Genomic DNA, 72,089 nt, shown 5'->3' on the forward strand with positions numbered 1-72,089 from the left:
CATTCATGTATGATCTTATAAATAATACTTGCCACACAGTCTTACAACATACTGTCAGTTGCCTTCTCATTGCTACAGTACACGTCATAAAATTAATGGTAACCTTTATGTCCCAAGTGTCAACACTTCCTTGGGTAAATTCTCGATATCATATACAGGCTGCATCTATTGGAATACATTACCTAACAAATTAAAACAAAACCACTAGAAGTTCCTTCAGACACTCCCTTTCAAGTCTCCTCATACACGGTTAGTGTTTTACATGACGAAGAGTTATATTCAACTTTACAAATATGTATATCATAGATATATAAATATATATATTTCACTATACATTTTGTTTTTTTGTTTTTTTTTTGTTTTGTTTTTTTTTTTTTATTTTTATTTTACATATTTTCTACTTATTCGTAATGTATTTTTTGTAGTTGTTCTTATTTACATTAGTTAGTTACTTAGCATTTCAAGTCTACTTTTACACGATTGTTTTTGGGTTGTTTTTTTTTTTAAGTGATGAAGAGTTATATTCAACTTTACATATATGTATATCATATTTAAATATATATATTTTATATACGTTTTTTTTTTTTCTCTCTTATCGTTTTCTTTTTTACGCATTTCTACTTACTCGTAATGTATCTATTTAGTTATATATTTATTTATGTAGTTGTTCTTTTATTCACTTAGTTACTTTGTTACAATTAGGTTACTTTGCAATCCCACTACTTTCATGTACACTACCCTCGATATACTTCAGTTTTCTTTTTTCTTCTTCGTTTCCTTGCTTTAACATCAAATGGCTTTGGGAACGGACTAGACTAGCATTTGCTATTTTCCGTTTCCATTTACCCTTTATCACAGCACAACTCAGATGTACATTCATCATTGAATTGTAATATTATTATGATTAAGGGTAATAAAGATTATTATTATTATTATTATTATTATTATTATTATTATTATTATTATTAATAATAGTTTTGTAAATAGTACATGCAACATGGGTTTGAAAAACTCTGCTTGACCATCTGCTTCTCAGTCAGCCCTGTACCAGCAATGTATACAGTTCTGTATTGGGGAAATTCCAACATAGCTGGTACATGAATGTGTGCATAGCCACAAGGGCACTGTGTATTTATAATAAGACTAGTGCAGGGAGGTAAGTATCTATGTGTCCAGCGTGAAAAAAGGGCTGAAAACTTCAACAGGGCTGGTATGCGGATGCGCTCATCACTGTGCCACAGTGTTAAACATAGGCCCTGGTATAGGGAGGTGAAATGCTCTTCATGTACATGTATATAGTGCTAGGCACATTGCATGCGTACAGCACACATCCCCCATACTAGGGCTGTGTACAACTTATGGCTGCTACAGTTTTGTCAAGTACATAGCTGGTACAGGGATGTGCTCCACAAAGCTGTGCTAGGATGTTGGCACAGCCCTGTGCTAAGATGTGAAAGTTTCCCTGTGCACCTTCAGGGTGTGTGATAGATAGGTTCATACTCATATTTTACTTCCAACCCCCCCCCATATTAGCTTTTCCGCACAAAATGATCCTTGTACTACGACCTTTTAAGATGACGTATTCTCAGTGAGTAAGATATTCGCACAAAACGGGTGCACATGAATTATATGTTAACTTCAAGTTGGTAGATTATGGCTCAGTACTGTTATTCTTATCTCAATTAGCCACAGCTTGGGAGCTTTTTAGTCCCAATGGACACCGTCCGGGGGACTTATAGGTTTGGTCATATCCGTCCGTCCGTCCGTCCATCCGTCCGTCCTTTCATTCAAGCAGATATCTCAGACATGCCCTGGTCAATTTCTTTCAAACTTGCACAGGGATAGTACCCTACCCCATTCGGATGCTCGTCGATTTGTTTCACAATGCGATCAAATTTGGCCGTGTTAGAGGACTTTTTAGTTTTCACCTCCATAGACTCCCATGTATAAGGCAGTCCATAGACTCCCATGTATAAGACAGTCCATAGACTCCCATGTACAATGCAGCCCATAGACTCCCATGTATTAGGCCAAGTAAAATAAAAATTTATTTTTCTCATCGTATTCATATTGCAAAAAGGATGCAGTGACACAGTTTTTAGTCCCCACGATGAAGTCCAGGGGGCTTATAGATTGGGTCATGTCCGTCCGTGAGTCCATCCGTGAGTCCATCCGTTCACGCAGATATCTCAGATATTTTGACAAAATGTCACGTGACCTTGGTGACCTTTGACCTCAATATATATATTTGTCCATAACTCAGTAACCACAAGTGCTACACCCTTCATGTATGGTATGATGGGACACCTTATGACCCCACATATTGTACCTCATAAATTATGTGCATATCTAATTTTGAGCAAGCCACTAGAGCTAGAGGTCTGATTTTTGGTATATAGAGATAACTTAGCCATACAATTTTTTAAATAAAATGTCACGTAACTTTGGTTACCCTTGACCTCAAATATACATATGTGTCCATATCTCAGTAACCACAAATGGTACACCCTTCATATATGGAATGATAGGACACCGTATGACGCCACATAGTGTACTTCATTAATTATGTGCATATCTAATTTTGAGCAAGCCAATAGAGCTAGAGGTCCGATTTTTGGTATTAAGGGTTAACTTAGCAATTCAAATTTTTTGACAAAATGTCACGTGACCTTGGTGACCTTAGACCTCAAATATACATATTTGTCCATAACTCAGTAACCACAAGTTCTACACCCCTCATATATGGGTATGATGGGACACCTTATGACGCCACATATTGTACCTCATTAATTATGCACATATCTAACTTTGAGCAGTACAATAGAGCTAGAGGTCTGATTTTTGGTATATAGGGATAACTTAAGCAATACATTTAGTTTGACAAAATGTCAAGTGACATCAGTGACCTTTGACCTCAAATATACATATTTGTCCATAACTCAGTAACCACAAGTGGTGTACACCCTTCATGTTTGGTATGATGGAAGACCTAATGACGCCACATACTGTACCTCATAATTATGTGGATATTTAATTCTGAGCAAGCCAATAGAGCTTGATTTCTGATTTTTGGTACATAGGGATAACTATAGGATAGAAATTTTGTGACAAAATGTCATGTGACCTCGATGACCTCTTACCTAAAATATACGTTTACGTCAATAAATAAATAACCACAAGTGCTATGTCCTTTATTAGTCCCCATGGACACCGTCCGGGGGACTTAAAGGTTTGGTCATGTCCGTGCGTGCGTGCGTGGCGTGCGTGCGTGCGTCGTCCGTTCACGCAGATATCTCAGACATGCCCAGGTCAATTTCTTTCAAACTTTGCACAAGGGTAGTACCCTACCCCATACAGATGCACGTCGATTTGTTTCACAATGCGATCAAATTTGGCCGTGTTAGAGGACTTTTTAGTTTTCACCTCCATAGACTCCCATGTATAAGGCAGTCTCCATAGACTCCCATGTATATAGACAGTCCATAGACTCTCATGTATAAGGCAGTCCATAGACTCCCATGTATAAGGCCAAGAAAAATAAAATTTTAGTTTCTCATCGTATTCATATTGCAAAAAGGATGCAGTGACACAGTTTTTTGTCCCCACGGATAAAGTCCAGAGGGCTTATAGATTGGGTCATGTCCGTCCGTGAGACCATCCTTGAGTCCATCCATTAACGCAGATATCTCAGATATTTTGACAAAATGTCACATGACCTCTGTGACCTTTGACCTGAAATATACATATTTGTCCATAACTCAGTAACCACAAGTGCTACACCCTTCATTATGGTATGATGGGACAGCTTATGACACCATATATTGTACCTCAGTTATTATGCGCCTATCTAATTTTGAGCGAGCCAATAGAGCTAGAGGTCTGATTTTTGGTATGTAGGGATAACTTAGCAATACATTTTTTTGACAAAATGTCACGTGACCTTGGTGACCTTTCACCTCAAATATACATATTTGTCCATAACTCGGTAACCACAAGCGTACATCCTTCATATATGATATGATGGGAGACCTATGATGCTTCATACTCTACCTCATTAATTATGCATATATCTAATTCTCAGCAAGCCCATAGAGCTGGATGTCTGATTTTTGGTATTAAGTGATAACTATTGGATAGACATTTTTTTACCAAATGTCATGTGACCTCGATGACCTTTGACCTTCAATATACGTTTATTTCAATAAATACGTAACACAAGTGCTATGTCCTTTATATTTAGTACAGTGGGAGACCTTATGACAACACACGCTTTACCGCATGAATTATGCACACATCTAATTCTAGACAAGCGAATAGAGCTAGAGGTGTGATTTTGGCATATAGGGATTAATTAGCAGTACAATTGTTTTCAAAATGTCACGTGACCTTCTGACCTTCGACCTTGATTATACATATATATGCATAACTCAGTAACCACAAGTTCTATACCCTCCAATTTTGATAGGATATTAGACCTTAAGATGTCAAATCTTGTACCTCATTATTATGCGCATATGTATTTCTTGGCTGGCCAATACAGCTAGAGGTCTGATCTTTTTTCCCGATTTAGAACCATAACTTAGACATGCCTCATGTGTTTCAAATTGGGAACAATGACATAGACCTATGTGCCTATAGATCTCAACATATACACTCAAGTGATACTTCTTAAGGTGGCTGGAAAGGCTATTTTTTCACCAATTCTTTTCTCAGAGTTAATGTCAAGTTTCAAGTGTTGGAATCAAGATATTTAGTTCAAATTTTCAGGATAACTCCCATAGTTAATATTTTTTCCAAATTATATAAAAATTGTATATTTGCAGCCATGATTTTGAAATATGACACCAGTAAATATTAAATTTAATTTTTCATATTTTTTTACATATTTGAATTTAATAATAATTGGATCGTATTAATATTACCAAATTAGTTATAATATGTTGACACTATTTACTGTAAGATTTGTACGGCAGGATTTGTAAATAAAATTTGTTTTTATGATTTTACATGGGTTTATATATAAAAAATTATTAAAAATTCTTTCAAATTTCAAAATGTGATTTTTCAAAAGTACTTCAAATACAGGAAAGTTGTGCCGTACAAATCTTATCTGTAACCTTGCCAATAGGCTGTAAAAATTCCATGTCCATATCTCATTTCAAAGTTGGATTAAATTGGTATACAATTATGTAGGAAAACTGTTATTCTGTCAAAAATGTTGAAAGCAAGCCATAATTGTACCCCTCTTTTGAAGTCATAGAGCAGTGGTTTTTTGGTTAATCTCACTTTTGACACCTCTTTGACACTCAAAGAATCTAAACATGCATTTACAATAGCAGTCACTCACTCTGAATGCCAGCACCGCCTTGTAAAACTTTCCTGAAAAACAGCAAATAATGACTTTCCCTTTTCACACATTTTATAAAAGCTAGGGGACCTCTACCATAGTTAATACACTAAGGACTCCCCAACTTCTTCTTATTTAGTCAGTTTTTCAGAAGTTTTAACAGGCTATCACTCTGCAATGCCTTTGTGTCCAAATGCTAGTTTTTTTTATTCCACAGATAATGTTGACTACTTTTATATTTTAATAGTTTTGATGAAATTTATAACTGACGCTCTAGCCTTTCCAACCACCTTAATGACCATATTTCCCTGTCCCATCAAGACTAATACTCCTATTACAAGTGGGGACTATGTCATTGTCAATGACTTGTTTCCAGCAATTCTTGTCTGCACATTTCCCATTTAAGTCATTGAAGAATGGTGAAATCCCTAATGTTTAGCTTCTCAGGGCAGTCTATTCTACATGTACATCATTATCAGGGTGGGATGAGAATTCATTTGTCAGTTATAAAGATGATCATAACAAATATACAGGCTGTGTTTACAATCATAATACGTGGCATTTTAGTATGCTGTAGGAAGGTCAAAAAACTGTAATTGATAAACAGTATTGAAATACTGAAAAAGTAGCCAAAAATTACAGTTGATGGAGCCTAATTTTCTTATTTCAAATTTCATCGTATATGTCGGGTATGTCATTAATGATGACCGTTGCATAGCCAGAGTTAAAAATATTTTCTCAAAGTTCTTTCCAACTTCTTTGCAAGTTTCAAAAGAACTTTGCATTATGACTCTAATATATCTTGCCTTTGAATAAATTCATTTTGATATTTTGGAATTGAAATTCATCATTGTGACATTCAAACCATAGTTTTACTCATTATTGCCATTGCAGTGATGGAGCAAAGGCCTATGACTATGGCTTTTGAGAGCTATCTTTTTCATGCTAAGAAACTTTACTTTGGACAGTCATTTCAGGTTATTTGTGCACCGGGAAAGAATTAAGGCCTTATGACCGTCGCAAAAATACTCTTGCAAATCGACCAGCCGAGTTTCCATAATTTTATTTTTATTCTATCAGTTTGCCTTTTTGTAAACCATATTTTTCTCCAGTCGAACTAATGGAGCGAATACAGTATGGATATTTCCTTAACCCTTTGAGTGTTTCAATTTTTCCCACCAAAACTTTAGTGCAACATTTTAACTAATTTAAATGAATTTTTCTGTAATTTTTTCCATAATTGTGAACCAAATGGACATCTCATGTCATTGATTACAGTTTCTTATCAAAATTTTGGCAAAATTCTGAAAAAAATGACTGGGGTAAATTTTAAAAAGGCGGCAAAAATTGACCTTGGCACTCAAAGGGTTAATTTTGTTCCTGCAGTTAAATATATGTGAGCATGACAGTAATTTAGAATACCGAAAATGAACATTACAATTTACTTGTACAATTTCCCTAAATATACCAGTAGTTACGCCTTGCCTTCATTGTACAAGTAGCTGAATACTGAGTGTTTTACCAGCAGCTAATCTTGTACCTAAAATTTTTAATGTTTGCATCTTTTTATTCCAGGATGCTGGAAAACTGGCACAGATGCAAAGCTGCCCTGCTTAGGTGTGCTTTTAGGAAGTAGCAAGCAGTTTGTGTCGTTTCTTGAAGGTGTTATATTCTGCAGCATGGAAAGATACAATGTTGTGCTACGTCTGCTTAGTTATCTGGGGTTTCAAACTTTGATTACATCAGATGTGTGAAAGGAACATTTCAATTTGTAGAGACTTATAGCAATCAGCAAAGACTAAACTGGGATGCGAGGTAAATGGCCTGGTAATTATGAGTAGTCGTGTGCAGGGGTTTCCCAGTGAAACTGCTAGCAATTTGGCATCAGATGCAAGAGGTCAATGTTATACCATCAAATTATGTTATCAATGTGATTTTACAAGTAGCATTCAAAAGAATGTCAATTTTAGTGAGTATACCCTTGTAAATATAAGATTTGATTATGTTGCAACAATTACTGTTTCATTTCGTGTCAAATTGCAATAAATTGTGGTCTGAGATTAATTGTAATACTTTGTTTGTTGTTTTTTCATGTAGTCTGCAGGATTTCTAACTACTACAGCTGTTGTCTGTGTTTCAGATGTGGTACAATCCTACTTAGTGTGGCTTCATCACATAGAGGACCCAATAGGCTATTCCATTTGATGATATCCTACCCTGTATCTGCAAAATTTGATGAAATCCAATTTGAATTCGAAGGATGGTCAGAAATAATTATTCACCCCCATCCCCCCAATATGATTCATATTGAACTGGTTTGTGAGGAAGCCATACAATAGCCCTGGAGTGGCATGCCTGTAAGCTAGCTTATAATGGCTTGTTGTAAACCAGAGGAATTCTCAAAGTGGCTTGCCTGTAAACCAGAATTAGTCAAAAAATTGGTTTGTCGGTAAGCCACATTGCACTAATATTGGCTCATCTTCAAACCAGATGGAACCAGAATTGGCTTACTGTTGAGCCAGAGAAGTGTGATATAGGTTTGTAAATAAGCCACTGTTCAGCATTCTCTGGTAAATCAGCAAGCCACAGTATCTTAAACATGGCTTGCTAGCAAGCCTAGTTCATACTGTAGTGGATTGCCTGTAAACCATTGTTCAGTACAGACTGGCTTGCTGGCAAGCTGAAGTGATCTAGGCTTGGCGTGAATATATGCCACATCAAAAACAAAACTGGCATGCACAGAAACCAGACTTGGCATGCCATAAAGCCAAAAATAAGCCAAAATTCACAACTCGAAACAATCCGTTTACTGACAAACAAGCCGGTTTATTTTTGGCTTGAATTTAGCTGGCCGGCAAACCAGAAAAATTTGCAGTGTATGATCAGTGTCAGAGCACTATAGATGCACCGGTCTCGTCTCCCATGTCTTCCCACACAAAATAACTACAATGATCCGCTAATTCGCCATAGCGTAGCAATAACAACGTTAGACCCGTTGTCTGAAGTAGCCTGCATTTCCTTTATTAGCCTTGATGATGTAGGGACAGGTTTGTCATTACTGCTGTCATTGTCTTGAATGAACCAGATTAAGTCTCAGCAAACACAATAAAACCAGTTCAGTCGATTTAAGGGGGTAAACAAATATTTTGTAGATGAGTCATAGTTTCGATACTTGCCAACTTTTGTAAATGTAATGTGACACACCTTATTCGCCGATCCCGTATGCAGAATACAAACCAGTGTTAGCCTAGTTTGAGTAGTCTATCTATTGCCATGTAGGACGTCTAAACGGGTTTAAAATTCAGTTCTTCATTTTTCCTAACCAGCATCAGGGCCTTTTTTCTTATTTTATTCGAGGCATTTGACTGACATACTTGACACTTGTTGTTTGGTTACTGTGTAATGAATCCTGTCGATGATTTCATGGTTTCGATACGTGCTATGCTCAATTCTATACAGAATAAACATCCGAGGAGGCTTTGGGAACACAAATTAATTTTTCGGAGAAGACAGAATGTGCGTGCTTCAAGCATCTTCATCTTTTTTTAACGGAGTAGACTTACGAAACAAGCTTTAAGTCTGCAGTTTCCTTATAAGGGATATATAACTCGATTGACTTGACCAAAGTTGACGAAACTTGCTATATATATTGAAGATACAATGATAAAATATTATTGAAAGTCATTAAACATTTTATTTTAGCCAATTTCTTATTTGCATACTCTAATGAACTTTCCTTATTAGGGATGTATATCTTGATTGACTTGACCAGAGTTGACGAAACTTGCTATATGTAATGAAGATACTATGATACAACATTATTGAAAGTCATTAAACATTTTATTTTAGCCAATTTCTTATTTGCATATATATTGAGATTTACTTGATCAAAGTTGGCAAAACATACTATGTACATTAATGATACCAGGTTAAAGTAATTAATGTCGCTAATTTATGATTTGCATATCTAATGGGCTCTTACACTTTGGCATACAAAGATTGAACGACTTTACCAAAGGCAATTACACTTGCTATATAGAGTGGTGATACTATGACAGCAGTCAAAGAAATTTAGTATTTTAATTTCAGCTAGTTACATATTTGTCTACTTAATGACCTTAAGAAATAATCTGTGATAAATATTGTTCATTATTATACATCTACCATCGAGAACAATAGAATTTAGCGTGCGCTAAAAACGCCGTACCGGAACTCGCGCCCGTTCCGTACGGCATGGTTTCAAGGCGCCCCATTCCCTGCGGCTGTATCTGCGCGTTCACTTGAGATTGGTTTCAAGGGACCCCTTGGACGAGTGCCAGAACAAGTCTCGCGCGCCGTCTGTACGTACGTATGTGTGTAGTGCACACACTCAAAACTTGCAGAAGCGCGTCCGAGGTAGCGTTCCACACTGGCGCGATAAAATCGGAAGCATTGCACGAAAACGGTCACTACTCCGACATTTTGATGCCCCGATCAGAATGTGAGATGTATAATAATAAGGTTATTACGAAAATACCGCAAAGGATGCACTCGGACATCGGCGCAGCGTATCGCCCTCCGCTTTGCGTCGGGCGATACGCTGCGCAAATGTCCTCGTGCATCCTTTGCAGTATTTTCGTAATAACCTCATATGATGTTCATCATAACGCTTTCAGTGAAGTTGCAAACATACAATAAAACACGTTAGCATTTTCAGTTCATGATGGTACCTGGTTACAGATAGGGCTGCTTTAACTTTGGTGTAGATAGTGACAACTTTTCTGGTTTGAGTAAACGAACATCTGATAAAGTGCTTGACAACTTGTGTGTTTGTGTTTTGGTGCTTTTATGTAAGTTATTTGTTCTTGTTTTATTGTGTTGTTTTTTCATTTTATCTGTTGGTGTAAATTTTCTCTTAATTGTTGTGGTTTTTGATTTGTACATCTTGCATGACAGGAGATATTGGAAGAACAGTGTTGGACACTGAAATATCGGCCTGTATATGAATGACAAATAATAAAAAAATAAATAAATAAATAAACAACGAAGTGTGCATGGTATTTTCATAACAGTGCCAAACAGAGTAGTCACATTAAGCTATCTGAATTTTACTACTTGTCAGTTTGTCTTGACAAAATTGTGAATTATCTTTTTATGAAAATTTTAATGAAGAGGTCTATTTACACAACGATAAATAAGGTTAATTCAATGTTTGAGTGCAGCATTTATTTAAAGAAACTGATAACCATCATTTATGCTTTAGATTAAGATATTAAGAAGACTTGGAAACACGATTCAGGTTAACTTGAAGATATGGCGAAGAAAATTAATACGCTGTCATCCGTAAGTCGTTTCCATGTGGTCCAAGATCTATATAAAATATTTTGTCTTTTTTAATTTCTCACAAAAGCATAGCACATTCCTTTTTTCGTCTTTTCATTAAAAAATACTTGGAAAATATGAAAAACGGGTCAATCTTTCATAATCCTACTGCATGAATAAAGACATGCGGTTATGCATCCCTCACTCTTTGTAAGTTTACTACACAGAAATGCTCGCTGATGATTATTTGTCCATCTAGATCACTATTTGTCAATCAAGTAATAGAAAGGTTCAAGCTGTTGTCTAAACATTTATCTCGTTCAAAATTGAGAATCAAACTCGTGATCACCTTGAAATTATTTGTCGTAAAGACACACTGAATCCATTGACTTTGAAGATTTAAATGACCGCTATTACTCTGCATACTCTCCCTGAGAATATTAAAAAGTGTGAACATTTTATTTACATAAGGAACTTCAAAATAAGTAGAACAGAAAAAGTATTGTAATTATTGTCCAAATATATGTATCTTGCCTGGTGTTCAGACGCATTGTTCCTAAATTGTCATCGGGACATTAGTTTTGACACTAACAAAAGTCATCACATGACTGACATAAGAAAACATCACGTCAGTTTAATTTTTGAAGTGTGATCTCCAAAATCGCTTATTAGAGTAGCCAACATTTGGACTACTCTCATGATTCTTAATATTATTGAAACATTCGGCGTTTGTCAGTATTTTATTTTTGTATCAAAATATGAAGAATTTTAAAGTCCTAGAGGAATTTCATAGTCATTTCAAAGAAAGTGTTTATAAAAAAAAAGAAAAAAGAAAATGCAAGATGTATAGTTAACTTGCTCACAGTTTCTCATACAAAGTTATGTTTGAAAACCAATTTCGTATCAATAAAATAGAAGGTAGAGTTAGGTTTGATGGGTCATGTTTACAAAAGTCTTTTGCTCCAGTTGTTATGGATTCACTTTTAGCCTCTGGAGTAAATTAAGTTTTCGACTTCATCAATACGTAAATTTAAAACGAAATAGCCAACACAAGGCAGTCACTTTGGCTTTGAAATATTGGTAAACTTGATTATTTGTTTCGAAAAGTAAAACCTTGTACAGTGACCTCTGATATTTATTGTTGTTTGTGGAATGTTTTTAAATTTTTCTTCCAAGTGATTGAAAAACTACCAAGATCAGGGTCGCACCATGACAAAACATGTTAATGCTCATCAAATCGGTTTTTTAATTCTTAGAGCGTTCAGTGATAACAAAATATGGATTAATTTGGTTAAAAGTTTGTGACTAAAACTAATTAAACTCCACAATGGTGTATTACTATTATCCGGTTACTTTATGATGTAACGTTTGTCAAGAGGTATCGCCTTGTGAACACTCATAAGGATTCCCATATACATTATTAGAAAGTATTAATAAACATTAATTTGCACATTATTGGCGTCCCCTAGACTGTAGTACCTATCTAAGCTCAGGAGTCACGATGTAAGGTTTTGTGAACAAGAAACAAATAACGTAGAAGTTCAAAATGGCCACCATCTGCGTTTTAAATTTATTGAGAAAATTCTGCTTTTCGATTTTGTTTTCAAAATGTGAAACAACGAAGTTGAAGGAATTTCTTACTCGAGGAGCTTAAAATGAGCCTCCGAAAGTCATTGATGAGAAGAGAACTGACTAACACTTTTATAGTCAAAATATCTGTCCCCGAGGAGCATTCTATATCAAAGCACTGGCCCCCAATGACTCAGAACATTAAGACCACTCCTCAAGCCAATCATTTATCACCATAATACATCGCATAGTTAATACAAACATGTAAGAAATAACCAGTGATCAAACATATAAGCACCATGCACAAAAAGAAGAAGAAATGAAGAGTCAAACAGACAACAAAAAGTAGCAAAAACAAAGAAAGCAAACAAACTGACAAAGAGGCAGATTGGCTGACTGCAAAATTATGCGAAAATATGTATAGAAGTTAAGACTATATCAATGATAATTGCCCTTTTACTTACTCTTCCTTTCCGCCAAGTCTCAAGACTAGAGAGAGAAGGATCACTCTGTTGTGCAGTTATGACATACGTTAATGGGAGACGGCAATGCTGTTTGAGACGTTGTTTTGAAATACAGCAAAGCTTATCAAAAGTAGCTGTGAAGGTTGATAAACTATTTTCCATGTCACCATGAAATACGTAATTTGCTGCATTGTCGGTAATTAAGTCAGCACATGTATGGTTTTGTTGTTCGATTATACAACTAGGGCTTCTTTACAGTGAATTTCAAAATAGTGTTGCCAAGGCCCGAGTACTCACCTGCAGTCAGGTCTCCTGCGATATAGCTGCTTTCTTTCAGGACAGGCAAGTCTTCTGGCAGGACAGATAAAGTCTTCTTTGACACAAGGAGCTCCGTTGAGTACGTTTTGCAGGTACGGGTAAAGGATACGCTCTGCTATTCTGGAGGGGTGTCCACATCACCCAGCACTCTCGCAGGGCTTGTAGAGGGCGCAAATTTATTTACACTACACTCTCCTCGTCTTCTGAAATAGGCGAGCGGCAGACCCACCTATTTTTCACACTTAATGTACCCACCTTACATACGGTCACATAGTACATCATTCAAAGCTTATTATCTCTACTTCAAGAATATTGACGATGTGGAGCTGCCAAGTAGGGCCATACCCCCTAATTTGCATAATTTACACGGGTAACTAATTTGTATAAATGCGATATAAAATTAGAAAATTCATTGTATTGTTAACTATTCTAAACATACTTTTAAACTACCGAGTGATATATAAAATGAAATGTATTTGCATGTAGAATACAACAGGACATCGAAAGAGATATTAAAATTGATTTCACTTAAATCTGTTCATATTTATATTGAAAAACAATATTTTCCCCTTTCGAATAACAATATTTACATCATACGTGACTTGGAAGCTTTTATCTCTACTTCAAGAAAATGGACAAAGTTGAGCTGTCAAGGACGGTTATAGCCCCTGATTTGCATAATTTACAAGGGTGAGCAATTTACATAAATGCGATATAAATTAGAAATTTATTTTTGACTACGATAAACATAATTTTAAACTATCGAGTGATATGACAATGAAAGGTGTTTGCATGTAGAATACGACATAGATATCGAAAGAGATATTTAGATTGATTTCACTGAAATATTTTCATATTTATGGGACAAATATTCTTTCCCTTTTGAATATCAATATTTTAAAATTTTAACACACAAAGCCACATCATACGTCATTTGAAAGCTTATTATCTCTACTTTCAGAAAATTGACAATGCAGAGCTTTCAAGTACGGACATAACCCCAATTTGCATATTAACACAGGTATGCAATTTACATAAATGTGATATAAAATTAGAAATTTATAAACTATTCTTAAGATGGGGCACCGGGCACCGGTATCTCTGCCTCAGTGATATTAGCATAAAATTTGCATAATCACGTTTGCAACGGGAACTAAAATATCATGTCATTTGCGAGAAAGGCGTTCTAAGAACAGGTGCATGCCCGGCGCGCACCACTGTAAACATTCCAAACGGGACCGCAAACGCGTACGATGACAACTTTGTTTTCATGCTCTCCTTCGCATTAGAAGTTCCGTTTGCTTGCTTGCTCGGCTCTGTTTGATTTATACAATTCTTATTCAATTTCATTTTCTTCTGTCAGGATTTTGATCGTCCATATTTCGAGCCAATTACCAAAGATTGGCCGTTATAGATCATGTTTTGATCCATCGTCTTTTCGAGTGGTGCCGACATCGTGGCATGTATTGTTTGTACTTTGTGGAAGTCTATGCCGTACAGGTTAGCGATAAATGCTTGGATCCAGAGTCGACTAGAGAGTTAGAAAGAGTGATGGCGGTATAGATTTTCCTCGAAACTTGACTTTAAACAGAAGGCTTATTTTTGAGTACTCCTCTATCCTGGCCGTACGTCGGCGGTGGAGAGCAGGATACGCAATAGCTGTGGGTCCATAGCTGTGGTGTTTTCAGACGGGATTCCTGCCTTTTACGGGCTGGTTTTGACTTTTATGATTTTAACCCCACCACAAACCAGCCCGTAAAAGGCAGGAATCCCGTCTGAAAACACCACAGCTATCGGACCCACAGCTAGATACGCAATTACTTACGATATACAACAAACTGTACAGTCATCCTCTTCATCGAAGCCTCCCCGTTGCTATGCCACGGGACTTTAGTGAACATTTTATGGCATGCCCCTTTGTGGTACTTACATTGGTTCACAGCGAAGATGACGGCCCCAGCTTTGCGATCATCTGGATCATAACTGTGCCATTGCACTTGGTTGTGTACGTTGAGAGGACCGTCCACCGAGTGTCGACTGTGGTTTCGTGATTATACCATGGTATTTTTTCTTTTTTTGCCACAAACTATGTAAAATGTATTTTGATGTTTCATTTACGAAAATTTGAGATGAACATGGAGTCAATTTACCTACCAAATTTCCCTCATCACCGCGGCTTGACACATTTTGACTAGTATTTCCCAACTTTGGCGGTAGCCCTGCGTACAGGTCTGTGTGTTCCCGGCGTTATACGGCCTGTGGTGGAGGCCGTATAACGCCGGGAACACAGAGACCTCGACCTGTACGCAGGCAGTAGCATTTGTTTCAGCTCCCCTGATCATGGTCACATACCAGGGCACCTAAAAATAAACTGATCTTTTGCAACATATAGACACTGTAGCAGCTTTGTGACAGGGGTGAGTTTCTCTTCGAAACCAGAAAACAACAACTATGCAGCACATTATCTACATGCTGGCATAGAGGAATTGTTTGAATATCTCTCTCTCTCTCTCTCTCTCTCTCTCTCTCTCTCTCTCTCTCTCTCTCTCTCTCTCTCTCTCTCTCTCTCTCTCTCTCTCTCTCTCTCAAACTTACATGTTTTGATCCAGAGGTCAATTTTCAGATTCATTTCAAACTTTATAAGATGTAGCCATTCAAAGTTACTTTCACATTCAATTTTTTTTCTTTCCTTCTATTTTATTTTTTTTTGAATCCTGAAATTCAGTCTATACTTATGAACGAGCCAACTATCTTAGTAAAACATAGTAAAGGTTAAATATGTTCTTCGTTATTTCTTCTGTGATAGTATTTACTAATGTCTGTGCTACTCACCTAGTCTTATCATTCGTGTTTTGTGGCATAACTATCTACAAAACCTTTCATTCTGTAGAATTCTATCTTCAGAAAAACAGTGGCATGTTTCAGAATGGAGATTAACAAAACTCACTTCCACAAACTACTTCAGGTTGTATAGAACTGAGAAAAGTGAATATTTTGAATCGAGAATGCTTTATTCACATCATAATACTAGCAGACTTCAAACAATTTTACCTGTGTGTAGTGTAGTAGCAATGAGTTAAATCCACATTGAGTAAGCTTATAGCAACAAAAGGCTCTGTCACAAATATATATATTACTCTTTTGTAAATGATACCTTACTTGTTTATTCACATGCCTCTCATACATTCAGATAGTGTGTTCTTTTGTAATTACAAAATAAAACAAAATTATAATTTCAAACATAGACCCTAGGGTCTATGTTTCAAAGCATCAACATAAATATCTTATGGGGTATTTGGTAGGCTATCCGGTTTCAACAAGATCTGAAGCTCCCTGATACGGCAGATAATTTGATACTCCTGTAGATTTCAGGGCTAACTCCACTATGCATCATATATCTGCAAAATAATGACAGATATTCTTGATTTTGTTGATCAGAAAATGAGGACAACATCCACATCCTTTGTCCATGCTTCCGTATTTTACTGACCCCTTACAGTTTTATAGTAAAATATGCTATCCTTGTCTGAACAACTTCAAATACAAATTTATGTACATCTCTCTCTATGAGTAGTAATTCACATAATTATATACTTCATAATCCATTGTAGTATTAGTGTTTGTGAAATAGTAATTTTAGGTCAGATAACTCAGAATATCTAGACCTGAATTTTAAAATTTTGTCTTTTTGTGGTTGATTCAATTTAAAGTGGGAACTTTAGGATCTAGAACATGTTGAATACAATCAAATCATTATATCATATTATAATAAGCTTAGAGCATAACAGAAGAAAAGCCAGCAATCATTTGTATAGTGTAGAAAATAAATTTCATGTTTATAGCAAGAAATATAAAATGTGTGCAACTTACTGGTATCATTTTCTTCTGCAGCTGTGATGAAATGATCTTGATCATCAGAAATAATTAAGCCAGCTGCATCTGAAATTTGTAAAAAACGAGAATATTATTGAATATGACATGGAAAACACATTATCAATTACCATACAAGTAATATTTTGATATAAAAAGTCTAAAAAAGAAATTGATTCCTTCTGCACAATTTTATCTGCATAGGAAATGTAATTGCAAATAAGGACAATGGTGCACCAAAACTTTGAGACTCTCATTTTTATTTCCATATCAACATGTGTGTAGTAGTGCAAATTAAAATCTAAACTGAGGTTGATTCAAATGTTTTACTTTACAATTCGATATCGAAAAGTACATATATTCTGTCAGATTTGGTTATATACGGCAATTTATCCCCGCTTACGACCAAGACATCCTCATAGCAATGCTCATCAGCATAACGTGTCACAGCCATGGCACATCAGCCATCCCCAGGTGATTCGGATTATCATCAGATATTGAGTCTGATCACCGAGTTGACCTCAACGCGGCAACGGAGTTATACAGCGCTGTATCATACTACACATCAGCTGCAGCACACAAGTTAGCCCTGCGTACCGTGCCCCACCGCCCCGTGTAACGCCCGGAAACACACGCACGGTACGCAGGCTACACACAAGTAAAGTCAAGAAAATAGAGGGGGAAGACTGGCTATGGTAGACTGGCGGCACCAAGTCGCTCGGCTTGTCTCCCCATTACCGTTACTGTCCGGCCAAGGTGCTTTCACTCCACGATCTAAGCACCAGCCTTGCACATAGCCTTTCAGTCTGCTGAGGTTCATTCCGAATTTATTCTGTTTTGATATTTATATGCCCACAGACTTGGAGCAATTCTATGTCTATGGTAAAATGAAGTAAAACCACTGGACAACTTCGGATGTGAAATTCGTACGTGTTCCGGACTTCTAGTAGGCACATCGAAAACACTCATTTATTAATTTAAAGGGATGAAGTCGGCCATTTTTCATGAATCTTGTTTGATACAAGATACTACTTATATTGTTCGACATGTTGAAAGATACTGAATGAATGGGTGACCATGCATATATTTGACCTCGGTTTTATACACGATCAATGAAACGATCGCCATAGTTGTATGTATCGTGTCTAAAACCGGGGTCAAATATACGCATGGTCACCAATTTATTCAATATCTGTCAACATGTCAAATAATAGGCCTAAGTAGTATCTTGTATCAAAAAAAATTACGTAAAATGGCCGACTTTGTCCCCGTAAAGTAGCAACATCATCAAACTTTCCTTACCTTTACAAGTGAAACTGAATAATGTCGCTCAATATTTGACTTGTAGTCAATGTCAGCGTGTCCAACGTCGCCCGGCTTCGAGTACTTCTATCAAGATGGCGCCGTCCGTATGTTCGGCATGACCTTCTGCGATTCCACGACGTCCATCGCGCTCAGTAACCAAGGAAACTCTACCGAACGCCAGAAATTTGGTGATTTCGTTCACCGACATTAGGTGGTCGACAGTAAAATCCCTAAGGCTTTTCTCATAGCCAACGAATGTTACTGCATTTTACAAGCAGTAAAGACGGTCAATGTATCTACATGTTGACGGATAAACAAGAAAAATATAGGTCCCAAAACACTCAAAATCAGTGATTTTTGCAGGGGTGTAGTGCCCCCAGTGAAAAACAAACATCAAATCATTCCAGTCGAAAAAGGAATGCGTCAAGCCCTAGCCGGGTTCACTAAATAACACCCTGGGCAAGTATTTTGGTTCAAATGTAACGATTTAAAAAGCCTTAGGGTTTTGAACTTTCGGCTACCTAATTTGCATATCGGTGTCGTCACCGGGCGCGCGCTGATAGCGCGACTTGTTTTTGACGTCTCTCCGCATTTCGGAAATGTGTGCCGAGCGTTTTCCTCAAAAGTCAAGGGAAAGATCGAAAACACACCCATAGCAAGCACACAAAAAGATACCGGTGCCCCATCTTAACATACTTTAAACTATCGAGTGATATATCAAATGAGAGGTATTTGCATGTAGAATACAAAATAGATACCCAAAGAGATATTACGATTTTATTGAAACGTCCTCATATTATTTCGAAAAATAAATTTCCCCCTTTTGAATAACAATATGTTAATAATTTTAACACATTCAGCCACATAATACAGCCACATCATATGTCATTTGAAAGCGTATTACCTCATTCCAGCTTTTGGCCATACAAATTTTGACGTTGGCACTATCCGGTTCAGGCCCTGAGAACCGGATAGTGCCCACGTCTATGAATATTCAGCGTGAACGAGGGCGATAAAACTACAAAGAACGCTTCGGATAAGGCTGGCAGGAACGCAAACAAATTATCTCAACTTTATCCCTAATTCTACACTTGGCTCTTCTGAGTATTTCTCTGCAGTCCCACCTGGTCAGTCCACAACGACTGGATTTTCGGTATTTGAGAACGGCGACACCAAAAGATGTATCCATTGTCCATTGATGTGTCCATTGTCTATTAAAAGTCACCAATTTTGGTCGAAAATGAAAAGAAATGCGTTGCGACACACGATAATTTCGAGTATTTTAAGTCCCACAGTCCCTCAAACCACGGCCATACATGAACGCGCTCGCTTATGTCCGTACGCTCCGAGTGCTACGCTTGCGATCGTGTCGATCGGTACGACGGTATGACATGTATCAATGGTCCAGTTCAAGTGACTTGAATGACCACAAAACTGATGTTTTCTCCGTTGTTATGGACAAGGGTCCGGCATTCACAGGTGCAGAACATTTCGGTTAATGGGACATAACAATAAAACAAAAACTGACCAACTTCGCCTGTTTGTAAGCGCTGAGCGTTCCCGGGGACAAGGATTCGCTCAGCCCGTACCCGGGCCCGTACCTTGATCCCAACTTTGTACTTAGCCGGCGGTTAACTGTTTTTATCTTCTATCTAATGTAAGCCTAGTATATCCATGTGAGATATATATGTGGCCCAATTTTTATATACTGTAGTCTAATTTTGATATGCTTACTTATTTGACTTTATTAAATCACAGACAGACAGAAAAAATGCTCACATACCGGCTAGCCCGTGTACGCCAGGAGTACACGGAGGCTGTACGCAACTTACGGTTAACATTGCCGGCAAACTTCAAGAATCATGTTTCAATTTTTTCCATTCTCCTCCATTAAACCCGAGCGAGGCATTTTTACTGACAGTATTACACTATTACAAACCAGTCTTGTTACGAGGGACTGTGTATACACTAAAGTTTTTGATTTCATAAACCAGAATTCAGACCTCTCCGTTCAAGTGACGAAGTTTCTCATAAACCCAATCAACAAGACTCAAATTATGATGATCATTCTTTCTCATATATCGCCGTAGCAGCAGCCATAGCTAGCTCTCATACGTTGCGACGGATTGTTTTTTCCGTTGTGCGACTCGGAGTTTCCCGTTGCAATCCATATTCGTCCGGGAAAACGAGAGCTAGAACTGCACATCCCGCTGCTTCCTTATGGAATAGACTTTCTTGTCACATTCAGCATCACAGACCTGCTTGTTTGAGAAAGCATAGTCATGCGACACTGTGTAAAGCGCCAGTGAAAATTTTCTTTATTATGCTTTGTCAAGAAAACTTAGGTGATTGTGTTCAGCTGACGTCTGAAGTTGTACTGAAAATAGCGTTTAGGACCCGATAAACAAAACGTTACACTTGGTGGGGGTGTTCGTGATAAGTGGAACGGCGTTTCTGTCCTATCACTGGCCATGCTTGGTTTAGGCGTCAAATTTAAAATTCATTGTTATCAGTGTACATATTGACACACACACCCACTAACTCATTAGGCTGGCAAAAGCTCTTGCAGAAATTTGTATGGCAAAAAGCTGTCATGCTCTGCTTCACGAAAATTGACGATATGCAGCTACCAAATATTATTATTTAATCTTATTTCTTATTCTTATTATTATTTTGCATAATGCACACGGGTACCTTATTTGCGTGAATCCGATATGAAAATTTAAAAATCCATTGTTAAGCACATTTCACTTGCTTTTATAATCGAGTGATATATCAAATGAAAGGCATTTGCATGTAGAATAGAACAATGAACTGCTAACATGTATCTAAAATATTCTTCTTGAATATTTTCATTTAAATCGCGAATATCTTGACTGATTTTTTAATATTCAAAAAACTGTATAGTAAGTGCTAATAATGCCAAAATTATGGAGAATGAATATCTGAACTTTGATTGCAATTTATTTTTGTTTGTTGAGGATACACATACTGGAACCTTCTCCTGTTTAATTCCCATATAGCTTAACACAAGAACATGTTAAACACGATTGTGACTAATTTGGGATGATTGATTCTTCATATTTTTCAAATTTCTCAAACGTGCTTGGTGCCCTACAGCTGAGTGTTGCAATATTACAAATTACTCATAAAAGCAAGTAAAAAGAAAAGCAGATGAGCTTATGTTTACAGATTAAACCAACATTACTTTATCATCCAATCCCAATTAGGTGCAATAGTGTTATAAATAGCTGTGTGTTGAATAGCCCTTCTGCATTATTTATGTCATTTTAGTTTGAATTTCAAAAATTAGAAATCTCGTTTTGATGGGTAGTCACTTGTTACAACATCTGTGTTACATCGATCGTTTCAGTTCGGTTATGTCGGACATATAGGCGGAAGGTACTATAGTTCATTTTATCGTATTTAGGTATGTAATAAAGAAAAAGCAACTCAACACATCGTTCATATCTTCGTTGTTTGCGTTTTGTGTATGATATTGTGTACATTGTCAGTGTATATTATGTTTGGCTGTTTTATATAAAGTGTTGATTAGCCATGGCGAGTATTCCAGTTAACAGTAAATACTAACACCACTTTCAAGTTGGTACCTCATGCCAAAATGCACAAAATGCCGCCCACCAGGAAATAAGTTAGTAGGACGCCCAATTATAAGTGGCTGCTGCAGTCCAACCTTTCACACATTATAATTCATTGACTATTTTCTCAAACCAATCGTGAAGAAATAACCAACATACATCAAAGATACAACAGACTTTAAAAGGAAATTGAGCCAATAAATGTTCCGGCCAATGCAACATTGGTAACACCAGACATTGTGTCAATGTACACTAATACATCGTACAATGAAGCAATTGAATCAGTCGACAGTAGTTAGGGATACAGTATAGAACACTTGAGTAAGTTAGGGGGTCTTTTTTTACTTTATTTCACATGCTAGGGGGCCTCATTAACTAGCCTCTCCCATTGGTTCATTTGAATGCCGCAAGGGATATTGGGATAGCAATGTGCTTTCCTGATTGGTCAGTTGCTTAATATATGCAAAAATGAGGGTATATAAGTTCTGAGAGGGCCATCTAAGGGCCAGTCTTGCTCTAGAAGTCCCACCCTCAACAACAACAACAACTCAACTCTTCATAACCATGGCAACTCCAATGCTGTCACCAAGACTACTGGAAGAGGGATGGCGCAAGTGTTATTCAGTGAAGGCAGAACTGCCATACTACTTCAACGTTAAGACTAACACCAGTGTCTGGACAATGCCCACCGTCTCTGACCAAGATGAGAGGTTTGCTGATGTTCCAGGAAGGAAGAGCCCTGACTTGCCAGAGCCTTCTCAGGAAGTGCCCCTGCCTCATAAGACTTTGTCCAGTCAGCCATCAGCAGCTGCTTTGGTCCCTTCACCTTCCAAGCCTGGCACCACCAGTCAAGCAGGTGATAGACAGTTCAGATTTCTTCTGCGTGACACAGATACGTCAGCTCGGATTGTGAGTGTGCAGATGTTCAAGGGAAAGTGTACGTGGGGATACGTGAATTCTTCAAGAAACCTGACACTGGAGAACTGATACCGACAAAGAAGGGCATCAATTTGAATTTGGATCAGTGGAGTCGATTGAAAAGTATTGTGCAGAGTATCGATGAGGCTGCCAAGACACTGACGTGCAATTGACCTGTATTTCATCCCTTTTCAGAGCCTTCCTTCAGCGATATGCCAAATGACTTGGACAGGAAAGTAGCAAGAAGAGTGGCAAAATATGTCTACGCCAAGTTTATCCTGGACCAAGTCAATGCTATCATCAACGAAAACTGTGAGGGGTGCCGAGAAGACTACCCATCTCAGAGGGACCATGAGTGCCTGTACTATGGCGATACCCCCGCAGGTCAACGAGAAGTCATCAGCAAATACTTTACAGATGCTGCCAAACGAATCAACATGCTGGCTGTGCAGAAATCTATTCTTGCCATGGCTGAACTGTGTTACATCACCCTGGATCATAATGTTCCCCTTGGATTACTTGATCTTGATGACCTCCTGGAGTTGTTGTACTACCGCTGGAGTGAAGACCCTGAAAGATGTTTTGAAGCTCTATCGGACAGTCTGTCTATGTATGGAATGGTCTTGTGCAACAACATGATCACTGCAGTTTGTTCCACAGTTAGTTCTGCAAGCAGTTAATCATTTCAATTTCCTTTAATTTATAAATGTTTTTTTTTCTTCGGACATTACAAGTTTGCCAAGGACACTGAAAAACACTTGCAATAAAACAAGGTGTTGTGTTTCATGTTTTTTGCCTTGTTAAATTTTTAACTTTGAGAAAATAAAATTTACTGTTATTGTTTAAAATGAAAATCAATATCTTGTCCGTCTATACTCTTTGTGAGCTAGCGAAGTATGATTGTTTTATGAACGAGTATGATTGATTGCCCTCCCCTCCCTTCCCCCTCCCCCCTTTATACCCATCATCCTTGAGAGAGAGAGAAAAAAAAAACACAGACACACATGCTTTGTATTTTCAGTTGAACAAAATTGAAAATTTATTGAACACCAAAAGGAAAGTCAACACAAGAACTAGTAACAATGTAATGAATATGACTTGTAAGTCAAACGAGTCTGTAAAAACTTAACATCATAAATGTCAAAATTAACACCGGTCAATTTTTCAATGAAATCATTCACGAGAAAGTCATTAAAAGTCAAGTCCTCGGTAAACTGCTTCACAATGTTCGACATGGACCATCCCCGGCAACGATGTAGCAGATAGTAAAGGACGTATTGTCCACACACTGAAGAAAGGGGTCCCTGGAGCCTTTGTCTGTTATAGATCCAGTCGAGAGAGTTCCTGTTCAGGAATGCCTTGAAAGGTGTCCTGTTGGGTGGACGTCCGTACGAATCGAAATATTCACCACAGTTGCTATCGGCAAAGTAGAAAGCCACCCAGTGTTTCCCTGGTTGGGTACTTGGGTCCACATTGGCCACAAAGGCAGCAGGATAGGACTTTAGTCTGGTCTTAGGCAATCAGTCTGATGGTTCCACCCCGCCAAAAGATGATGCAGTGTATCGATCTGTACTCAAGATCTCTTTCAACTTTAACGTGTCCATCTTTCACTGCAGTCGAGGAATCAACTTCAGTAATCAAAGAGGATGTTGCGGTCTCTGTCGATTTCAATGATGTTATCCAGTTCGCCATACACGAGTAAATTCACAGTATTTGGCAGGGCTTGTCTGAACTGCAGTTCGATGCCCAGGTTGCCTTCTTTGACCAGGTTCAAATGTCCTCCGTCGGCAGACAAGTCTGGTGTGAGATCAAATGCAAACAGTGTGTATCCATTGTCGTATTCATAGCGATTGATGTTGATTCCTTCATCCCTGCCTATTTTATTAGTCCCAGTGAACAGGGAATAGTAGGCCATGATGAATGATTGACCACCTGCTTTGGTGAAGTCCATTTCAGTTTTAGGGGTTTGCTCGGAACTTGCTTTCCACTGACATTAAGGACCAGCGACGTCATGTCGTAATGTTTGAAGTTGAAAGGATTTTTCTTGTATGAACCGTTGAAGGCATCGTTGTCCACCAGACCCAAGACCACACGTTTAGGTAGCTGTCCCAGAAAGATGTGGTCTTTGTTGAAGGACATGGTGCCTCCAGGAATAGACAGAACCTTCATCACACAACAATGTATGGGATACTTGGACGGTCCCTGCTTTAAAGCTTCTGCATGCCCCAGCTGTACCGATGGACTGAGTTTTATTTTCCTGATCAGTAGTGTGGCTTCCGTGACTACAGCTTTGAACCTGGATTTTCTGCAGAGCTCACAAGGGAGAAGGCATTTTTGCTTCTATTGAGTTTGAGACGTAATTAGACACCATTCATCAGATACTTGGGCTGAAAGAAGAGATCCGAATGGATGGGTCCTACCATATCGACAACTTGACTGCCCGACGTGAAGGCATATCGGTTTTTCAGTCCCTTGTTCACTTCTCCACCTTTTTTAGTGGGTCCACTTCATCCATTTTCAAGTGATAGTCCTTGAAGAAGAGGGCTGAACCGATATGGGTGTCTTTGGCCTCCTTACCATAATTCAACAAGGTCTCCAACAAGGCTCGGTAGGGGTACGTAGAGGAAGGGTTGGATATCATTTTGCCATTGAGGTGTACATCCACCTGGCTGAACAGTGAATGGAGCCACAAGTTGACGGGACCCACTGCTGCATCTGCACCGAGGTTAGTACCATCAACTTTTGTAATCTTGGCCTTGATCAGAAGGAGTGTCGAGGACAGATCGATGTAGTCTTCCCCTGAACCCGAAATCACAAATTCGATGGGTCCCGATTCCACAATGTGGATCAGGGGATGCACTTCTTCCCATTGTCCCTCTTCCACACTGGTCTGCGTTGGAGGAACTGTGAACAAGTCAAGTTCACTCTTGGTGCACTCGCAGGAGCGTTCGTGAAGAAATGCCATGTTAGTCAAAAATGTCAGGAGATCTTCTCTTTTGCTTAGCTTTGGAGGAAATGACTCTTCGTTTCGGAGTTTTACGTTTTATACTACCGCCGCCTTGGGGAACTGAGTATCTGGAACCCCTGCCTGCCATCAACTGTTTCCCGGCTTCCACCAACCGTCGTTTTGCCGAGTGCTTGATGTTACGTCCACTGAGTGCATCCCCTGCAATGTTGAGTCCCATTTTCAACATCTGTCTCCCTAGGACTTTAGCACCTTGTTTGAGCAATGGTGTTGCTGCACGGAAGAGGCCTCCAAAATACCACCCAAGCCATATCCTCTCTGCACGGCTACCCCCTGGAACGATGCTCCATTTCCCACCTGATCCAAATAAAACTTCTTGTATGTGGCCGGGTTGCTTTCATAGATTTTACGTCTATACGGCATGGTTCAGGCTACAATAGTGTAGGGAGTCGTTTTCTGAAGGCTAGTGTCACGATCACTTTCCCACCTTGAAATGGCACTTTCTGACCCGTGTCGTCTCTTATGTAGACTTCTACTGTATCAAATTCGCGGTTTCTCAGGGAAGAAAGTATGGCGTGTGCAAGGTGCGGTTGATCATCTGTCCATGGATCCCTTCCACATTTTCTATTCTTAACAGGGGTGCAAAGGTATCTCCCACCAACTGGTCGTCCACTAGGTCGCAATACACATACAGAGAAGAGAGATTTCGAACACTGAACATGAAAGGTGCATCGTTCTTCTGCCTCAAGATAGTACTGGGGTAAAATTCCATGAGTTCAGCCAGACCTGGGAGAAAGTAGAGGCTGGTACCCTCACTCAGCAGTTACTTTTCTGATACTGGGTCAAAAGTCAACTGGATGTTGTCGGGTAAACCTTGCTCTCTCAGAGTGGTCAGTATAATTCCAAAATCATCGTAGTAACCTGCAGGTATTTTGACAAGTGTTTTTCTATGGTCTTGAATTTCGTACGCCAGCACGTTTCTGCCCTCGACCACATTGTACCAAGAGAAAGGGTAGTGTATGTCCATCAAGGCCACTTCCCAGTTGCCCCGCAGAGAAATGTGTTTGGTAATTTCACAGTGTAGCCTGTCACTGCATTGTCTGGGAAAACATCCATGGATGCATTGCTCGGTAGTGTCATGAAAAACGGATGTTCAGCCATGATGAAAGTGGAGGGTCAGACTGTGACTCTCCGAACAGAGTCATCCCTCTTATAGTTTTGCCAGATCCCTGACCCAACTATTGAATTTGGATGGCCAACCATACCACTTGACCAGATATTCAGTCTTGCCCTTTCTCTTTCTTGTTTTGAGTATTTTTTCCACTCTGAAGACGTCGTCCTCTTTCTTGACGACTTTTTGTAGTTCTTGTTCATAGAAAGTACCTTCTAATTCCTCCTCATCAAAATCTTTCAGCATGTAAAGAGGTGGTCGACTTGAGATCCTTTTTCGACACAGTGAAGATTTCTTCTGTCCAATTTGGCAGATAACCTTTCTTGAACATACATTTAGTTTTGCTGATTCTCACTTGTTCTCCACACTGAATTTGAATTTCACCGTCTTCTGTTCATAGTCACTGTACAGATTATCCCACACCTCTTTCATTGGTCTTGTTGACAGACGCCGGTTTTTCTTGATGCTGCGATGCCAAGTGTTGTTGTAAGATTGCATTAGCTGTGGAAGCACCGATAGGTAGCTTAGGGTGTTGTTTCTGGTAAAGTACTTCCACATTTTAGTTTTCAGCGTACGATTGAAATGTTAAACCACAGAAGCTTTCATTTCGTTTCCAGTGGTGAAAAATTGAATGTCTTCACTCTTCAGAAATTTCTGAAATAGGTGGTTCACGAATTCTTTGCCTTGATCCGTTTGTAGTTTTTCTGGTTTTCGTCCAGTCTTCAAAATCTGTTCAAACGCTGCCACCAAAGTGGCTCCTCGTTTGTCTTTCAAGGGAATGGCCCAGGCATACTTGGATAAAATATCAATGCAGGTGAGGATGTATCGGAACCCTGAATTGTATTTTGCTAGTGAACTGACATCCGCAAGATCGGCTTGCAACTGTTGATCCATTCCACCAACAATTACTCTAGCCCTTGGAAACTTCCACCTCACTGGTTTGTGTAATGTGTAAGTGTCCTGATGTTGCATCCATTCTCTCACTTTCTGACGGGTGGTCTTTATTCCCTTCTCTTTTGTAGCACGGTAAACAGCATCGATTCCTCAAAAACTTGTGGAATGACTTGGATCATAATACACCTGGCTTAGGTGCTGATCCAAGTCCGTCAATTTGGTCACAGGTTTCATGTTTGATGACGATGGATCCAGAACAGCAAGCACAGAGGCACCTCACCCGTTTGAGGACATCGCCAAGGGATAGAGAAGGTGGACAACACTCCATGACAGAGGTCTCCTTTGGAATGACTATCATCAAATTGTCGAGTGATGTTTTAAAAGTTGAGCCAATTCCCTGTCATGGATGGTCGATGTCGCGGTCTTGCAGCGGTTGAAGTGACAGGACGTATCTCCCTCCTTATCTTTTTCTTTTTGGCGGATGATTGTCCAGCAAATACTCCATGATCACCTTCTTCATCATCATCACCTCTTGGCTGAAACAATCCTTTTGATTTTCGCTGAGACTGAATCCAGTTCCATCTTTCCTTGTTGCCTATCAGATCTTGTGGTACATTCATGTCAGGCAGCACTTGGGCAAATTGTTCCCACCCTCTAGGAGTGAAAGTTTTCCTCCGACGTAAGGTGTCGTTGATGAGGTCTACCATATGAGTTCCAGGTAAGGGATTGCCATCGTACGTTAATTCCCCTTTCTCATTCCAATCCACGGAGTCATGCTGTTTCACTTTCTGAAGGAGCAAGTGTGCTTTTCGTCGGAGGGATTTTGGCACACTTTCCATCACATCCTGCTCCACACTACCTAAGGGCTTTGGTTTATCTATGCCTTCCTCTTCCGTGCCCTTAGCTAAAGGAGACCCAGAAGAAGACACAGCGGTAGTGGTACCCGTTGAAGTTTCAGAGGGGAGGATACTGATTTGAACAGGTTCCTTCTTTTTATCAATGTAAGCCCTGTACTGCTGAAGAGTCTGTGGTACAGTTTTGCCTTTTCATCATCGGTGATGTCTGTTCTTTCCAAGATTTGTTGCATCTCCCTATCCAGAGAGGACAGCATCTTTGTCACAGGGTTTGTTGTTTGATTCTGCTGTAGTTGTATGGTATCTAGTAATTCCTGTGGCACAAGTGCCATCTTCTTGGCATGTTCCATGGGCATGATGACAATTCACTTAAAGAGGAGACTTCCCAACACAGACAGCACAGGCCCTAGGACGGCTGAGAGAAATCCACCCTTTTGCACAAGTATCTTCTTCTTCTTTGATGTTGAAACCTTTTTATTTGACAGTGTGCGAAGATGATGTTTGTATTTGCTCAATTTCTTCTTTTGAGCAGATGACAGTGGAACACTTCCCCGAAGAATGTTCAGACAACATTCACAGAGGCAATGAATTAAATCGTTACTGGCTCCCTCGATGATCCCCCTCTGTTGCTTTGGATTGCCCTTGGCTAACACAGAGAGAAAATGAGCATGTTTTCTCATTCGCTGAGACATGATGAAATGATGGCATTTCATCTCATCATGTCTATTTTATGTTTTCCTGACGTAAACAAAGGCAGTCTCTCCTGGAAAGATGTTCGTGTGCAGACGAAGGACTTCTGGTGTGTTGGGTTTCAGGTCAATGAGGAGATAGCCATAGGGTTCACGGGAGGCATCGGTAAAAGCTTCTTGGATGAAACGGGTGTGTCCTGGGTACATCTGTTTGGCTAAGTGAGTGATTTGTGATCAATCTCTTGGATTTTTAAACAAGACCAGATAATGTGAATTCAGACTCATGGTTCGAGTCTCTCTGCCTTGATGAAACATATTTTGTAAGATGAGTATGACAGAGAGATTACGATAATGAGAACCTTTGGTGAACAGATTGGTAATTCTCTTGTCATTTGCAGTTTCTGACACCGGATCATCAATGATCAATAAGTTGGATTGGTGAGGGAAAAACATACTGTCCAACTCTTCAGGAATGCCTTCAACAAAATGACTACTAGGGATAAGGGCAGCCAGATCCGTATAGGCAGGTTGATATTCTCCATAGCACCAGACAATACGCTCAGGAGATGGAAAAATCATAGTTTCCCGTTCCTTCAGCAGTCGTTTGACGAATTCGGTTTTGCCTGACTGTGTGGGTCCACATATGAGAGCAGTGAATGGATGTTGTAGTCTTGCATCCATGATTGACTTGATTGATGTTGTTCAGACAGTAGACGAACGATTCGTATCAACTGGCACATCAATTGATGAGTGTCAGATTGTCTGGCCAGTTTCAAAAATCTCTGTCTTTCAACTTTGTCTTCAATATTATGCACTTGTGTGAGATGATTTGCCAGTCTTACGAGATGTTTTGCATGACAACCAGGGTAAGGACAGTTCTTTGCATTTCGTTCGTGGCATGGTATACCAAGTTGACCAACTTGATCTTCACCGTGAGGGACTTTTTTGGTTGATTTCCTTTCAGTCAATCTCTCCACTCAGATCAATGTTTTCAGAACATGAGACTGGCTCCTTTTAAAAAATTTATCATAGATGATGTATGGCAGCACACACAAATACAGGAAGAACATAGGATTGGAGAAATCTCGATTATTGATGATCAGCTTCAAGAGTGTTTGCAGAATGAGACCCATCACGTCAAATGAGCCTTACTCTAAAATGGTACGAGCTTATACTAGAAAGGATGTTCTCATTTCTTGACAGAGGGAGGGCAAAATAAGGCCCGAGGGGCTGAGGGGCCTTCAAAGGGTCAAGAGGGGTGGAGGGAGTCCATAAACAGGGAAAGTGTGATCTCATTCATCGACAAAGACCGATCTTCCTCGGTGGCCCTCGGGGCAGTGGGGCCCACTTTTTGGCCTTCGGGGCAAGGGGACACACACACACACACACACACACACACACACAAACAAACATACTTCCTCACTCAACAAATGTTTACACATAAACACTCACAAATAAATTCAAACCAGCCTCTGAATCATTTAAAATAAACTAAATTGATGTCAGTTTATTACTTTACAAAAATATTAATCAGGAACTTTTGTTTGGTTCACATATAAAAGTTTTTAAAGATGAAAGTTGAGATCTACAGATTATTTGAACTCTCTCTCAAAAAAACCCAAAACAAATCAAACTGTTGATCTGTCATGTTCAATTCCAAAGTCAATATCTAAAGTTTCATGGAGTAAAATGTACATTCTTATCTCTTTCATTTGCAAAATTTCATTTCAAAATTTCATTTCTAAAAAATTCAAACACATACATTTCAAGACTTTAAAAATGAATGAAATTTACAACTCTAATAAACAGAATGATCAGATTTCTTTTTTTCTTTAAATTGCCAAAACTACCTGTATACAAGATCGCAAGTTTGACGTTTTTTGGTGTTTTTTTGTGAATAGGATTTATACAATAGATTCATTGATTGCTGAAACACGCGAGAATTGTGAAAACAGCTTCACTAAAATTCTTTACATTATCCTCCTAAAACAACTTGAAATGCAATACTAAAATACAACAAGTTCATGCCTAAGTATAAACATTTACAATTCTTAAATTTTCTTTAAATGAGATCTTTAAAACCTCTTGAATTGCAAAATACAATACCTTTTTCTGACAAAGCATTCAAAACTATTTTGATAACACAATGTTGTGAAATACTAGAAAACATTTGCCAAATGTTTAGTGACATACATTAATTGATATTTCTTGGGGGGAGGGGTTCAAATTCAATGTACAGTCTAATAACCGTAGGGAAGAGTTTTGTAATTTTCAATCAGAGCTCTTTTATCATAAACTAGGGCATACTTTTTACTTTTGCTTTTGGATACTACATTACATCCAACACGTCGGATTTTGACGGGGTCATTCACGGTGATGGTTGATGTTGGACAGGTGGTGACAAGACGAGTGATGGCATCAAAGTTGACGTCTAAGCTGTTGCGGTAATTTAAGGTGATTCCCCTGACTTTACACAGAGTGGTGTTACCTTTCCTGTCGGGCTGTGCTAGACAGAAGGCGTAGTTTTTAGCTCCCCCTGACACGAACTTGGTGATGAAATTGCTGGGAGGATCCAGTTCGTTGGTGAGATCACCCAAGTAATCACCAAGAGGTGGTTCGTACTGGTCTGGTTTGCTGACAAAGATGACTGAATCAGTGTCGAAGTACAAGACCCGTTCACCAATGGCCTCAAGGAGATCCAACAACTTCAGACGAGCATAGGCAGTGGTAAATGCAGCAATGACAACATTGGTGTTGACAGCCCCCTCGACAAATTCTTTCCGAAGTGTATGTTGAACAGCAACCATGTCGTCATTGACGAAAGACAAGTTGTTGACAATGTGTTGTTCACTTGTAAGCAGGCGGAAGAGTTCTGCAGGTTCTTTGATGTACTGCAGCTGTGGAAAGTTGTTGCGTTGTGCAAACTTGCCCCACATAGAATTCAGCATTAGTTTTGCCAATGCTCGTTGGCCTGGATTTCGGTGAATCTTCGTCTTGTCAAGAAGGATTCCCTCTCTGTCACAGTACTCACGGGTGTACCGATCTTGGTCATCTTCTGTCTGACACCATGAAGGCCTACCACTATTCTCTTGTTTCAACTTTAAGAAAGTGTTGATGTAATCGGTAAAGAGCCCACCTGTGTGCGATTCTCTGTTGTACACTTCTCTTTCTCTGTAGTGCCATACCTCAAAGACTTTGACGATCTTGTACCCCTTCTCGACAGCTTTGGCTAATTCAGGTGTTGTCCAAGTTCCCACGAAGGACCGTTCTTCGTCATTATGCTCACATGGTGACTGTTGTTTGGTGTCTGCACAACTTCTGCAAAGGGGAAACATCAACTTCTTTTCCACTCGGAGGGGGAGAATAGGAAAGTAGAGTTTTCGAGGAGGCAGAACTCGACATTTCGCCAGACCAAAGTATAAGTGAACAGGGAGTACAATGTTCTTGGTGCGTACTACTGGATGTTTGATAGGGTACTTACAGTACTTGTTGACGTAGGGGTAGAGGCTTGTGAAATCCACGTAGTGAATTTCTTCATCATCAACACATTCGTGGTATAGTGTAGTGGCATTGGTTCTGCCGCCAAAGAATGCATCTCGTGGATGAAGGGGCTCCTGTAGGTCAAGTGACTTGACGAATTCTTGCAGTTCTTGGTTTTCATGAATTTCTTTCTTGAAGTCACACTCCACTTTTCGATCACTCTAAAGCCATGGCAAGGTAGAAATCGCATCTTATCTTGGGTACTTTGGTAAAGGTCTGCCATTGTCTTCTCTACTTTAGTGTTGACAATGTCATGGTCTTCATAGCATCGAGGACAGCCATGGTAGTAGCAACCGTGCATCTCATATACTGTGTTGTTTTCTTCATCATAACCATCTACCCAATAGTGGTCAATTTTCTTCTCACCTCCATTGTGGACGTGTTGGATGTTGACATCATTCTTGAATGTAATCCATTCTAACCACTGCAATGCAATGACAGATTGATTTCTTCGTTGGATGTAACCATGGTCTGGGATGACCCCGATGGTATCATTCTGAGAAATTCTTGCGTAAAACGACATTGCAGGCTGATGCGATGGTCACACAATCTCTGAACGGATCTACACCATTCTGTTGTTTGAACATGTCTTGAAATTTCAAACAACTTCTCCTCAGAATGTCTACATCACTTCTGCAGTAGTCTTCAAGCTCTTGTCTCAGGTTGAAAGGGCGGTTTTTCAATCTTTCGTCTTCGTACCACTTTAGGAATTTCTCTCTCGCATGCTGTTTCATGCCATCGGAACCATAGTATCTGGAATCTGGGAGAGGACCGACGTAATCTTGATTCTCTGCTGTATTGAAGAAATGGGGGAAGTAGCCTTTGTGCAGTTCATTCAGCTCAAACATGTCGGGAAGTTGAGCCAAAGCCACAGGTAGGAAATTATAAGAGTCAATGAACTTGATGTTTAAGCCGGGGATGAAGATGCGCATGATTTTGGTTCCATTGAGAAGGACTTCAGGTTGAACGTTGTTTTCATGGCAGTATTGCAGTATGAATTGTCCGTCATAACCTTGCAGATTGTGTGCGATGAAAGTACTGGCGGCGTTTTCTTCTGTGAGTGCCCAATCGCAAAACTCTTGCTTGGTGTTAGGGCCATAGAACACCTGCTCTGAACATGACTCGGACTGGACAATGCACAAGTTGGGTACATGGACGCCCCCATCTTGGGTACATTCAAAGTCAAAGAAATAGTACTTCATCTCTTCTTCACTGTCCTCTTCGTCTCCTTCTTCAGCTTCAAAGTCGAATAAGTCAACATCATTGTCATGAATACTATCTCTGGTGGACTTCTTCTTTCTTTTCACGTGGATGGGCTGGATGTAGCATAAATGATCACTGTCTTGGTACCGTTTACATACTCTGCAGTACTTTTCACCACAATTGTGGTCATTATCTTTCTTTCTCTTTTCCCAATGGATGGTTACACCACACAACTTGCAGCGACGAATGACTTGACATGTTGCATATTGAGCAAGGGGACCAGTTGTTTTATGGTTGTTGAAGCATTGTTGACCTCGAAAGTAGCGATGACAATCTTTGCAGTAGACCTGATTATCTGTTGCTGGACATACAGATGGAACACAGCAACACTTGCAGAAAACTTCACAGATGTGATCATGCTTTCTTTGGTACCCTTTGTGACAATGGTGACAGTAATAGCTTCTCTGTAGAAATGCGGGCATCGACGTGATCACATCATAATGGTTGTTATGAAGATAAAGGTAAATATTGTGTTGAGAAGTGTCCCTTCCCTGATAAGCTAGTGAACCTGACGGCTCGTCTGAAATAACATGGATTCGATACGATGGAAGGACAGCTTGTAATTTGTCAAGTTCTTCATGTCCACATGGCCCTGGTGAAATACCTGCTTTGGCCATGAGTTCGGATGCATGTCTTTTCTGCTCTTGTCGTCCCTGTCGCACATAGTCCCATCCTGGATCACTGTCACGGTTGATGTGGGCTGTTGCTGTCACTATTGCTCGTGCACAGCATAATTCATCGGTGTTAGTGATGCGAATGATACTTTTCATCAGTCGGAGGCGACGGGCTATGTTGACGGGTCTCCATCCCCACTTCTTTCCCGTCCCAACAGGCATGTGCACATGAATGAAGTTGATGTAAACATTCTCATCTAGGGTGAATTCTTCATAGGACTGCAGTACACGTTCAATTTCGCCCAACACTCTGTCCACAGTCAGTTCTTGAACAGGGGAAAAAGGTAACCAGATTTGATAGGGAAGGGACGGACTTTCAAGTGTAATGCGTACTCTGTCCCTGGAGAGATGCCATGGGTGAGTCGGCTAATAATACTCTCAAACACATCTTGTAGTACTACCATTACTTGCACGAACCACGCACCGGCTGGATATCATTGAATTGTATCTCGTAGTCATGAGCTGTAGCATTGAATTTCTTCACTTGTCGTTCATGGACACGTACAATGCTGTAATATTTTGCGCCGCTGTCTTCATCTGATGGTGAATCTTCTGACGGCAGGTCATCCGTTGACCCCGCCAATCTGACATGTTGGATGTGATGAGGGGCAAGAACTTTGTGTGGAAGGCGGATGATTATTTGAGAGGAGGGCCTGCCATTTAGTATTAAATTCTTGGGTATTCATGGGGACAGAAGAATTGGATGAAGCTGAGTATCTTGAATATTTGAGGGGAATGAGGAATGTAGGAGTGTAGGAGGTCTTTTAATTTTACATTCAAATCCTGTGTGGCAATATTATCTCCGTTTTCTGTGAATTGGCTATGATCACTATTACAACTATAAATATCTTCGCTTTGAGAACTAGAGCTATCACTATAATGACTATCAGTACTATCACTATCATGGCAACTATGACTATCACTGCTATGAGAGTTATAACTACTGCTGCTATTACAACTACTACTACTACTACCAGTTAATGTTGATGTTGACCCCACAGTACCGTTTTCTTCACTCATGTTGGTTTCTTCTTCCCAAGGCAAATCCCACGCTGTCTTCACCATAACAAGATTTTTCCTCAGCCTGATGTATTGCTTCTTTGGCTTAGCTGTTGTTTGTCTATAAAATAAAAATAAAACAAAATAAGAAAAATAATAATTTACAGAAATGGTGCACCATGAATGAAAACTTTTTTTAAACATCACTGTATTGTTCACAACATACAGGACATACATTAGTCAAGAAATACAGTTTACTCTTTTTCTATCACTTGAAATGAGCAAGTAGAAAATTATAACTTACCGCAATTGATATAGATTGGCCACTTTATTTTCATCATCATCATCATCATCATCATCATCATCATCATCATCATCATCATCATCATCAACAACAACACATACAGAGTCATTGAGGTCCTAAAGGGGGGATAAAGGTAATTACAATCAGTACAATATGAATGAGTCAAATAAAAATTAAAAATTAAAAATAAATTTAAAAAAAAATTTTGTATACTGCGACCACTCTTATGAAAATAGAGACACTCACACAAAATACTGATAAAGAATAAATAGAACAAAGAATATTGTGTTTACTCTGACTGAACACCGATTTATCTTAAATATCAGCAGGTCACCACATAATAGATAGACATACATTCAACAGTTTAGTACTTCAGTGTACATACGGTATCTATCTCTAGCTCTATACAGGCAAGACTCCTGTTAATGTTCTGTGCATTGTTATATGCAAAGATTCAGGGGGGAATAACTGTGTTAATCTCACACCACCAGAGGGAGAATACAAAATTACAAATTTCTACATTGTTTAAAGAAATAATTGTTTTATATTTATATTGGAAATCACAGACAGCTTGGAGGGCGAGGGGTAACATCAAACATGCCTGAGAACATTTCATAACTGAGCGATGTTATGTCTTCAATTGATATGTCGACAAACACTTGATCTAGGTCATGCTGCACTACTCATCGTGTCCATGAACGTACGCACACTGAACAAACGTTAATCAGAAATTGGAAACAATTTTATCACCTGTCGACAGCATTTTGAGCATAACGATGTCACTTCGACACATCGCGAGATCGGGCAACCCTGCCTGACAAACACATGCACAAAATCAACCACAACACACAAGGGAATACGTCAGTTGATAAATAAACACACACTCACAGTATTTTCATAGTGTTGGTCTGCAGCGCTAGTGGCGTCGGTGGCGGCAAACACAGTATCCAACTGGGAATCTGTCAGCGACAGGTCATCCCAATCGGCGTCCATGGTTAGATTCTGTACAAATAAAATTAAATTAAAAATACATAAGACAGACGTTCCTCGAAAGAAAGGAGTTTACGTCAATTTTATCACATGCACGCAGCATTATGAGATCAAACACTTGATCTAGGTCACACTGCACAACTCACTGTGTCCATGAACGTACACTCACTGAACAAACGTTAATCAGAAATTCGTAGCAATTTTATCACCTGCAGACAGCATAGTGAGCATAACGATGTCACTTCGACACATCGGGCAACCCTGCCTGACAAAGACATGCACAAAATCAACCACAACACACAAGGGAATACGTCAGTAGATAAATAAACACACACTCACATTATTTTCATCAGGTTGGTCTGCAGTGCTAGCGGCGGCGGCGGCGGCAAACAAGGTATCCAACTGGGAATCTGTCAGCGACAGGTCATCTCACTCGGCGTCCATGGTCAGATTCTGTGAAAATAAAATTGAATAAAAAACAGACATAAGACAGACATTCCTCGAAAGAAGGGAGTTTACGTCTATTTTATCACATGCAGGCAGCATTATGAGCATAAAACAATGTCACTTCAATGCATCAGACAATCCCCCGCGCGACACACACACACACGTACCCCAAAAAAACCCACAAAAATCAACACACAGAAATCATCTACAAGCTAATATACTACAGGGCACCTGTCACTCCTTGTGTTCGCTGTCTGTGCTGGAAAACGTAATGATTAATACTGCGAGGAAGCGACCAGCAAATTAATATGTACACGAAGCACGTCTTTTCGATGAACATTTTGACTTCTAATGAAGCTAAGCTAACAAAGACACAAGCTACTATTCACCTTAAAAAGGGGTGGGGTTAACCTCCGTGTTAAAGGTCTTGAGTGCACCCAGAGTTCATAATTTGACCTCTATTTATAAACTTTGGGCGGATCATGTCCATATGTTTGGCAAGATTAAACCCTAACGGAAACACTCATTGTCAAAGTCAACCCTAAAAGGAAACACTCTTTGATACAAAGTATCTAGATTTTGGAACTCTGCCAGTGAACGATAAAATCTGTCAAATCTGGCCGCGCGCGCATGGGACTAAAGGCTAAGGCAATGACGTAATGTTGTAAACCTCACGCATGCTCAGACTGATCTACCGTCACACTCGTAATAAATCGATAATACTTACAGCATGTACAGTGTTGGTATGCCCGGGCAAATTACGCGGCAGCCAACTGAGAATTTGTCAGATTATCCAATGCGTCATCCATTGTTATCGTGGTCGCCACTGCTGCACTGAAACCATCTGACTTCAGACAGACACTCGATGCACAACGCACTTGAACACAGCCGAATGCCACGGCCCTGAAGATACTCCATGTTTATATGTAGTATAAAATGAGACCCCCTAGCATGTGAAATAAAGTACGTCTCCTAGGTGATGGAAAAAAGACCCCCTAACTTACTCAAGTGTTCTATACTGTATCCCTAACTACTGTCGACAGAGCATTAAATCGGGAAAGCCCATCAAATGATCATATAATCAAACAACCAACAACAAAATACATAGTAGCTATGCTGAAAATAATCTTGAAAAACAACACGTTTCAATTCAACAATGAATTTTACCGTCAGATATTTGGATGCAGTATAGGATGTCCAGCTTCACTAGAAATTACCGACATTACATTTCATGAGACAAAATATGGATAATTCAGCAACACACAAAACAAATACGCTCTGACTGAGATTCAGAGACGGTGTATGATTTTCATTAGAACTCAACACGAGCTTACTAAATTTATATAAAAGTAAAATGAAAAATGCATCCTACTCAGAAATTTTCGAAAGCTCTCCTCAAGAAATCATATCTTTAGACCCCATTATCTATGAAGGTCATCGATGCAACAAATTAACATTCTCGACTTCAGAACACACACACACACACACACACACACACACACACACACACAAAACCAACAAGATACATATCAGTTCAATGGACAAAGTCGGCCATTTTTCATGAATTTTCTTTGATACAAGATACTACTTATATTGTTTGACATGTTGAAAGATAATGAATGAATGGGTGACCATGCAAATATTCGACCCGGTTTTACCCGATACATGAAACCATCGCGAAAATGAAATAATGGTCATAACCATTAATTAATTTCCGCGATGGTTTCATTTAATTTGTCTAAACCGGGGTCCGTTAGGGTTAGTTCTGCATATTCTATGCACTTTTCCACATCGTAATGCTTGTAGTTGCATTGATACTGCTGTTAATGTTTTGAATACGGTTATTCAAAGGGGCAAATAATTTTTTTTAATAAAAAGATGAAAATTTCTCATTAAATCGCATTTTTATACGCTCTGACTGAGATTCAGAGACGGTGTATGATTTTCATTAGAACTCAACACGAGCTTACTAACTTTATATAAAAGTAAAATGAAAATGCATCCTACTCAGAAATTTTCGAAAGCTCTCCTCAAGAAATCATATCTTTAGACCCCATTATCTATGAAGGTCATCGATGCAACAAATTAACATTCTCGACTTCAGAACACACACACACACACACACAACACACACACAAACCAACAGATACATATCAGTTCAATGGACAAAGTCGGCCATTTTTCATGAATTTCTTTGATACAAGATACTACTTATATTGTTTGACATGTTGAAAGATAATGAATGAATGGGTGACCATGCAAATATTCGACCCCGGTTTTACCCGATACATGAAACCATCGCGAAAATGAAATAATGGTCATAACCATTAATTAATTTCCGCGATGGTTTCATTTAATTTGTCTAAACCGGGGTCCGTTAGGGTTAGTTCTGCATATTCTATGCACTTTTCCACATCGTAATGCTTGTAGTTGCATTGATACTGCTGTTAATGTTTTGAATACGGTTATTCAAAGGGGTAAATAATTTTTTTAATAAAAAGATGAAAATTTCTCATTAAAATCGCATTTTATATTTTTTGGATATCGGTTTCGTGTTTTATATGTAAATACCTTTCATTTGATATATCACTTGATAGTTTAAAAGTGTGTTTAGAATAGTTAATGAATTTTCCAATTATATCGCCTTTGTGCAAATTGCTTACCGGTGTTAATTATGCGGATTTATGGGTATGGCCTGACAGCTCAACATTGTCAATTTACTTGAGGTAGAGATAATAAGCTTTCAAATAACGTATGATTTCAGTCACTTTTGCTTCAATTTCTATCATTTTTTTATCAAAAATCTATAGAGTTACTTCTGTTCCTCGCTCCGCTTCATTCTTAGGCTCTCTTCTTTACACTCCCTTAGTTTTAATGATTTCCTGGTCCAAAATAGAATTTCCTGATCATAAAACTTATCCATTTTGAAGAATATTACATGACTCAGGCTGTTTTCATGCGCCCCCCCCCCACAAAATTCATGCAAAATTATGCGACGTGATTTTAATTTTCATCGACCATTTCAAATAGAATATCAATTTTTGGGCCTAACTCAAGCTTTTAAAACAGTATGCACGCCGTAATTATAAGTAACCCAACGGCATCTCGAGATACAGAGGCTACGTTGTTTTGTTTGACGTTCAGCTGAAAGTGTCATTCACATTGTAGCAGGCATAATGTATAAAAAGGGAACATCAACAGTTTTTGCCACTTTCCATAATGAATTCACCGTGCGACTCACTTTGCGAAGCTCTCTGCCAAGAATCTGGCCGGTGGCTACTTGCCCGCAAATTAATCACCGATGACGTGAACACCAATGTTCATTTCGAAGGTTGGTTATCGAAGCACAATGACTAGGTTCCCTAACCTTGTACGCAAGATATAAACAAGAGCCTTACATCGCATCGCAAATAAACTGTATCTAACGAGAGTTGTACCTTTTCCAAAGTTTAAGCATATATATATATATATATATATATATATATATATATATATATATATATATATATATATATATATATATATATATATATATATATATATATATATATATATATATATATATATATATATTCTAGCAAATTTGAGTGATTTCTTGACCTAAGAAATAAACCTCTTGAACGAGACTGTACTTTAAAAGTCAAGGGGCATGTGTACCAACAGTAGCCAGACCAATCATGACACACCTGATTACAGTGAATTGCTTTGAAGCATTGGCATTAGACGAACTAGACACATTGTCTGAATCGCGGTGTTGCCAACACCGTCAGGTGCAATTATCAGCTGAACGGTAATTCCAGTCGACCACAGAGAAATCGATTCTGCCAAAGTTGTAACATTGTCTTGCAGCAGGTCAGAACATCCCCACCTGAAAGCAAGTGACATGACTTGGATAGTGCTTGGACATATGTGGTGGTGTTGTTTAGACTACGTCTGACCTCCTGCTAGACAATGTTTCAACTTTTGCAGAGTTGATTTTTTAATGATTGACTCATGTTACCGCTTAGCTATTAATTGCACCCGACATTGTGGCAACACCTCAATTTAGACAGTATGTCTAGTTCGTCTGATGCCAATGCTTCAAAGCAATTCACTGTAATACGGCTAGTTTTCAATCGGGTTCGAACCCACAACATATGGCAACAGTCGCCTAGCGGAGAGGCCACATAGAGAACCTCTCGGTTAAATCTCTACTCCAATAAAGAGTGGTTCAATAACCGGCTAAGTTGTTACATTTTTCTGACTGAGACCGCTCCACACGTTGTAGAGTTCGTGAAGCACTCACGCACGCATGCTCACTATCACACATCGCACATACAAACTTTATCGAAGCGAAGCAAGGAATACATCGCTTTAACTGGGCGAACGATAAACTCGGGGACAATTCTGCCCAGCAGCAGAGCTATCAACCTAGGGTAGAAAATACAGCTACTTTTTAATCGGGTTCGAACCAACAACATACGGCATCAGTCGCCTAGCGGAGAGGCCACAGAGAGAACCGCTCGGCTAAATCTCCATTCCCAAAAAAGAGTGGTTCAATAGCCGGCTAAGTTGTTACATTTTTCTGACTGACTGTAAGTGCACCCTTGTTGTTATTGTAAAGCTACTCTGGCGCTTACCACTCTACCTGTGCAAGTTTGTAAGCACGCTTGTTTATTTACAAAACTACACGGTGTTTATTGGATGGCAAACATTGTCTACACTTCTGTAATGTCATTGTAATGAGCGTCTAGCAACAGAGCTCGTGCTAAGGGTTTTCCCATGTTTATATAAAATTCAATGTTTTTTTTCAAATATTCCCTAGTTCCGTCTTCGGATATGCTCTTAAAGATACAAACAGTCACTGTCAACATTGACGAGTAGACAATAAAAAGGAAACAAAGGAAAATATATGAACCTTGCATGAAACGCTCTCGGAATTATTCAGATTAATGATGCCCACACCTGTAATCCTTTGGTGTTCACTTAACCATTGCACTAGACGCTGTCGGTTTATGACATGACCGATCCTAACGCTTTATGTTAACATGAAAATAAACACACTAATACTGATATGACTAAAATTCAGCTCACACGCTGCTTTGATCTTGGAGAGTAACGATTGTGAACATTATTCATTACTAATTATAGATTTAAATCGTAAAAATCTATATGGCCACCATACAATGTGACTGATCCAAATATGCTGTCCACATCTGTATATCTACAAATCAGTGATTGCATGAGTAAAATTCCAATTCAAATGGTGAATTAGTTTTGGAGGAGAAGTATTTTGAACATTATTCATTGGTTATCACCCGTTTTTATAAAAAAGACAATACTGCCGCTAAACCAGGACCGATTCTATTACCTTTCACAAGGTTGAAAGTACTAACACCAACGATGACATCAGTAAAACTTTTGTTAAAACGGTTCATTTGTTTTTCAACATAAGTACTCTTAACATTATTCTATGGTTATCATAGTTTTTTCACAAAAAAATATAAAGATCACACCACGCCATTGATTTATATGCCTTTCGAAAACTTGATAGTATTCACCCTGATGATTCCATGATTGAAATTTCATTTCAAAAAGGGTGTGTTGGTTCTGATGTTTAAAGATTTATAATGATTTAATAAAAGTTTACAAAAAATCCAATATGGTGGCCGAACCGCGCGATCGATCTAAATACCTTTCATAAACTTAATAGCATTCACACTAGTGATGACTTGAGTACATTTTCATTTCAAATGGTCTTTCGGTATCGAGTTTAAGATTTTGATAGATTAAATCTCCTTTTATGCAAAATCCAATATGGTGGCCGAGTTTAACATTCCACTTTTCCCCACACAGAAACTGAACAGGTTGGGCTGGTCAGACATCTTTAAATCCTATTGTTCTCAATGTTTATCTCGTCAATATATCTATAGCACGCTTTTATCACCTTTTACCATACTCTTAAACCTAATTGGTCAAGATCGGCTGTTCTGGCCATCTTGATCGCCCCTTTAAAATGGTTTGGCTGGGACGTGGAAAGCAACATTTTGATTAGAAGTTTCATTAGAAGGTGAGCGCAAAACACTAGAAAACATGAAACATTACAAGTAAAATCAGGGATCGCAGCTGCACACATCGGGTACTCAATTATGTTGGAAGTCGTATGGTCTGATTGCGTATTGTTCAGTTGACTATTTGAGTGCTGTATATACATGTTGTGTTCTGTATTTTGTGTCGGCTTTATGATGTTAGAAACTAGCCATGTTGAAACGAAGCCAGATAGGTTATGCATGAGACACAGTAATCTTTTGATGCTTCGTTTTGGAACCCTGAGTAGTTCCTTTATCATTTGCTTGAATTTATATCTTTGTTTGGTTCTTGTTTGTTTGCTTTGATCAACTAACAATGATGTCAGAATATATATATATATATAATATATATATATATATATATAATATATTGATTTGTTAAAGCTTTGTGAAGACGCTGCGCCGTTGCTGTTCGTTTTGTATGTTTAGTTTTGCCTTCACTAATGTGTCTTTTTTGTTCTTGTTTCGTTGGTATGGGATTATTTCGGGAAGATTTGTTTCAGTACTTCATTGGATATCTTGGGCAGGATATCTTGGTATGATCTCCTCACCCACGTAGTTTTATGAGTGAGTGAAAAGAGAATGTATAAATTCTCGCTCAAGGCTGTAACGCTGTGGTGTACTTCAAAAACAGAAAAAACTTTACGTAAGAATATACGGTGGTTCCAATCGGTTCGACATCACAACGTACGGTACCCTTTCACTCAGTGGAGAGGCCACATACAAAACCACTCTGCCAAATTCCCAATGTCAAAAGGAGTAGTTCAATAACCGAGCTAAGTTGATACAATTTTTCTGACTGCGACCCCACCACACACTGTAGAGTTCGTGAAGCACTCAGGCTCGTACACTCACTATCATATATCGTACACAAACATTATCGAAGCGAAGCAGTGGATATCGCTTAAACTGGGCGAAAAACAGCCTCGGGGGCAATTCTGTCAACTCGTGGAGCTATCAACCCAGGATAGAAAATACGGCGGTTTCAATCAGATTCGAATTCACAACCTACGGTACCAAATCACCCAGCGGAAGAACCACAGACAAAACTGCTCAGGTTAGGCTATTCCTGGTCTTTCTGGTAACCATGAGCCACTGTCAACGTACCTGAGGTACGATGCTGTGTGGACTTCTGTTTACATGTTCAGTTCACAACGGTACCCTCCACCACCGTCACAATCGTCACAGTGGAGGGGAATCAGAGTGTACGAACACAAATCACCGTACACAGATTTACGTGACTGCAACTTTTGCCAAGATCAAAAGTACATGTAAATAAAAGAACCTCGGTGGCTACTCTGGCGTCTGCACTCACGCTAGTCCCCTCTGTGCGATAGGTCCATACTACAGGCGTTGTGTTGACCAGGTAGTAAAAGTGTTTCTTATGCTGTGAGTTTATGTTACATTCCGACGTTCTGATACGCTATACGGCTTCGGCGTAGTCATAGCCGAGCACTCTTGACTCATACCGGCCGTGGGGCTAATAGCTTACCATCGTGCATCGGTTGATACCATGACAGATAATTGCCTTAAGTAAATACTATTAGTAACCTCCGTGGTTTTATTTTACGGCCACGCGTACGTTAGTCTATGGAGGTAAAAAGAGTTCTCTTCTACCTCCTTGGTTAGTCGCTCGCTACGAACATGGAGCCAGGAGCGGAGCTAGTACCGCCATGCTATACGGCAAGCATTGTGGAATAGCTTGGTCATTACATGCTCACTGTGTTTTGAATGACGTCACAAAACGGCTGCGCCAGGTCTGCATAGTTTTGCCTGTTTGATGAATGTTGGAGTTGTCTTATAGGGAAAATTGTAAAGCAACACATTTGTCTTGCTTTAATCGGAATCGTAACTGTCTAACAAAGAGTAACCTCAACTCACTGCCCACACCTGGGTGTTGTCAACCTGATGTAGTAGCCATTCTCCAGATTTCGAATCGATATGAGTGTGTGCGTAAACAAGAAAAGTAAACTCACGAATTTAATAGACGTGGTGGATACTGCCGATTTGCCCCAATAGGCCATACCCATCACATCAAAATCTGTGTGGGGAAAGGTGTCATGAAGTGACAGATCGCAATTTTATTAGCACATTTAAAAAACAAATTTCAAATCGACCACACCCCTAGGTAATCATGAAATTCACTTTTAGGATTTTGAAAAATATATTATGGCCGCATGGCTGTACGTCATAGGATATATTTGCCATTGTTCAGGTGTGGAATGTTTTAAAAGCAACACTGTTGTTTCATTCTTTGCAATGAACGATACATTCCATTCCTTATTACCTTTAATACGCAAACGACAATGTGGATATAAAAAGCAAACATACTTGATTCCTTCAACTTAACTAGATAGAGATGTTTTTAACTACAAATTTTACTTGATATTTTCAAACTGAGGGCAAGGCTGTCTTCTATTCGTCATTGGAAACATATTCGGCCATATACGCAGTTATAAAAGTGGTTGAAACAAACCGCCATTTGTAGCTACCATATACAACTAGACAAAGTTCGTGATGCGATAATGCTACTTTTCCACAATTAGAGTCATATTAGCTTGACGAGTGAATGACAGATACATAGGCAAGATTTTCGAAACGGATACACAAGAGTATAGGTGGGCAGGAATGTAACATTAAACTGTGATAGGGCAGTTGAGTTTTACAGATTGGTGGCCAAGAATACAATTTATCTGGTCATTCAATCTGCAACTTTTACAACAGAAGGCGTTAATGGCGCCATTACAGTAACTAACAAATTAAATCAAACCGAGCAAAAAACGTCAGCATTGCTTAGTAGATTCATGGAGGTAGCAGAGACTCCATGGTATATTGTTCGTAGGAATCGAATATTTTCTCTCCAGGGTATATGCTGTGGTATACTTCAGAAAAAGAAAAACCTTTACAAAAAAGTTCAGGGTGAACTACTCTTGGTCTTTTCCAGTAACCATGAGCTACTGTCAACGTAGCTAATGCACCATAGGTACGATGCTGTGTGGACCTCTGTGTACATGTTCCGTTCACTACGTTACCCTCCACCACAACGGAGGGAAACATAGTGGACGAATACAAATCACCGTACGCAGACTAGGGTGGCTGCGAATTTTGCCCGGACCAAAGAATACATGTTAATAAAAGAAGGGCCTCGGTGGCTACTCTGGCGTCAGTCTGCACGCACGCTAGTCCGTTCTGTGCGGTAGGGCTATACGGCTACGGCGTAGTCATAGCCGAACACTCTTGACTCATACCGGCCGTAGGGCTAATAGCTTACCATCGTGCATCGGTTGATACCGTGAAAAAATGCTCTAAGTAAAGACCTTTAGTAACCTCCTTGGTTTTATTTTACGGCAACTTGTACGTTAGTCCATGGAATTCTGTTTACCTGCATGGTTAGTCGCTCGCTACTATCATGGAACCAGGATCGGAGCTGGTACCTCCATACAATACGGCAAGCCACGGTTATTGGATGGACTGCGGGCAAGCATTGTGGAATACCTTTGTCATTGCACACTCTCTATGTTTCGAATGTCGTTAAAAACGGCTATGCTAGGTCTGCATAGTTTTCATTGTTTGATGAACATTAGCCTTGTATTTGAAGGGAAATCGGTGAAAACAGAAAATTTGTCTTGCTTTATTCCATTCCATACCATGCTTTATTCGGAATCGTAACTGTCTTACAAAGAGTAATCTTAATTCACTGCCCACATGTGGGGGTTGTCAACCTGATGTAATAGCCATTCCCCAGATTTTCAATCGATATGAGTGTGTGCGTAAACAAGAAAAGTAAACGCACGAATTTTAATAGACGTTGTGGGTATGGCCGATTTGCCCCAAACGGGGCCATACCCAACATGACTAAATCTGTGGTGAGAAGCTGTCATGTAAAGAAGATACATGATATCCAAAATGGTTTTGATGTCGTCTCTTCATTTATTACAGCAGTGGATGTTGCAACAGAGCTAAAATATGTCAAAAGGTCTGTGATCACATGTCAACAAGCTGCGCATATCATGATAATGATTCGTCTGCGCAGAAAGAGCGTCCAATGTTCATATAGTGAGCAGCCACGACGTGCCTGCAGTCATCCAGGGTCTTTTCTGTAAGTGTTACGTGTCGCAGTTCATGTTAACTATGGCAGTTGATTTTTCCAGCCGCAAAATGACAGTTCTTCATGGAAACACATCAAGATATCACGGTTAAACCCTCTAAGTAAGTTATATGACGATTTGTTTATAAACGTATCGGCAGACGAAGAAACGCTTTTGCGAAACTTGTTTTCTGGTGTACAGCTTACAACTAGTGAACTGGAATGTATGAAAACACCAGACTAGGTTGAGATTTTCAAACAGTTAAAGAAAAAGGGTCATATATCTAAGACAGATTTGCAGTTCCTAAAAGAGTTGTTATTAGCTATCGGATGACCTCTTTTAGTCAATCAAGTTGTAAAAAGGTCAAAAAGGAGTGACATCACTTCCAACCCGGACGTGTTATTGATGAATCAACAGTCAATGACTAATGACAATGACTAATCATGATCCAATTGACTAATAATTTGATTTTGTCATTTACTTTGAAAACTAAATATAAACACCCAGTCCTATTGCTAAGAAGCCCATTTTTCAAACTTTTAGCTGCATTTTTTTTTAATCGGAGACATTTTGCAAGGCAGAGCAGTATCCTGTCACTCAAAATCTAGGACAAATGTTATTTTTCGTTTGTGATCAGATCGACAAGATGTTGTCTGGAATTTTATTGCTGGCGACCTACGACATTTACACATATTATAGCATGTATTATGAACAAGCCAGAGAACGAATTCCATAATATGGCATAATGAATATTAATGAGCAACACCTATTTAATCATAGGCCAATCATGAGAGGAACATTTTGACTGATTGACTTTCAAAGGGACGCCAGTGACATCATCGTCTCCACTGGCGACCATTCACTTTTAAATGAGCTGTTTTGCATTCTACGGTGCTAAAAGTGGACCTCGAGGCTAGACGGAGTGGGGTCGGAGGCACGGAGGCCGTAAGCGACGAATAGGACTCAGGCAAGACTCATACCAGCCATGGGGCTAACAGCTTACCATTGTGCATCGGTTGATATGTGACAGATAATTGCCCAAAGTAAATAATAATAGTAACCCCCGCTGTTTATTTTACGCCCTCCCGTATGTTAGTCTATGAAGGTAAAATAAAATAATTATCTCCAACCTCAATGGTTAGTCGCTCGCTACGATCATGGAGCAATGATCGGAGCTAGTACCGCCATGCTATATGGCAAGCATTGTGGAATACCTGGTCATTACATGCTCACTGTGTTTTGAATAATGTTACAAACTGCTGTACAAAGTCTGCATAGTTTTCCCTGTTTGACAGCTATGTGAGAGGTCTGAAATCGGCAGTCTGCGCCCCCAAACTGCGCTAGTGCATTTCAATTTGCGCTATTAATCTGCGCTCCCATTCTGCGCTCCCATTCTGCACTATCGATCTGCGCTATCGATCTGCGCCCCTGTTTGCGCTCTCTATTTCTCGAAACCATATGTGCTGTGAAAACGACCCAACTAGCACAAGAACGTACTACATCAATTATGATTTTACTATTTCCATCATTTGATTTTTTGATACGACATTGGATCGAGACATGGTGCTACAGGCGCATTTAGGGAGCTGCATTTAGGACCCTGGTCGAAACATTAAAATGAACACAACATGAGAAGATTCCTTTCACAAAAAGATCAACTTCAAGTGATACTTTTGAAGATTTGAAACCGAGTACGTATACCCTACTTCACACCTCGTCAGCCTTATGTCATCGACAAGTCACCAACCGCGTCGGCAGGCTTGACGTCATTGACGGAGACTTGTCAATCATCACGGAAGTCGCGAACATGTATGATCTGTCGGGTTCAAACGTTTCTGTGAATATGAACAGAAATTCTCAGTATCGACAAAGAAATCGTCAAAAAAGAAGTTGAAAATCGTGATGCTAACGTAAACATAATTTTGTAATCACTTGCGCCATTCCATGTTGCAGGGTTGCGTCGCCAGCCCTGCCACTCACTCTGCTGTGCATTGTTGGACTCGGGGAAATAGTCGCCGTCGACTAGCAGCAACGTCTAACCATGGGGATACTGTTGCAAAGTGTTGGCAATGGCATGATGGTGGGAGGCAACCGACAGCTATAAAGTTACAAGTAAATACAAATAAATTTCGACTCTGATATGTCCTACGATCTGGTTGGCAGCTTTATCAATCTGTGGCAAAGTGCCACGGATTTATATCGCGTTAGGTTCGTAAATGTCGCAGCTACAAAACTAAACTTACAACATTCCATAGATAGCGCAGAATGGGAGCGCAGTTTGATAGCGCAAATTGAAATGCGCTAGCGCAGTTTAGGGGCGCAGACTGCCGATTTAAGACCTATCACATACCTGTGTTTGATGAATGTTGGAGTTGTATTTATAGGGAATATTGTGAAGTCAATAAATTTGTCTTGCTTTATTCAGAATCGTAACTGTCTAAAAAGTGTAAGCTCAACTCACTGTCCACACGTGGGGGTTGTCAACCTGATGTAACAGCCATTCCCAGATTTCCCATTGTATGACTGTGTGCGTAAACAAGAAAAGCAGACTCATGAATTTTAATAGACGTGGTGAATATGGCCGATTTGCCCCAATAGGCAATACCCACCACGTCAAAATCTGTGTGGGGTAGCTGTCATGAAGTGACCGATAGCAATTTTATTAGCACATTTTAAAAACAGGTTACATGCTTGCTGCACACGGAATTTCAAATTGACCACACCCCTAGTTAATCATCAGAGTTCACTTTTAGGATTTTGAAAAATCCATCATGGCTGCATGGCCATAAGACTAATTAAAAATCCAACGGATAAGTGAATCATTTCTCATTGGCATTGATGATGGTGCCAAATTTAAGTGTAAATTCAGCAGTTTTCAGATCTGGGCTGATTCAGAATTCATGACGGAAGAAGAAATAGAAAGACGAAAAACCTAAATCACACCAATAGGGGCCACACCGATATAATCTGCATATAACATTTTTAAAAATGATTTTACACCTTGGCTTTTTTCTTAAGATTATTTCTTCTTTGTCATGAACGGATAGATGTCGTAGGAGATATTTGCCATTGTTCCTGCCCAAGGCCTTTAGTTCAGGTGTGGAATTTTCTTAAAAAGCAACACTGTTGTTTAATTCTTTGCGATGGACAATACATTCCATTCCTTATTACCTTTAATACACAAACGCCAATGTGCATATATAAAGCAAGCATACTTGATAGATGTTTTTAAATACAAAATTTCCTTAATATTTTCAAACTGAGGGCGAGGTTGTCTACTGTTAGTAATTTTGATACACATATACGCAGTTACAAAAGCGGTTGAAACAAACCGCCATCTGTAGCTACCCTCTTCAACTCGACAAAGCTCATACACAGCCGCTATACTATAATGCTACTTTTCCACAATTAGGGTCACATTAGCTTGACGAGTGAATGACAGCTACATAGTCAAGACATTCGAAACGGATACACAAGAGTATAGGTAGGCAGGAATGTAACATTATACTGTGATAGGGCAGTTGAGTTTTATAGACCGGTGGCCAAGAATAAAATTTATCAGGTCATTGAATCTGCAAATCTTACAAAAGAGGGTGTTAATGGCGCCGTTACAGTCCTTAACAAATTAAAACAAACCGAGCAAAAAATGTCAGCATCGCTTAGTATATTGTTCGTAGGAATCCAATATTTTCTCTCCTGGGTCTATGCTGTGGAATACTTCAGAAAATGAAAAACCTTTACGTAAGAAAGTTCAGGTTAGGCTACCCTTGGATTTTTCCAGTAGCCATGAGGTACTGTCAACGTAGCTAATGCACCGTAGTTACGATGCTGTATGGACCTCTGTGAACATGATCTTTTCAATACGTAACCCTCCACCACGAGGGAGGCAAACGTAGAGGACGAACACCGCGCGCAGAATAGGGTGGCTGGAAATTTTGCCGACACAAAAGACTACATGTCAATAGAAGAAGGGCCACGGCAGCTATTCTGGCGTCATTCTGCACGCACGCTCGTCCCTTCTGAGCGGTAGCGATACGACTACAACGTAGTCATAGCCGAACACTCTTGACTCATACGGCCGTAGGGCTAATAGCCTACCATCGTGCGTTGGTTCATAACGTGAGAGAAAATTGCTTTAGTAAATACTAATATTAATGTCCGTGGTTTTATTTACGGCCACGTGTACGTTAGTCCATGGAATTATGTTTACCTGCATGGTTAGTCGCTCGCTATTATCATGGAACCAGGGTCGGAGCTAGTACCTCCATACAATAAGGCAAGCCACGGTTAGTGAAGGGACCATGGGCAAGCATTGTGGAATACCTTTGTCAATGCTTACTCACTATGTTTCAAATGTCGTTACAAACGGCTATGCTAGGTCTGCATAGTTTTCCTTGTTTGATAAATATAAGGCCTTGTATTTGAAGGGAGATTTTTGTGAAAACAACAAATTTGTCTTGCTTTAGTCGGAATCGTAACTGTCTTATAAATAGTCATCTTAATGCACTGCCTCACTTGCGGGGGTTGTCAACCTCATGTAATAGCCATTCCCCAGATTTCCCCAGATATGAGTGTGTGCGTCATCAAGAAAAGTAAACTCATAAATATTGATAGACAAGTTGGGTATAGCCAAATTGCCCCAAATGGGCCATACCCACCGCGTCAAAATCTGTGTGGTGAAAGCTGCCATGTAAAGACGATATCCCGGAAAAACAAAAGTAAGTGATATCAAACATGGTTTTGATGTCGTCTCTTCATTATTACGGCAATGGATGTTGCAACAGAGCTAAAATATGTCTAAAGGTCTGTGATCACATGTCAACAAGCTGCGCTTATAATGATAATGCTTCGTCTGCACAGAAAGGAGGGTCCAATGTTCAAGTAGTGAGCAGACGTGACATGCCTGCAGTCATCCAGGGTCTTTCTGTAAGTGCTACGTGTCGCAGTTCATGTTCACTATGGCAGTTGATTTTCCTAGTCGTTAAATGACAGTTCTTTATGGAAACACATCAAGATGCCACGGATAAACCCGTTACGTAATTTATATGACGATTTGTCTGAAAAATTATCGGCAGACGAAGAAACGCGATTGCGAAATTGTTTTCTGATGAACAGCGTACAACTCGTGAACTGGAACGTCTGAAAACACCAGATCAGATTTTCAAACACTGCTGGTGGACAGAATTGTCCCCGAGGTTATCGTTCGCCCAGTTAAAGCGATGAAATTCGTTTCTTCGCTTCGATAAAGTGTGTATGTGCGATGTATGATAGTGAGCATGCGTGCGTGAGTGCTTCACGAACTCTACAACGTGTTGAAAGGTCTCAGTCAGAAAAATGTAACAACTTAGCCGGCTATTGAACCACTCTTTTTTGGGAGTGGAGATTTAGCCGACTGGTTCTGTCTCAGGCCTCTCAGCTAGGCGACTGATGCCGTATGTTGTGGGTTCGAATCCGATTGAAAACTATCCGTATTTTCTATCCTGGGTCGGTAACACTGCTGGTGGACAGAATTGTCCCCGAGGTTATCGTTCGCCCAGTTAAAGCGATGAAATTCGTTTCTTCGCTTCGATAAAGTGTGTATGTGCGATGTATGATAGTGAGCATGCGTGCGTGAGTGCTTCACGAACTCTACAACGTGTTGAAAGGTCTCAGTCAGAAAAATGTAACAACTTAGCCGGCTATTGAACCACTCTTTTTTGGGAGTGGAGATTTAGCCGACTGGTTCTGTCTCAGGCCTCTCAGCTAGGCGACTGATGCCGTATGTTGTGGGTTCGAATCCGATTGAAAACTATCCGTATTTTCTATCCTGGGTCGGTAACACTGCTGGTGGACAGAATTGTCCCCGAGGTTATCGTTCGCCCAGTTAAAGCGATGAAATTCGTTTCTTCGCTTCGATAAAGTGTGTATGTGCGATGTATGATAGTGAGCATGCGTGCGTGAGTGCTTCACGAACTCTACAACGTGTTGAAAGGTCTCAGTCAGAAAAATGTAACAACTTAGCCGGCTATTGAACCACTCTTTTTTGGGAGTGGAGATTTAGCTGACTGGTTCTGTCTCAGGCCTCTCAGCTAGGCGACTGATGCCGTATGTTGTGGGTTCGAATCCGATTGAAAACTATCCGTATTTCAAACAGTAGAGAAAATGGTCATATATCTAATACAGATTTGCAGTTCCTAAAAAAGATGTTATTAGCTATCGGACGACCTCTCTTAGTCAATCAAGTTGTAAAAAGGTGAAGAAGGAGTTACAGAACTTCAAACCGGGACGTGTTATTGATAAATCGACAGTCAATGACTAATGACAATGACTAATCATGATCCCATTGACTATTAATTTGATTTTGTCATTTACTTTGTAAACTAAATATAAAGCACCCAGTCCTATTGCTGGAAGCTCATTTTTCAACCTTTTAGCTACAATATTCTGAAAAGGAGACATTTTGCAAGGCAAGCAGTATCCTGTCACTCAAAATCTAGGACAAGGGTTATTTTTCGTTTGTGATCAGATCGACAAGATGTTGTCTGGAATTTTATTGCTGGCGACCTACGACATTGACACTTATTATAGCATGTATCATGAATAGCCATAGAACGTGTTCCATAATATGGCAAAATGAATATTAATGAGCAACACCCATTTAATCATAGGCCAATCATGAGAGGAACATTTTGATGAATGACTTTTGAAAGGGACGCCAGTGACATCATCGTCTCCACTGGAGACCATTCACTTTTAAATGAGCTGTTTTGAAGTTTACGGTGCTAAAAGTGGACCTCGAGGCTAGACGGAGTCGGGTCGGAGGCACGGAGGCTGTAAGCGACGAATAGGACCTAGGCAAGACTCATACCAGCCATGGGGCTAACAGCTCACCATCGTGCATCGGTTGATCCCGTGACAGATAATTGCCCTAAGTAATACTAATAGTAACCCCCGCGGTTTTATTTTACGCCCTCCCTTACGTTAGTCTATGAAGGTAAAATAATTATCTTCTACCTCAATGGTTAGTCGCTCGCTACGATCGTGGAGCCATGAGCGGAGCTTGTACCGCCATGCTTTATGGCAAGCGTTGTGGAGTACCGAGATCATCACATGCTCACTGTGTTTTAAATAACGTTACAAACGGCTGTGCAAGGTCTGCATAGTTTTCCCTGTCTGATGAATGTTGGAGTTGCATTTATAGGGAATATTGAGACGGCAATAAATTTGTCTTGCTTTATTCGAAATTGTAACTGTCTAACAAAGTGTAAGCTCAACTCAATGACCACACGTGGGGTTTGTCAACCTGATGTAACAGCCATTCCCCAGTTTTCCATTGTATGAGTGTGTGCGTAAACAAGAAAAGCAAACTCATGAATTTTAATAGACGTGGTGAATATGGCTGATTTGCCGCGATAGGCCATACCCACCACGTCAAATCTGTGTGGGGAAAGCTGTCATGAAGTGACCGATCGCAATTTTATTAGCACATTTTAAAAACAGGTTACATGCTTGCTGCACACAGAATTTCAAATTGACCACACCCCTAGGTAATCATGAGAGTAAATTTTTAGGATTTTGAAAAATCCATCATTGCCGCATGGCCATAAGACTAATTAAAAATCCAACGGGTAAGTGAATCATCTCTCATTGGCGTCGATGATGGTGTCAAACTTAAGTGTAAATTCAGTAGTTTTCCGATCTTGGCTGATTCAGAATTGACGGAAGAAGAAATCGAAAGACGAAAAAACTAAATCACACTAATAGGGGTCACGCCGATAGAATTGGGCCCCTAATAACATTTTTAAAAAAGATTTTACACCTTGGCTTTTTTCTTAAAATTATTTATTCTTTATCATGAATGGATAGATGTCGTAGCAGATATTTGCCATTACTCCTGTCCAAGGCCTTTAGTTCAGGTGTGGAACTTTTTTTAAAAGCAACACTGTTGTTTAATTCTTTGCGATGGACGATACATTCCATTCCTTATTACCTTTAATACACAAACGCCAGTGTGCATATATAAAGCAAGCATACTTGATTCCTTCAACTTAACTAGATAGATGTTTTTAACTACAAAATTTCCTTAATGTTTCAAACTGAGGGCGAGGCTGTCTACTATTCGTTATTTGGATACACATTCGACAACATATACGCAGATATTAAAGCGGTTGAAACAAACCGCCATCTGTAGCTACCCTCTTCAACTCGACAAAGCTCATACACAGCCGTGTTACGATAATGCTACTTTTCCACAATTAGGGTCACATTAGCTTCACTAGCGAATGACAGCTACATAGTCAAGGCATTCGAAACGGATACACAAGAGTATAGGTAGGCAGGAATGTAACATTACACTGTGATAGGGCAGTTGAGTCTATAGACCGGTGGCCAAGAATAAAATTTATCAGGTTATTCAATCTGCAAATCTTAAAAAGAGGGCGTCAATGGCGCCGTTACATTCCTTAACATATTAAAACAAACCGAGCAAAAAACGTCAGCATCGCTTAGTATATTGTTCGTAGGAATCCAATATTTTCTCTCCTGGGTCTATGCTGTGGAATACTTCAGAAAAAGAAAAACCTTTACGTAAGAAAATCAGGTTGGGCTACCCTTGGTCTTTTCCAGAAACCATGAGCTACTGTCAACGTAGCTAATGCACCGTAGTTACATGCTGTACGGACCTCTTTGTACATGTTCTATTCAATACGTAACCCTCCACAACAATGGATGGAAACGTAGTTGACGAACACCGCGCGCAGACTAGGGTGGCTGGAAATTTTGCCGACACCAAAGAGTACATGTCAATAGAAGGAGGGCCGCAGCAGCTATTCTGGCGTCAGTCTGCACGCACGCACGATCGTCCGTTCTGTGCGGTAGGGATACGACTACAACGTAGTCATAGCCGACACTCTTGACTCATACCGGTCGTAGGGTAATAGCCTACCATCGTGCGTCGGTTAATAAAATGAGAGAAAATTGCTTTCAGTAAATACTAATATTAATCTCCGTGGTTTTATATTACGGCCACGTGTACGTTAGTCCATGGAATATGTTTACCTGCATGGTTAGTCGCTCGCTATTATCATGGAACCAGGGTCGGAGCTAGTACCTCCATACAATAAGGCAAGCCACGGTTAGTGAAGGGACCATGGGCAAGCATTTTGGAATACCTTTGTCATTGCTTACTCACTATGTTTCAAATGTCGTTACAAACGGCTATGCTAGGTCTGCATAGTTTTCCTTGTTTGATAAATATTAGCCTTGTATTTGAAGGGAGATTTGTGAAAACAACAAATTTGTCTTGCTTTAGTCGGAATCGTAACTGTCTTATAAAGAGTAATCTTAATGCACTGCCCACTTGCGGGGGTTGTCAACCTCATGTAATAGCCATTCCCAGATTTCCCCAGATATGAGTGTGTGCGTCATCAAGAAAAATAAACTCATAAATATCGATAGATAAGTCGGGTATAGCCAATTTGCCCCAAATGGGCCATACCCACCGCATCAAAATCTGTGTGGTGAAGAGCTGCCATGTAAAGACGATATCCCGGAAAAACAAAAGTAAGTGATATCAAACATGGTTTTGATGTCGTCTCTTCATTTATTACGGCAATGGATGTTGCAACAGAGCTAAAATATGTCTAAAGGTCTGTGATCACATGTCAACAAGCTGCGCTTATAATGATAATGCTTCGTCTGCACAGAAAGGAGGGTCCAATGTTCAAGTAGTGAGCAGACGTGACATGCCTGCAGTCATCCAGGGTCTTTTCTGTAAGTGCTACGTGTCGCAGTTCATGTTCACTATGGCAGTTGATTTTCCTAGTCGTTAAATAACAGTTCTTTATGGAAACACATCAAGATGCCACGGATAAACCCGTTACGTAATTTATATGACGATTTGTCTGAAAAATTATCGGCAGACGAAGAAACGCGATTGCGAAACTTGTTTTCTGATGAACAGCGTACAACTCGTGAACTGGAACGTCTGAAAACACCAGTTTAGATTTTCAAACAGTAGAGAAAAATGGTCATATATCTAAGACAGATTTGCAGTTCCTAAATAAAGATGTTATTAGCTATCGGACGACCTCTCTTAGTCAATCAAGTTGTAAAAAGGTGAAGAAGGAGTTACAAAACTTCAAACCGGGACGTGTTATTGATAAATAGACAGTCAATGACTAATGACAATGACTAATCATGATCCCATTGACTAATAATTTGATTTTGTCATTTACTTTGTAACTAAATATGAAGCACCCAATCCTATTGCTTGGAAGCTCATTTTTCAAACTTTTAGCTACAATATTCTGAAAAGGAGACATTTTGCAAGGCAAAGCAGTATCCTTTCACTCAAAATCTAGGACAAAGGTTATTTTTCGTTTGTGATCAGATCGACAAGATGTTGTCTGGAATTTTATTGCTGGCGACCATTGACACTTATTATAGCATGTCTCATGAACAAGCCATAGAACGTGTGCCATAATATAGCAAAATGAATATAATGAGCAACACCCATTTAATCATAGGCCAATCATGAGAGGAACATTTTGACTGAATGACTTTTGAAAGGGACGCCAGTTACATCATCGTCTCCACTGGAGACCCTTCGCTTTTAAATGAGCTGTTTTGAAGTTTACGGTGCTAAAAGTGGACCTCGAGGCTAGACGGAGTCGGGTCGGAGGCACGGAGGCTGTAAGCGACGAATAGGACCTAGGCAAGACTCATACCAGCCATGGGGCTAACAGCTCACCATCGTGCATCGGTTGATCCCGTGACAGATAATTGCCCTAAGTAAATACTAATAGTAACCCCCGCGGTTTTATTTACGCCCTCCCTTACGTTAGTCTATGAAGGTAAAATAATTATCTTCTACCTCAATGGTTAGTCGCTCGCTACGATCGTGGAGCCATGAGCGGAGCTTGTACCGCCATGCTTTATGGCAAGCGTTGTGGAGTACCGAGGTCATCACATGCTCACTGTGTTTGAATAACGTTACAAACGGCTGTGCAAGGTCTGCATAGTTTTCCCTGTCTGATGAATGTTGAAGTTGCATTCATAGGGAATATTGAGACGGCAATAAATTTGTCTTGCTTTATTCGAAATTGTAACTGTCTAACAAAGTGTAAGCTCAACTCAATGACCACACGTGGGGTTTGTCAACCTGATGTAACAGCCATTCCCCAGATTTCCATTGTATGAGTGTGTGCGTAAACAAGAAAAGCAAACTCATGAATTTTAATAGACGTGGTGAATATGGCTGATTTGCAGCGATAGGCCATACCCACCACGTCAAAATCTGTGTGGGGAAAGCTGTCATGAAGTGACCGATCGCAATTTTATTAGCACATTTTAAAAACAGGTTACATGCTTGCTGCACACATAATTTCAAATTGACCACACCCCTAGGTAATCATGAGAGTAAATTTTTAGGATTTTGAAAAATCCATCATTGCCGCATGGCCATAAGACTAATTAAAAATCCAACGGGTAAGTGAATCATCTCTCATTGGCGTTGACGATGGTGTCAAACTTAAGTGTAAATTCAGTAGTTTTCCGATCTTGGCTGATTCAGAATTGACGGAAGAAGAAATCAAAAGACGAAAAAACTAAATCACACTAATAGGGGTCACGCCGATAGAATTGGGCCCCTAATAACATTTTTAAAAAAGATTTTACACCTTGGCTTTTTCTTAAAATTATTTATTCTTTATCATGAATGGATAGATGTCGTAGCAGATATTTGCCATTACTCCTGTCCAAGGCCTTTAGTTCAGGTGTGGAACTTTTTTAAAAGCAACACTGTTGTTTAATTCTTTGCGATGGACGATACATTCCATTCCTTATTACCTTTAATACACAAACGCAAGTGTGCATATATAAAGCAAGCATACTTGATTCCTTCAACTTAACTAGATAGATGTTTTTAACTACAAAATTTCCTTAATGTTTTCAAACTGAGGGCGAGGCTGTCTACTATTCGTTATTTGGATACACATTCGACAACATATACGCAGTTTTTAAAGCGGTTGAAACAAACCGCCATCTGTAGCTACCCTCTTCAACTCGACAAAGCTCATACACAGTCGTGTTACGATAATGCTACTTTTCCACAATTAGGGTCACATTAGCTTCACTAGCGAATGACAGCTACATAGTCAAGACATTCGAAACGGATACACAAGAGTATAGGTAGGCAGGAATGTAACTTTACACTGTGATAGAGCAGTTGAGTCCTATAGACCGGTGGCCAAGAATAAATTTATCAGGTTATTCAATCTGCAAATCTTATAAAAGAGGGCGTCAATGGCGCCGTTACATTCCTTAACATATTAAAACAAACCGAGCAAAAACGTCAGCATCGCTTAGTATATTGTTCGTAGGAATCCAACATTTTCTCTCCTGGGTCTATGCTGTGGAATACTTCAGAAAAATACCTTTACGTAAGAAAAATCAGGTTGGGCTACCCTTGGTCTTTTCCAGAAACCATGAGCTACTGTCAACGTAGCTAATGCACCGTAGTTACAATGCTGTACGGACCTCTTTGTACATGTTCTATTCAATACGTAACCCTCCACAACAATGGATGGAAACGTAGTGGACGAACACCGTACGCAGAATAGGGTGGCTGGAAATTTTGCCGACACCAAAGACTACATGTCAATAGAAGAAGTGCCACGGCAGCAATTCTGGCGTTAGTCTGCACGCACGCTCGTCCGTTCTGTGCGGTAGGGATACGGCTACAGCGTAGTCATAGCCGACACTCTTGACTCATACCGGTCGTAGGGCTAATAGCCTACCATCGTGCGTCCGTTAATACAATGAGAGAAAATTGCTTTAGGTAAATACTAATATTAATCTCCGTGGTTTTATATTACGGCCACGTGTACGTTAGTCCATGGAACTATGGTTAACTGCATGGTTAGTCGCTCGCTACTATCATGGAACCAGGGTCGGAGCTAGTACCTCCATACAATACGGCAAGCCACGGTTAGTGAAGAGACCATGGGCAAGCATTGTGGAATACCTTTGTCATAACATACTCACTGTGTTTCAAATGTCATTACAAACGGCTATGCTAGGTCTGCATAGTTTTCCTTGTTTGATGAACATTAGTGTTGTATTTTAAGGGAAATTTGTGAAAGCAACAAATTTGTCTTGCTTTATTCGGAATCGTAACTGTCTTACAAAGAGTAATCTTAATTCACTGCCCACGTGCGGGGGTTGTCAACCTCATGTAATAGCCATTCCCCAAGATTTCCCCAGATATGAGTGTGTGCGTCATCAAGAAAAATAAACTCATAAATATCGATAGATAAGTCGGGTATAGCCAATTTGCCCCAAATGGGCCATACCCACCGCATCAAAATCTGTGTGGTGAAGAGCTGCCATGTAAAGACGATATCCCGGAAAAACAAAAGTAAGTGATATCAAACATGGTTTTGATGTCGTCTCTTCATTTATTACGCAATGGATGTTGCAACAGAGCTAAAATATGTCTAAAGGTCTGTGATCACATGTCAACAAGCTGCGCTTATAATGATAATGCTTCGTCTGCACAGAAAGGAGGGTCCAATGTTCAAGTAGTGAGCAGACGTGACATGCCTGCAGTCATCCAGGGTCTTTTCTGTAAGTGCTACGTGTCGCAGTTCATGTTCACTATGGCAGTTGATTTTCCTAGTCGTTAAATAACAGTTCTTTATGGAAACATATCAAGATGCCACGGATAAACCCGTTACGTAATTTATATGACGATTTGTCTGAAAAATTATCGGCAGACGAAGAAACGCGATTGCGAAACTTGTTTTCTGATGAACAGCGTACAACTCGTGAACTGGAACGTCTGAAAACACCAGTTTAGATTTTCAAACAGTAGAGAAAAATGGTCATATATCTAAGACAGATTTGCAGTTCCTAAATAAAGATGTTATTAGCTATCGGACGACCTCTCTTAGTCAATCAAGTTGTAAAAAGGTGAAGAAGGAGTTACAAAACTTCAAACCGGGACGTGTTATTGATAAATAGACAGTCAATGACTAATGACAATGACTAATCATGATCCCATTGACTAATAATTTGATTTTGTCATTTACTTTGTAACTAAATATGAAGCACCCAATCCTATTGCTTGGAAGCTCATTTTTCAAACTTTTAGCTACAATATTCTGAAAAGGAGACATTTTGCAAGGCAAAGCAGTATCCTTTCACTCAAAATCTAGGACAAAGGTTATTTTTCGTTTGTGATCAGATCGACAAGATGTTGTCTGGAATTTTATTGCTGGCGACCATTGACACTTATTATAGCATGTCTCATGAACAAGCCATAGAACGTGTGCCATAATATAGCAAAATGAATATTAATGAGCAACACCCATTTAATCATAGGCCAATCATGAGAGGAACATTTTGACTGAATGACTTTTGAAAGGGACGCCAGTTACATCATCGTCTCCACTGGAGACCCTTCGCTTTTAAATGAGCTGTTTTGAAGTTTACGGTGCTAAAAGTGGACCTCGAGGCTAGACGGAGTCGGGTCGGAGGCACGGAGGCTGTAAGCGACGAATAGGACCTAGGCAAGACTCATACCAGCCATGGGGCTAACAGCTCACCATCGTGCATCGGTTGATCCCGTGACAGATAATTGCCCTAAGTAAATACTAATAGTAACCCCCGCGGTTTTATTTTACGCCCTCCCTTACGTTAGTCTATGAAGGTAAAATAATTATCTTCTACCTCAATGGTTAGTCGCTCGCTACGATCGTGGAGCCATGAGCGGAGCTTGTACCGCCATGCTTTATGGCAAGCGTTGTGGAGTACCGAGGTCATCACATGCTCACTGTGTTTTGAATAACGTTACAAACGGCTGTGCAAGGTCTGCATAGTTTTCCCTGTCTGATGAATGTTGAAGTTGCATTCATAGGGAATATTGAGACGGCAATAAATTTGTCTTGCTTTATTCGAAATTGTAACTGTCTAACAAAGTGTAAGCTCAACTCAATGACCACACGTGGGGTTTGTCAACCTGATGTAACAGCCATTCCCCAGATTTCCCATTGTATGAGTGTGTGCGTAAACAAGAAAAGCAAACTCATGAATTTTAATAGACGTGGTGAATATGGCTGATTTGCAGCGATAGGCCATACCCACCACGTCAAAATCTGTGTGGGGAAAGCTGTCATGAAGTGACCGATCGCAATTTTATTAGCACATTTTAAAAACAGGTTACATGCTTGCTGCACACATAATTTCAAATTGACCACACCCCTAGGTAATCATGAGAGTAAATTTTTAGGATTTTGAAAAATCCATCATTGCCGCATGGCCATAAGACTAATTAAAAATCCAACGGGTAAGTGAATCATCTCTCATTGGCGTTGACGATGGTGTCAAACTTAAGTGTAAATTCAGTAGTTTTCCGATCTTGGCTGATTCAGAATTGACGGAAGAAGAAATCGAAAGACGAAAAAACTAAATCACACTAATAGGGGTCACGCCGATAGAATTGGGCCCCTAATAACATTTTTAAAAAGATTTTACACCTTGGCTTTTTCTTAAAATTATTTATTCTTTATCATGAATGGATAGATGTCGTAGCAGATATTTGCCATTACTCCTGTCCAAGGCCTTTAGTTCAGGTGTGGAACTTTTTTTAAAAGCAACACTGTTGTTTAATTCTTTGCGATGGACGATACATTCCATTCCTTATTACCTTTAATACACAAACGCAAGTGTGCATATATAAAGCAAGCATACTTGATTCCTTCAACTTAACTAGATAGATGTTTTTAACTACAAAATTTCCTTAATGTTTTCAAACTGAGGGCGAGGCTGTCTACTATTCGTTATTTGGATACACATTCGACAACATATACGCAGTTATTAAAGCGGTTGAAACAAACCGCCATCTGTAGCTACCCTCTTTCAACTCGACAAAGCTCATACACAGTCGTGTTACGATAATGCTACTTTTCCACAATTAGGGTCACATTAGCTTCACTAGCGAATGACAGCTACATAGTCAAGACATTCGAAACGGATACACAAGAGTATAGGTAGGCAGGAATGTAACTTTACACTGTGATAGAGCAGTTGAGTCCTATAGACCGGTGGCCAAGAATAAAATTTATCAGGTTATTCAATCTGCAAATCTTATAAAAGAGGGCGTCAATGGCGCCGTTACATTCCTTAACATATTAAAACAAACCGAGCAAAAAACGTCAGCATCGCTTAGTATATTGTTCGTAGGAATCCAACATTTTCTCTCCTGGGTCTATGCTGTGGAATACTTCAGAAAAATACCTTTACGTAAGAAAAATCAGGTTGGGCTACCCTTGGTCTTTTCCAGAAACCATGAGCTACTGTCAACGTAGCTAATGCACCGTAGTTACAATGCTGTACGGACCTCTTTGTACATGTTCTATTCAATACGTAACCCTCCACAACAATGGATGGAAACGTAGTGGACGAACACCGTACGCAGAATAGGGTGGCTGGAAATTTTGCCGACACCAAAGACTACATGTCAATAGAAGAAGTGCCACGGCAGCAATTCTGGCGTTAGTCTGCACGCACGCTCGTCCGTTCTGTGCGGTAGGGATACGGCTACACGTAGTCATAGCCGACACTCTTGACTCATACCGGTCGTAGGGCTAATAGCCTACCATCGTGCGTCCGTTAATACAATGAGAGAAAATTGCTTTAGGTAAATACTAATATTAATCTCCGTGGTTTTATATTACGGCCACGTGTACGTTAGTCCATGGAACTATGGTTAACTGCATGGTTAGTCGCTCGCTACTATCATGGAACCAGGGTCGGAGCTAGTACCTCCATACAATACGGCAAGCCACGGTTAGTGAAGAGACCATGGGCAAGCATTGTAGAATACCTTCGTCATTACATACTCACTGTGTTTCAAATGTCGTTACAAACGGCTATGCTAGGTCTGCATAGTTTTCCTTGTTTGATGAACATTAGCGTTGTATTTGAAGGGAAATTTGTGAAAGCAACAAATTTGTCTTGCTTTATTCGGAATCGTAACTGTCTTACAAAGAGTAATCTTAATTCACTGCCCACGTGCGGGGGTTGTCAACCTCATGTAATAGCCATTCCCCAGATTTCCCCAGATATGAGTGTGTGCGTCATCAAGAAAAATAAACTCATAAATATCGATAGACGAGTTGGGTATAGCAATTTGCCCCAAATGGGCCATACCCACCGCATCAAAATCTGTGTGATGAAAAGCTGTCATGTAAGACGATATCCCGGAAAAACAAAAGTAAGTGATATCAAACATGGTTTTGATGTCGTCTCTTCATTATTACAGCAGTGGATGTTGCAACAGAGCTAAAATATGTCTAAAGGTCTGTGATCACATGTCAACAAGCTGCGCTTATAATGATAATGCTTCGTCTGCACAGAGAAGGAGCGTCCAATGTTCAAGTAGTGAGCAGACGTGACATGCCTGCAGTCATCCAGGGTCTTTTCTGTAAGTGCTACGTGTCGCAGTTCATGTTCACTATGGCAGTTGATTTTCCTAGTCGTTAAATGACAATTCTTTATGGAAACACATCAAGATGCCACGGATAAACCCGCTGCGTAATTTATATGACGATTTATCTGAAAAATTATCGGCAGACGAAGAAACGCGATTGCGAAACTTGTTTTCTGATGAACAGCGTACAACTCGTGAACTGGAACGTCTGAAAACACCAGTTTAGATTTTCAAACAGTTAGAGAAAAAGGGTCATATATCTAAGACAGATTTGCAGTTCCTAAATAAAGATGTTATTAGCTATCGGACGACCTCTCTTAGTCAATCAAGTTATAAAAAGGTAAAGAAGGAGTTACAAAACTTCAAACCGGGACGTGTTATTGATGAATCGACAATCAATGACTAATGACAATGACTAAACATGATCCCACTGACTAATACTTTGATTTTGTCATTTACTTTGAAAACTAAATATAAAGCACCCAGTCCTATTGCTGGGAAGCCCATTTTTTAAACTTTTAGCTGCAATTTTCTAAAATCGGAGACATTCTGCAAGGCAGAGCAGTATCCTGTCACTCAAAATATACAGTTGGGTAAACAGGTTTTAAGAGTTTTACAGTGGACATCTTATTCCCGAAAAAACAAACAAAACAATACACACTTATAAAAATACATGTAGTAAGGCGACTAAATAACAACTAGCTTGTTTAGTTTTTGTCGATTCTGAAACTCACCCAACGAACTACTTATGTCATTAAGCTTCAAATTAACATGTAGATTTTACTGGCCGAGATGCGAATGTTCGTGATCATTTTACGTTAGGTACAGCACTGATGCTTGAACAATTTGAATGTTGGACATGTAAGTAGATCAAAGAAAAGGGTACCGGTCCAAATTATCTGCTTACGCTCAGTTTCCAGAGTCCCTGCGGTTAGAGTGTTAAGTAGTCGATTGGTGTTATATCAAGAACAAAACAGTGTAAAAAGTATAACATCTAGCATATTGCTTTGATTATCAACTGATATACATATCATTGCCATATCACAGTCATATAGGGTATAGCTCAAGTGCTCAAGAGTTCCTGACGCAGCTGCGGGTGAGACAAGAAAAGGCAGTATATTTTATCAGTCTTTTGTCCTCTTAATTAGGACACACTTCATGATGGGTGATGCTCGCAAGGAGAAGAGTGCTGTGATTTCGGAGAAAATAACTAGAACAAGCAGGTAAGTTAAATATCTGCCATCCAAACTGCATAATATAGTTACAGCAGTGCTGTATTATCGCACTGTAGAATTTAACTTTTTACCATCTATTTTAAATCACAACGAAATGTGTAAAATCAAATGTGGTCTAGGTGTCGGAAATCCACCATGTTTCAGTGCCGTGGTGGGACCAAATTGCCAAGGGATAACAACCTGTTTTCATATCACTGTACTGTACAACACGTCACAAGCCGTAAAAAGCAGAGTCGTCATCCAACATATATTAAGAATATGATGCATCAAAATCAACACATCATCCTGTCAGGTGACGGCTTAAATTCTTAGCATCGGCAAAGTGTTGTATTGCTGTTGAACTGCGATAAGCTGTAATAAAGCCAGAATGTTTACTGTGGTTATGTATGGCAAACGCGGTTTTCAGTAACTTGTTTCACTTCGTCGACAGCTCGATACGAGCCGCGGCCACAATGAAGTGTTTTCATAAACCACAAGTAAAAGCTAGATCGAGTGAAAGTTACATGGAAAATGTTAAAAGTTTCTTGTTGCTCTTTGGTTACTGTGATTGTTTATATTTTAGTTCCATTCATAATTACGACGAACGGTGATACATTTTTCTTCTCGATTTCAAACATCGTCCCAGGCGCTGAAAAAATATGTGAACGTACGATCTTCATACGGCATCGTACTCCTCTAGACCTCGCCAGTTTCGAGCAATTATAATTTTCCTAGGTGCAGTGTGGCTACATAAATGACCAACAAGAATGACTATAGCCTGCAGCATTAATATTGCACAGTGTGTTCGTTCGTACAGTATAAACAACGTATACGTGCTGCTATGAACAGCAAGACAAGGCTAAATTTCGATGCATTTTTTTACATTATCACTTTACCTTCAAGCAAAACAATGCATCTGAAGATACTATATCATCCTCCTTTCCCTTGTTCTCGATGATAACGGCTATATCGATTCAAGTTTTGCGAGGAAAATCTGACAGCCAGAGACTACTCTGACGCATCGAGAGCAACATGCGTCCGAATATGAACGGAATCAGCTGGAGCCGTACTACTTCATCCGCCACGCTGACATAATACAGGTCCAAATTACATCGCACAGGAAGGTGAATTTTATTCGAATAACAAAAGTTATTCGTAAAAACCTATATGGCCACCATACAATGTGACTGATCCAAATATGCTTTGCACACCTGACGTCTACACACCAATGATTGCATGAAAAAAAATTCAGTTCAAAAGGTGAATAAGTTTTTCAGGAGAAATATTTTGAACATTATTCAATGGTTATCACACGTTTTTATTAAAAGACAATATTGCCGCCAAACTTAGACCGATTCTTTTACTTTTCACAAGGTTGAACATACTTACACGAACGATGAAATCAGTGAAACTTTTGTTTAAACGCTTCATTTATTTTGCATCATAAGTATTTTTAACATTATTCCGTGGTTATCATAGTTTTTTTCACAAAAAAACGATATAGGGACCAAACCATTGAACTGATTTATATGCTTTTCGGAAATTTGATAGTATTCACCCTAATGATTACATGATTGAAATTTCATTTCAAAAAGGGTGTGTTGGTTCTGATGTTAAAGATTTATAACGATTTAATTGGAGTTTACAATAATAGCCAATACAGCGACCGAACCGCGCGATCGATCTAAATACCTTTCACAAACTTAAAAGCATTCACACTAGTGATGACATGAGTAAATTTTCATTTCAAATGGTCTTTGGGTGATTGACTTTAAGATTTTGATAGATGAAATCTACTTTTTATGCAAAATCCAATATGGTGGCCGAGTATAACATTCAAACTTTTCCCCACCCAGAAACTGAGCAGATTGGGCTGGTCAGACCTCTTTAAATCATACTGTTCTCAATGTTTATCTCGTTAATATATCTATCGCACGCTTTTCGCACCTTTTTCCGGATTCTTGAATCTAATTTGTCAAAATTGGCTGTTCTGGTCATCTTGATCGCCCCTTTAAAATGGTTTGGCTGGGGACGTGGAAAGCAACATTTTGATTAGAAGTTTCATTAGAAGGTGAGCGCAAAACACTAGAAAACATGAAACATTACAAGTAAAATCAGGGAACGCAGCTGCACACATCGGATACGCAATTATGTTGGAAGTCGTGTGGTTTAATGTTTTATGGTATGGTCTGATTATGTAATTGTTCAGTGACTATTTGATTGCTATTTATACTTGCTGTATACTGTGTTGTGCGTCGGGTTTATGATGTTTGAAATTAGCCCTGTTGAAATGAAGCCGGGTCGGTAATTCACTTTTAAATGAGCTGTTTTGCTGTCTACGGTGCTAAAAGTGGACCTCAAGGCTAGACGGAGTATAGTCGGAGGCACGGAGGCCGTAAGCGACAAAAAGGATCTAGGCAAGACTCATACCAGCCATGGGGCTAACAGCTCATCATCGTGCATCTGTTGATCCCGTGACAGATAATTGCCCTTAGTAAATACTAATAGTAACCTCCGTGGTTTTATTTTACGCCCTCCCGTTCGTTCGTCTATGAAGGTAAAATAATTATCTTCTACCTCAATGGTTAAGTCGCTCGCTACGATCATGGAGCCATGATCGGAGCTAGTACCGCCATGCTTTATGGCAAGCGTTGTGGATTACCATGGTCATTACATGCTCACTGTGTTTTGAATAACGTTACAAACGGCTGCGCCAGGTCTGCATAATTTTTCCTGTTTGATGAATGTTGGAGTTGTCTTTATAGGTAAAATTGTAAAAGCAACAAATTTGTCTTGCGAAAAAGTCTAACAAAGAGTAACCTCAACTCACTGCCCACGTTGGAGTTGTCAACCTGATGTAATAGCCATTCTCCAGATTTCCCATCGATATGAGTGTGTGCCTAAACAAGAAAGTAAACTCATTGATTTTAATAGACGTGGTGGATATGGCCGATTTGCCCCAATAGGCCATACGTACCACGTCAAAATCTGTATGGGGAAAAGATGAAGTGACCGATCACAATTTTATAAACACATTTTAAAAACAGGTAACATGCTTGCTGCACACAAAATTTCAAATTGACCACACCCCTAGGTAATCATGAGAATTTACTTTTAGGATTTTGAAAAATCTACCATGGCCGCATGGCCATAAGACTAATTAAATCCAACGGGTAAGTGAATCACCTCTCATTAGCGTTGATGGTGGTGTCAAATTTAACAAGTGTAAATTCAGCAGTTTTTCGATCTAGGCTGTAACAGAATTGACGGAAGAAGAAATCGAAAGACGAAAAAACACACGATGGGGACCCGATAATTGGCCCTAATAACATTTTTAAAAAAGATTTTACACCTTGGCTTTTTCTTAAAATTATTTATTCTTTATCATGAATGGATAGATGTCGTAGCAGATATTTGCCATTGTTGCTGTCCAAGGCCTTTAGTTCAGGTGTGGATTTTTTTCAAAGAGCAACACTATTGTTTAATTCTTTGCGATAGATGATACATTCAATTCCTTATTACCTTTAATACACAAACGCCAGTGTGCATATATAAAGCAAGCATACTTGATTCCTGCAATGTCACACGATAGCTATTTTTGACTACAAAATTTGCGTGGTATTTTTAAAGTGAGGGCGTGGTTGCCTACTATTTGGCATTTGGAGACACATTCGACAACATATACGCAGTTATAAAAGTGGTTGAAACAAACCGCCATCTGTAGCTACCATCTTCAACCAGACAAAGTTCATACACAGCCGCTATACTATAATGCCACTTTTCCACTATTAGGGTCACATTAGCTTGACTAGCGAATGACAGCTACATAGTAAAGACTTTCGAAACGGATAAACAAGAGTACAGGTAGGCAGGAATGTAACATTACACTGTAATAGGGTGGTTGAGATCTACAGACCGGTGGCTAATATAAAATATATCTGGTCATTCAATCTGCAAATCTTATAAAAGAGGGCGTCAATGGCGCCGTTATAGTCATTAACAAAAACATTATATTGTTCGTAGGAATCGACGATTGTCTCTCCAGGTCTATGCTGTGGTATATTTCAGAAAAAGAAAAACCTTTACGTAAGAAAGTTCTGGTTGGGCTACTCTTAGTCTTTTCAAGTAACCATGAGGTATTGTCAACGTAGCTAATGCACCGTAGTTACGATGCTGTATGGACCTCTTTGTACATGTTCTATTCAATACGTAACCCTCCACAACAATGGATGGAACGTAGTGGACGAACACCGTACGCAGAATAGGGTGGCTGGAAATTTTGCCGACACCAAAGACTATATGTCAATAAAAGAAGGGCCTCGGTGGCTACTCTGGCGTCAGTCTGCACGCACGCTCGTCCGTTCTGTGCGGTAGGGATACGGCTACAACGTAGTCATAGCCGAACACTCTTGACTCATACGGGCTGTAGGGCTAATAGCCTACAATCGCGCATCGATTGTTATCAATGACGAGAAAATTGCTTTAGTAATACTGATATAATCTCCGGGTTTTATATTACGGCCACGTGTACGTTAGTCCATGGAATTATGGTTAACTGCATGGTTAGTCGCTCGCTACTATCATCGAACTAGGATCGGAGCCAGTACCTCCATACAATACGGCAAGCCACGGTTAGTGGAGGGACCGTGGGGAAAGCATTGTAGAATACCTTTGTCATTGCATACTCACTATGTTTCGAATGTCGTTACAAACGGCTATGCCAGGTCTGCATAGTTTTCCTTGTTTGATGAACATTAGTGTTGTATTACTGTTAAGACAACAAATTTGTCTTGCTTTAGTCGGAATCGTAACTGTCTTATAAAGAGTCATTACGGGAATGCTCCATTAACTTGAATGGTACCTGAAACCTGAGTTGCTGGCTGCTCAACTCGGGTGACAAACAGAAGACTTTTAATCCCCAAAGGTGTTAATGTTCCATTGTTGCGTTTATCTTATCCAGCTGGTGCTATGATAGGAACGTCAGGGCTGTAACGACTCACTCAATACCACGGGCACACACATATGCTTGCACATGGAACTATGTTGACAGGAAAAAGTGAACTACCCACTTTTCAATGAAAGTAATCTATTTTTTTCTTTAATTTAGGTTCTAAACTAAGTTTTGGATATATGGTGAAACAAAATATCGTTCTTCGTTCATTTTCATTCAAGTTTCCTATTTTCGGACGCTTCACTTCAGTAACGCAAATTAATCATATATGCAAATGCGATCAGAACAGCATGGAACATTCTTTCCACGTGTCCAGCTTTTTCATGCAGATGCAAACAATGTAACGTGTCCTTACTCCAAGAGCTGAGCGTATCCTGGGACATCTCCGATAAAAAGAACGAAATCAATGAATTGCTAGCCAGAAACCGTTTGTAACAGTATGGCCACTCTTACATATAAGAAAGGAGAAATGGTAGAGGCAGTTGACGAGGCCGGCTGGTGGACGGTAGCACGAGTAATTGACTGTGACACAGAGCCAGAAGACAATGGAAAAATTTCAGTAGAAGTGGAGTAGAAAATTCAACATGACTGTTTCTCCCAAAGTTAAAAGACAAAGTCCTACTCTTACGCAGAAATCAAAGTTTTCAAGCGTAGACTTTCCCTTCCGCTTAACCACGGCCCCTCCACAAAACGCGATGTCGATCGACTTGAATATACTATAATCGACCATGGATGGATTAACGTGGCGTTTCAAAAGTATAAAATATGAGACTCAGTAACTTTTTGGTCGCTCTACAGTTGATCAAAAAACTACCAA

The 72,089-nt window shown here is 39.6% G+C and overlaps 4 protein-coding genes across 4 annotated transcripts; 1 reads left to right on the top strand and 3 right to left on the bottom strand.

Annotated features, from left to right (window-relative positions):
• The first annotated feature begins 22,069 nt into the window (after positions 1-22,069).
• Positions 22,070-23,371, top strand: LOC139128290 (uncharacterized). The gene is made up of 2 exons (XM_070694090.1): positions 22,070-22,629; positions 22,887-23,371. The coding sequence occupies exons 1-2, from the start codon at positions 22,338-22,340 to the stop codon at positions 23,369-23,371; spliced, it is 777 nt and encodes a 258-aa protein (XP_070550191.1). The 5' UTR covers positions 22,070-22,337.
• A 1,796-nt stretch (positions 23,372-25,167) lies between these two features.
• Positions 25,168-25,656, bottom strand: LOC139128291 (uncharacterized protein F54H12.2-like). The gene has a single exon (XM_070694091.1). The coding sequence runs from the start codon at positions 25,654-25,656 to the stop codon at positions 25,168-25,170; it is 489 nt and encodes a 162-aa protein (XP_070550192.1).
• Positions 25,657-31,504: 5,848 nt separating this feature from the next.
• LOC139128292 (uncharacterized) lies at positions 31,505-33,176 on the bottom strand. The gene is made up of 2 exons (XM_070694092.1): positions 33,171-33,176; positions 31,505-32,965 (listed from the first exon to the last, which is right to left on the bottom strand). Exons 1-2 carry the CDS (start codon positions 33,174-33,176, stop codon positions 31,505-31,507), a joined length of 1,467 nt encoding a protein of 488 aa, XP_070550193.1.
• A 119-nt stretch (positions 33,177-33,295) lies between these two features.
• On the bottom strand, positions 33,296-37,029 carry LOC139128294 (uncharacterized). The gene is made up of 3 exons (XM_070694093.1): positions 36,933-37,029; positions 36,045-36,160; positions 33,296-35,861 (listed from the first exon to the last, which is right to left on the bottom strand). The coding sequence occupies exon 3, from the start codon at positions 34,901-34,903 to the stop codon at positions 33,296-33,298; it is 1,608 nt and encodes a 535-aa protein (XP_070550194.1). The 5' UTR covers positions 34,904-35,861; positions 36,045-36,160; positions 36,933-37,029.
• Between the last annotated feature and the right edge of the window lie 35,060 nt (positions 37,030-72,089).

The sequence above is a fragment of the Ptychodera flava genome, unplaced genomic scaffold, assembly GCF_041260155.1.
Source record: "Ptychodera flava strain L36383 unplaced genomic scaffold, AS_Pfla_20210202 Scaffold_48__1_contigs__length_985763_pilon, whole genome shotgun sequence".
NCBI lineage: Eukaryota > Metazoa > Hemichordata > Enteropneusta > Ptychoderidae > Ptychodera > Ptychodera flava.

What these genes read in the sequence shown, in the direction of transcription:
- LOC139128291 (XM_070694091.1), bottom strand. Translation starts at nt 25,656, where the DNA reads ATGGCATTTCTTCACGAACGCTCCTGCGAGTGCACCAAGAGTGAACTT.
- LOC139128294 (XM_070694093.1), bottom strand. Translation starts at nt 34,903, where the DNA reads ATGCCTGTTGGGACGGGAAAGAAGTGGGGATGGAGACCCGTCAACATA.
- LOC139128290 (XM_070694090.1), top strand. Translation starts at nt 22,338, where the DNA reads ATGGCAACTCCAATGCTGTCACCAAGACTACTGGAAGAGGGATGGCGC. An exon ending in TGGCACCACCAGTCAAGCAG is followed by an intron (nt 22,630 to 22,886) that starts GTGATAGACAGT and finishes ATCCCTTTTCAG; the next exon opens with AGCCTTCCTTCAGCGATATG.